At 46.7% G+C, this 72,089-nt stretch overlaps 1 protein-coding gene across 1 annotated transcript; it reads right to left on the reverse strand.

Annotated features, from left to right (window-relative positions):
- Positions 1–13,059: 13,059 nt before the first annotated feature.
- On the reverse strand, positions 13,060–18,935 carry LOC128821383 (uncharacterized). Its single transcript, XM_054002367.1, is given in 5 exon segments — positions 13,060–13,074; positions 15,991–16,285; positions 16,287–17,473; positions 18,561–18,629; positions 18,699–18,935. Coding segments are annotated over 5 exon segments (1,803 nt in total).
- Positions 18,936–72,089: the final 53,154 nt, after the last annotated feature.

Genomic DNA, 72,089 nt, shown 5'->3' on the forward strand with positions numbered 1-72,089 from the left:
GAAAATGGAGCACAATGGAACAAGGTATCCAATGCCTGAGGGAATTCGCTGTGCTGGAGATAATTTTCTCAGAAGACGAGAGATTTCCTAAGAGTCCAGATTGTGTCCAGTGCACATTGCAAATGTGGTTGAGATTTGCATGGGTTGGACCAGAGATGTACTCCCGTTACCTGGCAACACTGCAATGGAGGGAAGGCAAGGACAGAGCAGGCGTCTTGGTCAATAAACTAAGAATTTACGAGGACACTGTCACGGCCCCATTTCATACCCATGTCTCTTCCATGGAAACAAGGCTGGCTAAGCAAGTCCAGAGCTTGATTGAAGAGGGCCATCAGAAACTAAAAAAGGAACTTAAGGAAGAAGTCTACCACATCTCACCAGAACCAACAAGAGTCTCTGCCATTAGGAGCCGATGTCCCTCAGCCAAGGAGAGAGGATACACTCCACGAGGAAACCTCTGTTTTTTTCTTCAGGAGCATGGAGAAGACATGAGGAAGTGGGATGGAAAACCCACCTCCTCCTTAGCAGCCTGGGTACATGAACTGAAAAGAGGAACACCTAACACAAGAAGCTCCAGTCTCTCACATAGAGAATTCCAGACAATATAGGAATGATGATATGACTGATCCTCTTGAAGGAACCTCAGGAACCTATTTACAGGAAGAGAGCAACATGTGCCATGACCAGGAATAGAGGGGCCCTGGCTCTAGCCAGGTAGAGGACAGGGACAATCAGATCTATTGGACTGTGTGGATCCAATAGCCTGGCACATCTGACCCACAAAAATATATGGCTTTGGTTGACACCGGTGCCCAATGTACCCTGTGTCACGATCTGCTAGTACAAGCGGGAGTCGTGATGGTTCGTTTTACCGACCTCAAAGTGCAAAATACAACACAGAGGGGATTTTCAATATCAATCAAAACAAATGCACCTTTTATTGAGTGCCCACAGCAAATGCAATAGAAGGATTAGAAAGGAGATAAAGAATAGAGAGAGAGAAAAAGAGGAGGGGGGATAGCTACCAACGGAGAGATTAAATCCTCATGGTCCAGCCAATAGATCTGTCTTGACACGTCGGGAAGAATCTCAAAGTCTTTGGTTAACTAAGTCGGTTGAGAACAAGTACAGACAGTCCAGTTCGGAACAGGATAAACCAGTCCCAGCAGTGAGCAGGACCCATTGCTTTGGGACTGGTTACTATAGGAAACCAGTCTTGGTCCAGCGAACACATCTGCAGATAACACTTGGCAGACATCCTGCTTCAGTCAGGCCAGCGCCCCTGTGTTAGAATTTTAAGGGTCTCAGTCTCAGTCCTTGGCAGGGGGGGAGTTTCAATCCTTAATGGCGGTCGTGAGGCAGATAAGGGATCTTCCATGGGGGATCACCAAAGTTCTCTAAAGTGAGTGATATCTGGCCAAGAGGTGGGGAAATTCATGGGCTATTGTGATGAGCGGGAATCGTGAAGCAGGTGTAAGCATACAGAGCAAGCCGCTAATTGCCAGTCCCTGCTCGAAGCAGTGTACTGTGGCAGCACAACAAGCACACCTGCAAACAATGACTTGGCAAGCATCCACCTCAACCAGGCCAGAACTCCAGTCAGGGTCTTCAGGGTCTTAGTCTCTGTCCTTGCGATGATCCTGAGGCAGATGAGGGAAACTTCAGACCGTCTCTTACACCCTGATGCCATCAATGTACGTAGAAGTAGAATCCATTTCTATTTCTGGGGTAACAGGAGGATCCCAGCATCTGACTGTATTGGAGGCCGAAGTGAGTTTAACTGGGAATGGGTGGCAGAAACACCCCATCGTGACTGGCCCAGAGGCCCCATGCATCCTCGGCATAGACTATCTCAGAAATGGATATTTCAAAGACCCAAAAGGATATTGTTGGGCTTTCGGGACAGCTGCTGTAGAGACAGAAGACATCAGAAAACTGAATACCTTGCCTGGTCTCTCAGACGACCCCTCTGCTGTGGGACTGCTGAAAGTTGAAGAACAACATGTACCAATTGCCACAGCAACAGTACACCGTCGGCAATATCGCACCAACAGAGACTCTGTGATTCCCATCCATGAGATGATTCGTAAACTGGAGAGCCAAGGGGTGGTCAGCAAAGCTCGTTCACTTTTCAACAGCCCTATATGGCCAGTGCGTAAGTCCAGTGGAGAATGGAGACTGATGGTGGATTACCGTGGCCTGAATGAGGTCACACCACCACCAAGCGTTGCTGTGCTAGACATCTTGGGGCTTCAGTACGAGCTGGAGTCCAAGGCAGCAAAGTGGTACGTGACCATCAATATTGCCAACACCTTCTTCTCCATTCCTTTGGCAGCAGAATGCAGACCTCCGTTTGCCTTCACCTGGAGGGGAGTGCAGTACACCTGGAACCGGCTGCATGAGGGGTGTAAGCACAGTCCTACCATCTGCCATGGACTGATCCAGACCGCACTGGAAAAGGGCGAGGGTCCCGAACATCTACAGTATGTTGATGACATCATTGTACGGGGGAGCACAGCAGGGGAAGTCTTAAAAAAATGAGAGAAGATTATCCAGATTCTGCTGAAAGCTGGTTTTGCCATTAAGCAAAGTAAGGTTAAGGGACCAGCTCAAGAAATTTAGTTTCTAGGAGTCAAGTGGCAAGATGGACGTCGTCAGATCCCGACAGAGGTAATCAACAAGATCACCGCTATGTCTCCATCGACCAATAAGAAGGAAACAAAAGCTTTCCTAGGTGCCATAGGCCTTTGGAGAATGCACATTCCAGAGTACAGCCAGATTGTGAGCCCTCTCTACCTGGTCACCTGCAAGAAGAACGATTTCCACTGGGGCCCTGAACAGCAACAAGCTTTCACCCAGATCAAGCAGGAAATCGCTCATACGGAACCCCTTGGCCAACTTAGGACAGGACCAGAGGTGAAGAATGTGCTCTACTCGGCAGCTGGGAACCGTAGTCTGTCCTGGAGCCTTTGGCAGAAGGTGCCTGGGGAGACTCAGGGTCGACCACTGGGATTCTAGAGCCAGAGCTACAAAGGCTCTGAAGCAAACTACACTCCCACAGAGAAGGAAATCTTGGCCACCTATGAAGGAGTTCAAGCTGCCTCAGAAGTAATTGGCACCGAAACGCAGCTGCTTCTGGCACCCCGGCTACCAGTGCTGGGGTGGATGTTTAAAGGAAAGGTTCCTTCCACACATCACGCCACTGACACCACATGGAGCAAATGGATTGCCCTCATCACCGAGAGAGCCCGTACTGGAAATCCGAATCACCCTGGTGAAACAGAGTGGAAATTTAACAGGGTCGAAATCCATTTTGGATTTAGGTGAAATGTGCCGTTTTGAATTATTAAGTCTATAGCTTGCTTGCATAGATGAAATTGTTTAGTCTGCTAACTCTGCTGTGCTCAAGACTTCCTGTTCTTGCAGAAACCTGTGCTCACAAAACTGCCTCAAAGAAAAAGGAAGATAAGAGGGGCCCCTTGAACTTTGAAGCAAAGACGAGAGCCAAAGCTGAGGCTGCAAGAGATGGACAGGGTGACCAGAGAGTTCTCTGTAAAAGGACTGATAAGGACTAGTTGCAGGTTGTAACACGAAACCAGTAAAATGAATATGCATAAACCTATTGTGAAACTCTATGCATATGTACAAGTAAGGGAGATAAAAAAGGTTTGGGAATTCTCAGGGGTGCGCATGTCCTTTGTGGGGAACAATCCCCACATGCAGCCGGCGCTGTAATAAACATACCGGCTTTACAGCTTTTACAAGTTGTGGAGTTTCATTTTTTTTCTGCAAATCGTTTTGGTGAGCCAGCCAGGAGACTGTCTCTGTCCTCGCAGGGGAGAAAGGGGGGACGGACCTCCTAGGCGCACCCTGGGATTTTCCCTGCAGGAGCTCCGCTCTGTATTGGCTTGCCCTGTGTAGACAGACAACGACCTGCTGGTGTGCGGATAAATGGTATGTATGAATGGGCCCTGGGGGAGAGAGATAGGGCTGCTGATAAGGCACTCAGAGATGTCTGAGTGCACAGCCTTGTCCCTGTGCTTGCAGGCAGAGGTTCCCTGGTTGATAGCACGACTGGGGATGGGTTCATTGTTCGATAGAGTGACCACTAGCAACTCTGGGAGTGAGTCGAGTGAACCCGAAGTTTGTGTGCTTGTGGCATCCGGACACTGTGGTTAATGTTAATGTGTTTATAATTGTGTGAGTGTGTGATGTATGACAGAGAGTGAGCGAGCGAGTGCACCCACGATGTGGGGGGGGGGATTTCTACCCATGTCTGAAGCGGCTGGATGAGGCCCAGTGTACTGGCTGGGGCAGGCTGTGGGGGCAGGGAGCACACTGCGGAGAAGTGGAACAAGTGGAGAAATGTGGGTGAGGACATTTATTGTGTTTACAGGTGGTGATTTGTGTAGATTGTGCACATTTTAACTGTGGCTAGATGAACTCAGGGAGTTCCTCTGCCCCAGTGGTTTGGACTTGATCCCTGGGAGTTTGTGAATCCTGTGAATTACTGGATAGATAGAGGAGACGAACAAGTTCATTTAGGGGGGCTTTATCAGACTTCAGCTGGTAATAAAGTAAGTCTGGACTGGGAACAACACGCTGCAGAGGATTTAGAAATCCCTGAAGTGATAAACAGAATAGCCTGCCTCTGCGGGCAATTCCTGGGAGCCTTTGGTGCATCGAGAGGCTGGCATCCTGCGTGGGTACTATTGCAGTGCAGAGTTTTGGTGCTGGTGTTGCTGTTCTAGAGGGCGTCGGGGCATATGGCCCAAGTGTGAATTGAGGTTTCCTGATCAAGCAGATTCAGAACCTGAGATCTTAAAACTTGTGTGTGGAAGATCACATCTGATACCTGTCACCTGGGGGTGTGTGTGGGAGGAAAACTGGGAAACTACTGTGAGACTCTGTGAAGAGAGGTTTGAGTGGAAACGAGATAGGACAAGGAGCAGGAGGTAATGGGAACTAACCAGAGCAAAGAAGTTCCCCGGGCTAGCCCCTTGGGGTGTATCTTGGCCCACTGGAAGGAAGTCACCAGTAGAGGCGGCTTGGAAAATAAAAAATATTTAATTCAACATTGCACATGCTGGTGACCATTATACAGGTTAGAGGATGGAGTGAAGTGGCCACCTGCTGGAACTTTAGATTATAATACCTTATTGCAATTAATGCTGTTTTTAAGACGAGAAGGCAAATGGGATGAGGTCCCGTATGCTGATATGTTTTTTTGCCTTAAGAAATAACCCAGAATGGCAGAGGGACTGTGGGCTCAGAGCTCCCTCTGACCCACTGGTGATAGCTCTTGAAAAGGAAAACAAAGCAGATAGGGCAAATCAAACGTTGGTCAGCATGCAGTATAGGACAACGATGTATCTGTAAAAGAGCTGGAAAAACCAATGCCCAGAACGAAGATGAGGTGACCGACAAGTGGTTGCACACGTACAAAACAACTGAGGAGGACCGGGGGATTCCACCCCAGCGGATCCACTGGTTATAACAATGAGGCTGGGGGAAGAAGGGAAAAGGGTGGAATTTTTGGTTGATACAGGGGCCACGTATTCAGTTTTAAATAAAGCTTTAGTAGCTGTGGAGAACGATTATGTTGTAGTGCGGGGAGCAACTGGCCAGTCTGAAAAGGCATACTTTTGCAAACCTTTAAAGTATAAATTGGGGAAACAATGGGGTATTCACAAGTTTTTATATAGGCCCAATTCGCCAAAGGCACTTTTAGGGAAACACTTATTGGAGCAGTTACAAGCAACCATTACATTAAAAAATGGGGACGTTAATCTGGAGGTGAATGATCAGAAGTACATAAAGGTGTTAAGTTTAACATTAACAGCCATTGAAATTAAGGAGGAAATTAGTGAAGTGATATTAAGTCAAGTATTTCCTGAGGTATGGGCCTCTGATGTACCAGGGAGGGTGAAAAATGTCATCCCCCCCCCATAGTACTCAAGCTTAAGGAAGGGATACAACCAGTAGGAATTAAGCAGTACCCCCTGAAAAAAGAAGACAGGGAAGGAATCAGACCAATAATTGAAAATTTTCTGCAGTTAGGGTTATTGAAGGAATGCCAATGGGATTTCAATAGTCCCATTTTACCCATTTGGAAACCTGATGGGTCATATCAGATAGTACAGGATTTGAGGGCTGTCAATAAAATAACAGAAGATTTATATCCTGTGGTAGCAAATCCATACACTTTACTAACTTGTTTAACACCTGAGCTAACCTGGTTTACCATTTTAGATCTGAAAGATGCCTTCTTTTGCCTGCCTATCCACTAAGCCAGCCAGAAAATGTTTGCATTTGAATGGAAAAGCCCTAAAAGTGGGCGCAAAACCCAGCTCACATGGACCGTGTTGCCTCAGAGCTGTAGCAGCAGTCATGCTGAATATTCAAGAAGCACTTAAGTTTACCCTGGGACAGAAAATGACTGTACTAGTGTCCCACAGAGTGTCCGCAGTACTGGAAGTAAAGGGCGGCCACTGGCTTTCACCACAGAGGTTCCTGAAATACCAGGCCATCATGGTAGAACAAGACAGTGGTAACTAATACTGTCAACCCAGCTTCTTTTCTCAGTGGAAATCAAGGAGAAGCAGTACACTACGAATGCCTGGAGACTGTTGAAACTACTTACTCCAACCCCCCAGACTTAAAGGACATTCCTCTGGACGATGCAGAGACCTGGTTCACTGACAGGAGTAGCTACGTTGCCAGTGGAAAGCAACATGCTGGATATGCAGTCACTACCTGCAGAGAGACTCGAGGTATGTATTCAGAGTTGTGCACGCACATGGAGCCATCTGGAGTGAGAGGGGACTGCTGACCTCACAAGGAAAGAACATTAAACATGCGCAAGAGATAATCCGGCTGCTGGAAGCAGTTCAGCTGCCTGAAAAGGTAGCAATTATGCATATTAAGGCACACCAGAGAGTGAGCTCAAAATTGGAGGAAGGAAATGAGCTGGCAGATAGAGAGGCAAAGGAAGCAGCAAAAGGTGAGGTAATTATTGAAGGAGCTCTAATTCCAGATGGACAAATTTCCCTTGAAGGTAAGCCAGAATATAATAAGAAAGACAGAAAACTAATCAAAGATCAAAAAGGGACATACAACCAAGAGGGGTGGGCTACCATTGAAGGGAAGCTGGTAATCCCTTCCCATTTGTTGTGGTCACTAGTAAGGGAGGAGTACCAGAAAACCCACTGGGGAATAGATGCCCTGAACACCTATTTGATTGAAATAATCGTTGCCAGGAATTTATATGCCACTATTACTCAAGTGCCTCCAGACTAACCCCAAGAATATCCCCAGACCAAAACTTGGTCAGACTGGGAGGGGCCATTGACCTGGACAGCAGTGGCAAATTGACTTTTCAGAACTCCCAAGGAAAGGGGGGTATCACTATTTATTAATATTGACAGATACATTTTCAGGGTGGCCAGAAGCATTCCCCACCAGAACTGTCAAGGCTCGAGAGGTGACCAGGGTATTATTGCAAGAAAAAATACCACATTTCAGTGTTCCAGCGACAATATCCTCAGATAGAGGATCACATTTCATTTCCAGAATAGTGCAACAGATTAGTAGCCACCTGGGCATAGATTGGGAACTTCATACTCCATACCACCCTCAATCGAGTGGCCAGGTGGAGAAAATGAATCATTTGATTAAGCAGCAAATTGTGAGACAGGGGCAGAAAGTTAATCTACTGGGGCCCCAAGCTCTTCCACTGGCACTGTTGCGAATTCTAACTAAACCTAGAGCCAAAGGTAACATTAGCCACCTATATGGTGACTTTAAGTAAACAGCTCAGAGAAATTGAAAAACATGTGGCTGGAACTCAGAGAAGGGAGCTAGATGAACCAGTACATAACATACAGCCTGGGGATTATGTATATGTTAAGTCTCTTACAGAAAATACTTTGGAACCACGGGGAGAAGGACCATTCCAGGTGCTTCTTACCACCTTCACCACGATCAAGGTCAAGGGGCAGAATGCCTGGATCTACCACTCTTGAGTGAAGAAGGCCCTACAAGCCTTTGGAAAGTGACACCAGGAGACAATGAACTGTGACTAAAACTTACTCGGGCAAAATGAGTATATTGCGTCCGGGGGTAGTTTGTAATTTCATTTACAGAATTGTTTTGTGTATAATTTTAATTGGAGTCTTGGAATCAGAGAGTACCTCTATCCAAAACGATGCTGAATGGCCTTGGTCCCAGGCTTTTAATCAGTATACTGGATCCATGGGAGAACCTTCTGAGATAAAAGATTTAAACCTATTCACTGTAGTAATCCATGGGAATAATGTGTATGAGGAACAGGAGTGGCAGGAATGGGAACTGTGGACACTTCAAGGGATCAGAGGAGAAGAAATCAGGGTAGGATGCTGGGTGGTCAATGGGACCACTCATGAGAGACCAAATCAAATTAGTGTTTCAGCCTCTCCTGTGTACAAGCACCAGGAGGTTTGTGATAGCCCAAGTAAATCAGACTGATGGTGTAATTTCACATTAATACAGCCTGTAGAAGTGACTTGTCTTTGGGCTCATGATGCTAGCGGGCTCTCATTTAAATTTAAAATAGATGCTATACCTTTTACAACGGCAAGACCTCATAGAACTCACGCCAGTACTCAAGCAGTTCAGACCCAAACCAAACTTGAACCTAAAGTATATGAAATAGGCCCATACATAGTAAGGAATATGGGTCAACAACAACTGTTGTTCAGTCCAGAGTGGTCTCTCAAATGTGTTGAATTGTTAATGCAAATTAACATCTCAGAAATCCAACCAGCCTGCTCCTCTTTCCTAAGGACATCCTTTGAGGGCTGGACAACGTGGTTACAAAGGCAAGTACACCTCAGGAACAGAATAAGAAGGGATCTAACTGGGATATTAGGGACAGGATTGGGAGTATTAAATGTAATTGATTCAGAAATACTGATTAACAAGCTGGCCACTGCAGCAGGTGGTCTAGCAAAATTAAAACAGCCCCTACAGTCATCTCTACTGGCATTAGGAACTAGCCAGTGGCAGACTTCAAAAGTACTGCCAAAGTGGGAGAAGGCCGGGGACCAAGACCACAAGTTAATAATAGAAGCGCTTAGTACAGTTCAAGATAATGTGTCTTTAGCTTTCAGTTGTATACAAGCACAGTTATGGATGCAGGCAACAGCAGCTTTGATCATATGGGAAGGGGCTGAAGGTGATTTTCCACCTGAAATTCAAAAGATTGTCTGGGATAATGTGATTGATTTTCAAAGAAAGTTTCAATCCTGGTGGATTATGGTAAATTTTACCTATGATCCTGCTTCTAATGTGGCCACTGCCTTTGTGCTTGCTATACATAATGCCACTGTTTACTGTTGCCACTGCCACTGTTGTTGTGGGTTGACAAGGAAGTGACTTTTCTCGGGAAGTTATAGCCAAACCAATCAGTGGTCAGATTTGAATATTGACATCTGGTGTAACCACTGGAGATATGGATACACCACTGAGAACACAGGGGGTTAAAAGCAGAGAACTCCCAGAGGAACTCTCTCTTTTGTTCTGGTCAGTGAAGAGTTCAGACCTCCCCTGCCCAGCCACAGGCTGGGTGGGGGAAGGGAAGCCATGCGGCCTAGGCTGAGGTAGGCCAGGAGCCCTGGACAGAGAAGGGGGGTAAAGGGAATGGAACCGGGCTGGCCCCTGCAGGACGGAGGGGTGGAGAAACACTGAGATGTCTTTTTTCCCCCCATCCAGAGGGGGAGAGAGAGAGAGACAGCCTGTGCCACCTTGAAATTTGATATCATGTGCCAGCAGTATGCCGGCAGAGGAGAAAGAGAAGGCGGGGGGCAAGGTGCCCAGCCGTGGGAGTCCTGGGCAGCCTGCTGTGAGATTTCAGCCATCCTGGAGGCAGCAGAGCCTGAGACTTTAACCCCTTTCTTGGACAAAGAAAACTTTGCAAAGCATTAATCCTCCTTGATTTGAAAGAGAAGAGAGACTTGAGCCAAGAGAGTAACAGGAGTGAGAGTGACCTGCTTCAGTGATGTCATGTGCAGGAGTGACATGAACAGAGAAAGATGAGGAGGGTGTGGTGGTGCCCTCTGTCTTCAGGGAAGAAGAAGATCTCTGTTCTCAAGACCCTCGGCCCCAGGGGAGGAGAAAATGGGGGGGACTGTTGTCCAAAAATGAGAAATTGTTGGTTTTTGGTGCTTGGCAAAGCATCCTTAAAAGGAACCCTATAAGCAGTTTTGGTCCATGCACTGTGGTGAGAGCACTGTACATGGAAGGAGGATGTCACGACGGCAGATTTTCTCCAGGCGGTGCCATGTGTGACATGGAAACATAAGAGGTTTCAACTGTGTTTCCTGTGGAAGACTACAGTACAAGAGAGACTCCTCTCTGACCTGATGGACTGAGAATTGATTGTCTGTGAGGTGGTAACTCGATCGAGAGTCCAAGGTTTTGTCTCACTGTGCTTTGGTGGAAATTGGGTAGGAGGAGGAAAAATGTTTTGGAAGGTTTTCATTATGTTTCCTGTGTCTTCCTTTTATTATAGTGTATGTTAATAAAGTTTTTTTTTTTCTTTATTTCTAAGTTTGAGCTTGCTCTGCTCTGTTTCTGGTCACATCTCACAGTAGCCATTTGAGAAAAATATATTTTCATGGGTGCACTGGCACTGTGCCAGTGCCAACCCATGACATTTATCTACCCCATCATTGCACTAGGATTAAATAATGAAAAAATGGTGCTCTACTCCTCAGAACATAGGGTGTGGGCATGAAAGGTGAATGAAAAGTGGCAAACAGTAAACTTAGAATCTTGTGCTACTAGGGAACAACTAGGATTCATTTGTGAAAGCAATACTATTAATTCTCAAGATGTGTGTCTTGACACTGAACAAAGGATTTGCCACTTTGAGATTCATCCAGTCACTAATCAGAAAACTGTGCTTGTATGTACCTGGTAAAGGTTGTGTATGCTTGAGAACTGCTTGTGCTATTGTAAAAATCGATAACAACAATGTTATTTTGCCTAGTAGAAATCATTCTACTTTTTGTGTTTGGAATTTTATTAAGATTATTGGGTGTGATTTTTTGTGTTTGGCACCAGTGATATATCACCAGCTGATCAAAACCAATTACACAATGTATCACAGGCTATCACCTACTCCTATTGGAATGGACCTCACATTGGTAAAACAATTAAACACCAAGATGTATTAGAGATCTTGAAGAAAATCCAAAAAAGCGGAGAGAAAACCCTAATTACTACCCATCATGATACAAAAGAAATAACCAGAATTCTGCAAAGAATAAAACAGAATGCAGATCATCACTGGTGGGATGTAATCTTTGGATGGTCACCAACTGCAAATGGGATCTTTAATACAATGTGTCACCCCATTGTAGTTTTATTGATATTAGTTGGAGTAAGTTTAGGGTTATCTTTTATATTGCTAATTTGGAATTAGAGAATACTACAGCGAGTGGCTGTGTTAACCTCCTTATCAAATGTACATGGTAAAGCATTAAGGGACATCTATAATTGTAGAGATTTGCATTAAGTAAAATAATTTACTTACTTTTTTGGAAAGGGGGGAATGAAACAGAGTGGAAATTTAACAGGGTCGAAATCCGTTTTGGATTTAGGTGAAATGTGCCGTTTTGAATTATTAAGTCTATAGCTTGCTTGCATAGATGAAATTGTTTAGTCTGCTAACTCTGCTGTGCTCAAGACTTCCTGTTCTTGCAGAAACCTGTGCTCACAAAACTGCCTCAAAGAAAAAGGAAGATAAGAGGGGCCCCTTGAACTTTGAAGCAAAGACGAGAGCCAAAGCTGAGGCTGCAAGAGATGGACAGGGTGACCAGAGAGTTCTCTGTAAAAGGACTGATAAGGACTAGTTGCAGGTTGTAACACGAAACCAGTAAAATGAATATGCATAAACCTATTGTGAAACTCTATGCATATGTACAAGTAAGGGAGATAAAAAAGGTTTGGGAATTCTCAGGGGTGCGCATGTCCTTTGTGGGGAACAATCCCCACATGCAGCCGGCGTTGTAATAAACATACCGGCTTTTACAACTTTTACAAGTTTGTTTTCCTTCTGCAAATCACTGGGATTCTGGAAATTATAACAAACTGACCTGAAGGGGAGACTTTGGATTATCTTCTGAAGAAGAAGAGGAAGAAGTGGCACGTGCCGAGAAAGCCCCACCATATAATGAGCTACCAGAGATTGAAAGACTATATGCCCTCTTCACTGATGGTTCCTGGCAAATTGTAGGCGCTAACCAGAAATGGAAAGCTGCAGTATGGAGCCCCACATGATGAGTTGCACAAGCTACTGAGGGACAAGGTGGATCGAGTCAGATTGCAGAGCTTAAAGCTGTCCAGCTGGCTTTGGATATTGCTGAACAAGAGAAGTGGCCGAGGCTCTATCTCTACACCGACTCATGGATGATAGCTAATGCTCTGTGGGGATGGCTGGATCACTGGAAAAAGGCCAACTGGCAGTGCAGATGGAAACCCATCTGGGCTGCCAAGATTTAGCAGGACATTGCCACCCGAGTAGAGAGGCTGACCGTGAAGATTGGACACGTGGATGCACACGTACCCAAGAGTCAGGCTAATGAAGATCATCACAACAACGAGCAGGTGGATTGAGCTGCCAAGGTGGAAGTATCACAGGTGGATCTAGGCTGGCAGCACAAGGGAGAATCATTCCTAGCTCGTTGGGCCCATGATGCCTCTGGTCATCAGGGGAGAGATGCAACATACCGATGGGCCCGTGACCGAGGGGTGGACCTTACTATGGACAACATCTCACAGGTCATCCACAACTGCGAGACCTGTGCTGCAATCAAGCAGGCCAAGCAGGTGAAGCCTCTGTGGTACAGTGTGTGATGGTTGAAGTACAGGTATGGGTAACGCTGGCAAACTGACTACATCACGCTTCCCCAAACCCACCAAGGCAAGCGCTACATGCTGACCATGGTGGAAGCAACCACAGGATGGCTGGAAACCTACCCTGTGCCTCATGCTACTGCCCGGAACACCATCTTGGGCCTAGAAAAGCAAGTCCTGTGGAGACATAGCACCCCTGAGAGAATTGAGTCGGACAACGGAACCCGTTTCAAGAATGGCCTTATAAACACCTGGGCCAGAGAACATGATATTGAATGGATACATCATATCTCCTATCATGCACCAGCTGCCGGGAAAGTTGAACAATGTAACGGACTGATTAAGACTACCCTGAAGGCACTTGGCGGGGGAACCTTCAGAAATTGGGAATTGAACTTAGCAAAAGCCACCTGGATGGTCAACAGCCGAGGGTCCATCAATCGAGTTGGTCCTGCCCAGTCTGAACCCCTGCACACATTGGATGGAGACAAACTTCCTGTGATACACATGAAAGGTATTTTAGGAAAGACTGTTTGGATTAATCCCACCACAGGCAGGGACAAACCCATCCGTGGGATTGTTTTTGCTCAAGGACCTGGTTACACTTGGTGGGTAATGCAGAAGGACAGGGAAACCCATTGTGTACCACAAGGAGACTTAATTTTAAGTGAGAACTGTGTGTAGTTTCATTCCGTATTTTTTATATATATATATATATATCTATCTGTAAGAGAGTATTGGTTTGGGTATGATGTAGATGGTAATAGAATAAGGGGTGGATTATGTCCTAGGTTACAATATACAGATGTATTCTATCCCCATCTTCAAGAGCTGCTGAAACCAGGAGGGGCGTTGTTTTTTCCTTATCTCCTGTTAATGGACCCAGCAATGCCTTGCAGCATGACTCAGAGATAGCTCCCTCTGGGAGCCATTTCTGTTTAATGGGCAATCAAGGATCCACTGCACGACTCATAGAATGATATCAGCCCACTGTGAGATGCTCCACCTGGGGGGAGGAGCTAAGCATCCCCACCTGGATATAATCTGGAGTTTGGGACAGAACAAGCAGCCCTTACCCACTGGTTTCCAGAGGATAAGAGCTACCAGATCTTTTCTACGGGATCGCGACTTCAACAAGACCATTTTCATCTGGACTGCTACCACCACCCTAACCAGCAGGGTGTTAGGTTGTATTCTGACTCTGTCAGTGGTTCTTCTTTTGTATTATTTCATGTATTTTGTTTGGGGTTTTTTTCCCTTTTCTTAATAAATTGTATTTCTGACTTGGAGTCTCTCACTGGTTTTGCTTTCAAACCAGAACAGATGCCAAAGTAAGGATTCTTGCCTCTATCATTACATTGAAAAAGTCTAATTTTATTATTATACTCACAATTTCCTTTTTTTGTTTTTCCCTGGGTCCAGTACAGGGTTGGTTCCTCTGGAATCCACAATATAGAAGTTCCATTACTAACCTTACATCTTTTACAGGGAGTATTTCCTACTTCATGAAGAAACCTTTTTCCAGTGTGCCAGAGACATTCTTCCCCTATCACAATTGCACTTAAAATCCACCCTTCTGGTCAGTTTTCTCCACTTGTACTTGTTTGGCTCCACTTAAGGTGCTCAACTGGGCCTAACTGCTGCCTTTCCAGGGCCATTCTTCTGACATCAAAGCCCCTCCACAGACCCAACTATTGGTTATGTTAAGTTCACTAATCACAGAATCACAAGGTTGGAAGAGACCTTCAAGATCATCGAGTCCAACCTGTTCCCTGACACCTCAGCTAAACCATGGCACCCAGTGCCATATCCAGTCTTTTTTTAAACGCATCCAGGGATGGTGTCTCCACCACCTCCCTGGGCAGACCATTCCAGTACTTTATCACCCTTTGTGTGAAAAACTTCTTCCTAATATCTAACCTATATTTTCCTTGATGCAGCTTGAGAATATGACCTCTGGTTCTGTCAGTTGCTGCCTGGAGGAAGAGACCAAACCCCACCTGACTACAACCACCCTTCAGGATGTTGTAGAGAGTGATAAGGTAGTCTCCGAGTCTCCTTTCCTCCAGGCTAAACAACCTCAGCTCCCTCAGTTGTTCCTCATAGAGTTTGTGTTCCAAGCCCCTCACCAACCTTGTTGCCCTCCTCTGTATGGATATTCTCACTTCAGTCAGAGAAAAAGAGAGGTTTCTAACCAGGCTGGGCCTGGGAGAGAGTTGGAAAGGAATGTAAATAATTCTTTATCTCCCTTGTTCTTCACATTGTTTATAGATATGTTCTGCCACCGTGCATCATTCAGAGCGCACCAATGGTGTAAGATGTTTTTACTTTAAGACCAATGAAATTGGCCTGCACAATTGTTGGGGAAGATGAAATAGCAAGGCCCTATAAATATGATGGCCTGGCAAAAGAATCAGAGAATACAGATATCGAGATGAAAACAAGGTTTGAAATACCAAACCTTCATTACTGAGCATCCCGAAAACAATAATACAGCCAAGCTGAAAGCAATCCCCCCTTTCTGATAGATCCTAAGGTCAAATGGAATGTCCTGTCTCACCCCCCAATGTATGGTTCATCCCATACCTGTAACCCTCCCCTGAAGTATCAGATGTCTGTAACCCCATTGGCCCAAGTCCTGTCCCAGCCCACCTTGAAGCCCCCTGATAAGGTGTGGCCGAGGGACCGGACGCTCTCTCTTGGACCTTCCTGCTGGGACACCCACCTGGCACTCTCTCTCTCTCTCTCTCCCCCCCGCTCTCCCCGGGCCTGCCACGAGTTGCGGCTAGCAACTCTAAGCAGGGCCCTTCATCCTTTACAATAAACCATATGCTCTAAAGACCGGGCCTCAGAGATCCTTCGCCACCACCCATCCAAACCGTCCTGGAGTCCAGCAGTCCCCGCACACAATGTTCTCTATAAATAGAGCGGTGTATTTGAAATAAATCAGTTTTCTTCTCGCCTTCTGAACTGGAGTTCTTTCATTCCTGTCCTGCCTCAACAGCGACACCTCTGGACACGCTCAAGCATCTCAACGTTCTTCCTAAACTGAGGGGCCCAGAACTGGACACAGTATTCAAGGTGCGGCCTCACCAGTGCCGAGTACAGGGGGAGAATGACCTCGCTGCTCCTGCTGGCCACACTATTCCTGATACACGCCAGGATGCCGTTGGCCTTCTTGGCCACCAGGGCACACTGCTGGCTCATGTTCAGCCAGCTGTTAAACTGTACTCCCAGGTCCCTTTCTGCCTGGGCACTGTCCAACCACACCATGCCCAGCCTATAACGTTGCAGGGGATTATTGTGGCCAAAATACAGGACTCGGCACTTGGACTTATTAAACTTCATCTTGTTAGACTCTGCCCATCGATCCAACCATTCCAGGTCTCTGCAGAGCCATCCTACCTTCCAACAGATCGACACACGCTCCCAACTTAGTGTTGTCTGCAAATTTATTAATGAAAGACTCAATACCCTCATCCATGTCATCAATAAAAATATTGAACAGAACTGGCCCCAGCACAGACCCCTGAGGGACACCACTGGTGACTGGCCGCCAGCTGGATGCAGCACCATTCACCACCACTCTCTGGGCCCGGCCATCCAGCCAGTTCCTAATCCAGCAAAGAGTGCTCCTGTCCAAGCCATGGGCTGCCATCTTTTCCTGCAGTATCCTGTGTGAGACAGTGTCAAAGGCCTTGCTGAAGTCCAAGTAGACAACATCCACAGCCTTTCCTGCATCTACCAGGCGGGTAACCTGGTCATAAAAGGAGACCAGGTTGGTCAATCATGACCTACCTCTCCTAAACCCATGCTGACTAGGTCTGATACCCTGGCCATCCTGTAGATGCTGCATGATGTCACTCAGTGTAAATTGCTCCATTATCTTGCCAGGTACTGAAGTCAGGCTGACTGTTCTATGATTACTAGGATCCTCCTTCCAACCCTTTTTGTGAATGGGTGTCACATTGGCCAGCTTCCAGTCATCTGGAACCTCGCCAGTGAGCCAAGACTGCTGGTAAATTACGTAGAGTGGCTTCGCAAGCTCATCTGCCAGCTTTCTCATCACCCTGGGATGGATCCCATCTGGTTCCATAGATTTATGAATATCCAAGCATCTCAGCAGTTCTCTGACTGCCTCCTCATGGATAATGGGGGGACCATTCTGTTCCCTGGCACCATCAACCAACCCAGGAGGACAGTTGTCCTGGGGACAATCCATCTTCCCACTAAAGACTGAGACAAAGAAGGCGTTAAGCACTTCTGCCTTCTCCTCATCTGCAGTTACTAAGCTCCTTCCCTCATCCACTAAAGAGCAAATGTTTGTCTTACCATTCCTTTTACCATTAATATATTTGTAAAAGCATTTTTTCTTATCCTTTACAGAAGTCGCCATTTTGAGTTCAAACTGAGCTTTGGCCTCCCTAATTTTTTCCCTACATGCTGTAGCAGCCCCCTTAAATATTTCCTGACAGGCCTGACCCTCTTTCCAAAGATGATACATCCTCCTTTTATTTTTAAGTTCCTTCAAAACCTCCTTGCCCATCCAAGCTGGGCGTTTACCTTGTCGACTCATCTTTTGGCACACAGGGACATACAGCGGTGCGGCACTTTTCCCGCCCCGATCGGCTCCCGAGAACGCGGCTTGGCACCTCGGCTTCTCGTCAGGGTCCATGCCACCGCTACTTCCGGGCGCTTCTGCGGCTGCGCCCCGGGGTGGGCTGGCCGCGCTTTGTCGTCGGCACGAGGGAAGGAAACAAAGAGGCAGGGAATTGTCCAAACTTCTCCGTGTGACGGCTGGACGCTTTATTGGTCGCAGGAGCTGCAATGGAGAAGCCGCGGCTGCTCCCAGCCTCGCTTGGACGAATCTGGCCCCGAGGCTGGGGTGCCATGGAGGGATATAGGGGTGGGACAGGGAAGGATGGGATCTCTTTGCCCAATGAACACAGACGCCATGGCGGTGACGTTGCCACAATGGCCAATGGGGACACAACGGGGGTGGACACGGGGGTTCAGGGCCAGTGGGACCTCGGGAATGAGGTGACGAGCACGGAACTGCTGGGGACTGGATGGGGGAGTGGTCACAGGAGTAGCAGGGGATAAAACCCAATGGCCAGCAGCCTGGGGCTAACTTCCGTGGAGGGCGGGGGGGGGAAACACAGGGGATACACAAGGATACATGGAACCGGTAAGCTAACAAAGACCAGAACCCCAAATCTGAACCCAAAACCCAGGATGCAACAGGGACAGTCTGTTCCTGTGCCCTGAAGATCTGTTTTGAAGCACACCCACCTTTCCTTAACTCCTTTGTTTTTAAGGGCAGCTTCTCAAGGAACACTCTGAATAAGTCTCCTAAGTAGGCCAAAGTCTGCCCTCTGGAAGTCCAATATAAGAGTCTTATTGGTGTTCCTCCTCATTTCACCAAATATCGAGAACTCTATAATTTCATGATCACTCTGCCCCAGGCAGCCTCCAACCACTACATCTCCCACCAGCCCATCTCTATGTGAAAACAGCAGGTCTAACATAGTTCCTCCCCTGGTGGGCTCACCCACCAGCTGCAACAAAAAGTTGTCCTCCATACACTCTAAAAAATTCCTGGGCTGCCTCTTTTCTGCTGTATTAAGTTCCCAGCAGATGTCTGGTAGGTTAAAGTCACCTACAAGATCAAGGGGTGATGATCCTGAAACAGTATCTAGCTGCTTGTAGAATAAGTTGTCCACCACTTCTTCCTGGTTGGGTGGACAATAACAGACTCCCAGTAGTATATCAGCCTTGTTGGCCTTCCCCTTAATTCTTACCCATAGGCATTCAACTCCATCTTCATAAGTTGCAGTACCTATGGCGTCAAAAGCCTCCTTAATATAAAGGGCCACTCCTCCACCTCTTCTCCCTTTCCTATCTCTTCTGAAGAGCTTGTAGCCATCTAGTGCAGTGCTCCAGCTATGTGAGTCATCCCACCATGTTTCTGTGATGTCAACTACATCATAGTTCTGCTGTTGCACCATGGCCTCCAGCTCTTCTTGTTTGTTACCCATGCTGTGTGCATTAGTATACATGCACCTCAACTGGGCCACTGATTTCTCTCCTAACTCAGGCTTACCACCTTTGGGCCTACTTCCAGACAGCCCAGATGCATCCCCTTCCCCCTTCAGACCTAGTTTAAAGCCCTCTCAACAAGGTTTGCCAGTTCATGAACTAAAAACCTTCTGCCCTTAACAGAGAGATGTATCCCATCTGGTTCCAGTAGTGCAGGTGCCGTAAAAGTTGCCCCATGATCAAAAAATCCGAAATTTTGCTGATGACACCAATCCTTGATCCACTTGTTAATGATGTGAGTTCTCCTATTTCTTTTATCATTTTTCTCTGCCACCAAAGGGACTGAGCAGAACACTACCTGTGCCCCTGTCCTATCGACCAATCGACCCAGTGCCCTAAAGTCCCTTTTAATCGCCTTGATACTCCTCTTTTCATTCTCATCACTGCCACCCTGGAGTATCAGCAGTGGGTAATAATCAGAGGGCTGAATCAGCCCAGGAAGTCTCTCAGTGATATTTCGTACCCGGGCCCCAGGGAGGCAGCAGACCTCTCTGTGGGATGGGTCCGGTTGACATATGGGGCCCTCTGTTCCCCTCAGAAGGGAATCACCCACTACAATTACCCTTCTTTTCTTCTTGATGTTAGAGGTGGTGATCTGTCTTACAGATGAGTCATAATTGGGAGACTCACTGAGCAGATCATTTTCTTCTACATCATCTGGCTGGCTCTCTAGATCCAGTGCTTCATACCTATTCTGAAGTGGCACTTGGCTAGGGGATGGGGGTCTGGAGGAATTTTTATTATCACCTCCCCGAGCAGGGACCCATTTCCATTCCCCTTCATCTACCAGGTACCCTTCTATTGCCTGGGAGTGAGAGGCATATGAGTCCTCTGGCTCTTGGTGGGCCTCCCTTAAAGATGTAGGGTCTGAACTCCACCAGTCTATTTGCCTTTCACTTTTCCTGATACTCCTTAATCTTTCAACTTCCTTCCTAAGCTCAGCTACCAGCGAAAGGAGGTCATTCACCTGTTCACACCGCAGGCAGGCCTTCTCCAAAACACCCCCTGAAACCATGGATAAGCTCAGACACTCCAGGCAGGAATGAGTCTGTACAGACACATCCTTTTTGGAGGGCTCCACTTGGTCACATACACTTGCACCAGCCACAGTTTTCAACGGTGTTAAAACCATTAGCAGAAAGCCCAAAATCAAGCACACCTTACTAGCAAGAAGACCTGCAAACCTGCCTGCTTGCCCTGCCTGCACAAACTGCCACGCAAACTGCAGTGACCACAACTCTGTTTGCCCGCTCCTGTTCGCCACGCTCTGGGTCACCGCGCTCCCCAGAGGGCTCTTATAATCAGTCACTCAGGAACAAGGGAAGATCCACCTCTCGTTCCTGAATGGCTCTTTATGCAAGCAACTCACCTTCTCAGCATTCTTATGAATAGTCACTCAGGAACAAATTCTTTCCCCCAATTCCACGAATTGATTTTTACCCATTCTTGAGATATCTATTTCTCTTTCTAATTGCTGTTCAAGTTTCGTATACCAATTGTCAAGTGAAATTGGTACAGGATTAGATTGTTGTGCTGGCTTAGCCTTTTTGTTTATCAATTGCTCTTTTGCCAAATCTGGTGCTTTATTCCCAATAGCATATGTGAAACAAATCCATCTCTCCCCTTTTGGGCACTGACTTCCCATCCTGTTACCACTTGTTCCTAAATTCTCCGCAATCCAGTACTTTTTCCCATTGTGCATGCACTTGCCTAATTTGGATGGGTTATAACAGTGACTGTTGACATGAGTGTGAGAAATAAAAAAGGAACCTAGGTGTCTTTCTATATACACCTTTTGGTAACACCTGTGGCATGGCTTTGTCGATATCCCAATAGGGAAAAGACAAAAAATGAGTGACAGAAAAAGGAATAACAGAGGTCCAGTATGGCTTATACTCCCATCTCCCATGACTATGGGGCTGCAACCCACAGCAGGTGTATATGATCTTCTTGGTGGCAAATGCAGAGGCCAATCCGGTCTTGCTCTCTATTCCCTTGTCATTTTCTCTTAGCTAATTTCCAAGCAAATAGTTTTTGACACTACTTAACTGTGGTTTCCCACCACTCCTCAGGTATCTCCCATTCAACAGGCACTAATAATTCCCATCCACAAAAAAAAAGTTATTATTTCAGTTGCTTTGAGTTCTACCTCGATAGAGGATAAATTTGGCACTCGATACTTCCTGCAATGAGGGCATCACAGAATCACAGAATCACAAGGTTGGAAGAGACCTTCAAGATCATCGAGTCCAACCCCTTCCCTAACACCTCAACTAAACCATGGCACTGAGTGCCATATCCAGTCTTTTTTTAAACACATCCAGGGATGGTGACTCCACCACCTCCCCGGGCAGACAATTCCAGAATTTTATGACTCTTTCCATGAAAAACGTTTTCCTAATATCTAACCTATATTTCCCTTGACGCAACTTGAGACTATGACCTCTGGTTCTGTCAGTTGCTGCCTGGAGAAAGAGACCAAACCCCACCTGACTACGACTACCCTTCAGGAAGTTGTAGAGAGTGATAAGGTCACCTCTGAGTGTCCTTTTCTCCAGGCTAAACAACCCCAACTCCCTCAGCCGTTCCTCATAGGGCTTGTGTTCCAAGCCCCTCACCAGCCTCATTGCCCTCCTCTGGACACGCTCAAGCATCTCAACGTCCTTCCTAAACTGAGAGGCTCAGAACTGGACACAGCACTCAAGGTGTGGCTCATCAGTACTAAGTACAGCAGGAGAATTGTGTGAACTACAATACCAATTTTTCCCACAATTTAAACACTTGCATTTAACCCAGCTAGAATGTCCAGTATTTGGATGAATCAAACAGGGTATAACGATATGGCACTGATGCAAGTTGTAACTCCTCCTCCTCTTTGTATAAGTCATAGGCTGAGGTCTGAATACAAGAGCTCGCTGTCCAAAACAGTCCTGATCCTCCTGTTTGAAGTGGAAGTATTCCTCCCCAAGGAGGGTATCGGAGGCGTCTCAGGACTTGTCCAGGTGGTACTTGAAACCACGGATATAAGCTTGGTCTTATTTCCCAATTAGGTGTGATTCTTGGTACATTTCATAGATAATTTTGGTCTTCCCAGTTCATTACCACCCAGTCCCGGTTTAAGAGTCAATTTGGTATCACCCAGTTTAGATGTGATCGTCCATTCCTTAGGTTCTTCCACAGGTTCTTTGATTCTGCTGGCGTGGATCCACCCTCGTTCCCTGGTCCGGATTGCAGCCTTGGTTGTCAGCAAGACCTGAAAAGGACCTTCCCATTCTGGAGTTAAAGATTGTTCTTTCCAGGTTTTTACTAGTACCCACTACCCTGGATGAATATTATGTATTTTAAAGTCTAAAGATGTGGTTTGAGGGATTATCTCTTTTAACCGCAAGTTTTAAAGAGTTTTTGCAATGGTTTTGACATATCCTTTAACACTCATTTCCCCTACTTCATAGGTAGCATTTTCATGTTGGGTGTTCAGAAAAGGTAACTCAAACATGATCTCATAGGGTGATACTCCCAGGTCCGACCTGGGTTGTGTTCAGATCCTCAGTAAGGCTAAAGGTAGGCATTGTACCCATGACATTCAGGTTTCAACTATTAATTTAGTCAAAGTTCTCTTTAAAGTCTGATTCATCCTCTCTACCCGGCCAGAACTCTGTGGATGCCTTGGGGTGTGTAGCTCCCATTTTATCCCCAAGGCTTGAATTATTTGTTGTAACATAACACTTTTGATGTAAAATGTGTTTCTCTGTCCAAGTCTATCCTATTAACCATTCCATATCTGGGAATAATTTGTTCCAAAAGGGTTTTACTTACCACGATGGCTGTGGCCTTGACAGTGGTAACTGCTTTCACCCAATGAGTTAGATGGTCTGTCATTACTAATAAATACTTCTATCTTTGTACTTGAGGAAGTTCAGTAAAATCTACTTGGATACTTTGATATGGTCAAAGAGCTATCTCACAACCTCTTAATGTTGTTTTTCTCATCACCTTTTTATTTATCCTTTGGCAAGGTATACATCTTTCAGTTACTTGCTTTGCTACTCCAAAAATCCCAAAACACACATAGTTCCTTAAAAAATTATCACACAAAGCCTGGGTACCTCAATGGGTTTTCTGATGCATGTGTTCTAATATTTTCCTAGTAAGTGGTTTATTAAGTAATTGTCTTCCATCAGGAAGTTTCCATTTCCCAGATTCATCTTGCTCTCCTCCTGTCTTGCTTAATTATTTTTCCTCAGCTTCACTAAACTTTGGAATTTCCAATTTTTCCTCATTTGGGGCTAAAATTAACATAACCCTTTCGGCCCCATTTTCTACTGCATCTTTAGCTTCTTTATCTGCCAAATTATTTCCTCTTATTTCTGGGGTCATCCCCTTTTGGTGTCTCTTAATATGTGCGACAGCTATCTCTTCAGGTAATTTTAATGCCTCTAAAACCTCTAAAATGAGTCCCTCATGTACTAATCCCTTTCGTCTTGAATTAAGTAATCCCCTTTCATCCCAAATTTTTCAAAAAGTATGTACTACTCCAAAGGCATACCTTGAATCAGTATATATAGTTCCTTTCTTGTGTGCTAAATATTCCAGTGCTCTTTTTAAAGCATATAATTCACAAGTTTGAGCTGACCAGTTTGAGGGTAATTTTCCTTTTTCAATAGGTTGCATGTTTTTCCCATCAACTACTGCATGCCCTGACATTCTTTTTCCTTGTAGGCATCTGGAGGAACCATCCACATATATTGTTTCCCCTTCTGAAAGGACTTGTTCTTCAAGATCTTCCCGAACTTTAGTTTGGTATTGTATAATTCCTAAATAATTATGTATTAGGTTACTTACTGGTTCTCCATATAAGAATTGAGCTGGATTGAAACTTCTGTTTACTTCTAGTATCAAGTCATCACTGTCTGTCAGGATTGCTTCATATTTTAACATTCTAGAGTCTGTCAACCATTTTTCAGCCTTCTGGTTTAACACATTTCAAACTGCATGAGGTGTACACACAATTATCTTACTTCCAAAACTAAGCTTACAACTTTCTTCTACCAGGATTGCAGTAGCTGCTATAGCTTGAATGCATACTGGCCAGCCATGGCTCACTGGGTCCAACATCTTTGATAAATAAGCTACTGGTCTCTTTACTCCTCCCCACTCCTGAACCAGAACTCCATGAGCTACCCCATTTTCCACATTTACATACAGATGAAAGGGTTTTTCTAATGGGGGTAAGCTTAAAGCTGGTACTGAGGCCAGTTTTAACTTCAACTCTTCTAATTTAACATCATCTTCCTTGGTCCACTTTATATCATCTCCCTCTGTCAATTTTCCATACAAAAATTTTACTGTCTGTGTGTATCCCTCAATCCATAATCTACAATATCCCAATAATCTGCGTAGTTTTCTGATTTCCCTCTTTGAAGAGGGAGGGAGGCAAGATAAAATTCCTGCAATTCTCTCAGGGTTGAGCTTCTGGCTACCCTTACTTAGTAAATGTCCAAGATATTTTACCTCTGGTTCTACAAATTGCAGTTTCCTTTTTGATACTCTTAATCCTTTTTCCCTGAGAAAATTCAAAAGTTTTATAGTAGCCTCTCTAACCTCAACTTCAGCTTCCCCAGATAATAAAAGATCATCCACATATTGGATAATTTGTATTCCAGGAGGGGTGGGGAAAGCTTGCAGTATTGTTCCTAAAGCTTGCCCAAATAAGTTTGGAGATTCAGTAAATGCCTGTGGTAATTTTGTCCATCTTAGTTGCTGCTTTCTCCCAGTTTTTGGATCCTCCCATTCAAAGGCGAAGATATTAAGGCTCTCCTCTGCTAGTGGACAAGTCCAAAAAGCATCTTTAAGATCCAGTACACTAAACCACTGATGCTGGGGTGGGACCTTACTTAGAAGAGTGTAGGGATTTGGTACCACTGGGTAGCAGGTCTGAGTCCTTTTGTTAACCTCACGTAAATCTTCTATCAATCTATAGTTCCCATCGGGCTTCTTTACTGGGAGAATAGGGGTATTATGAGGAGACATACAAGGTTCTAATGTCCCATGCTTTATTACTCCTTCTATTACTGGCTTCAAACCTTCCCATCCTTCTAAGGATATAGGATACTGATGTACACGTATGGGACAATCTTCTCTCTCAGTCGTGACCCTTATGAGGTCAATATCTAATTGTCCCCTATTTCCTTCCCCAGCCCAAACTTCTTTGTTATTTTTTTCCTCATCCTCTTGGCCAAATTTTGAAACTCTAGTTGTCATTTTCTCTTCTTCTGGTATAAGCCCTATTCCTAGTTTCACCTGTAAGTCTCTTCCTAATAAATTGCTACCTGCCCCAGGGACCAATAAGACATCCCCCATCCAGATTCTAGTTTCTCCCTCAATTACCACATCTTTAATGACAGGAAATGTGAAACTCTCTCCTTTTGCCCCTGTTAACTCGAGGCCTGTGTCTCTGTAAAGTCTTCATGACCCCAAGATTGTAAAAGTCCTTTTTCTCCCAGCCCGAGCCGCCAATGAAGAGGTCTGGAATGCATCCAATTGCTTTTTCAAGGTTGTTTATTTCTTCTTATCTACAAACATTCTTTCTCTGACCTGCCGAGATCCTCTCAGCAAGGCAGCCATGGCATTCTGCCCCGAGTCTTGGGCAGCTCCCACATTATATACTCAAAACTATGTGTACCATGTTTACAGTTCCCATACCAATACCTAAGATCTATGTTGGACAGTGTGTCTCTACCTCAAACCAATAGAAAAGTGTCACTATCACAGCAAGACATGGAGGACAAGAAGAACAAGAAGAAGGTCAGGACACGCCCAAATCCCTCCATCTTGTCCCCTGAACCCCTTATCTTAAAAACCCCAAAATTCTATTTTTCACCCTGTGTTAATTTCACTATCACACTACTCAAACCCTTGTGGCTTGTAATCCCTCATATAAAATTGACAGCTTTTTCTACAGGCTAAAATCAAAGCCACAGATGTTTTTGACTTCTTGCCAGGGTCTCGAGACAGCCAGGGCAGCCAGAGGGATGTCCTAGAGTCCAACATCTCCCCCTCCTCTTTGCACCAAAAACACCTCTTTGGCAGCCCTGTTCATGGCCCGCCACATGCATTGAAAAAGGCATGGCAAAATGAATAGAAGAATTACAAACCCTACTAAAATCAACCAAGACCCAGTAACTAAATTCTATAAAATCACAAATTCCCACATCCATGAAAAAACCCAAAGTCCACGATCTTCTGTGGGTGAAACACAAATTTTTGCCCAGTCTACATCTTCTGCGCATCTTCTTCTCCGCTTGTGGAGAGGTCAGCGTTTTCTTGCAGTTGATAAAATTCCACATTCTTCATTGAAATCCATCTAAACTCTGCACCTGTTAAAACACAAACAAACTCAACGTCTTCACAGGGACTGGAGGGTTCTCTCTCAATTCTGTTCTGTAAAATTGCATGGAGAAATGGAGATAACAACATCTTTGTTATAAACATAAGAAAACATCAAGAGCAAAACAATGCATGTAGTAAAGAAACTAACAGCAAATAAAAATCAATCAGACAATACACAATCAATATCACATATGAAATCACAGAATTATCAAACACTACAATATCACATTCTCATCCCAGAGTCTGCAATAGCTGATAAACCTTAGAACAACAGAGATTTGGAGAAAACATGTCTGGATTCATACTCTTCCAAACTCCCTTTAAACACAGGCTCAACTGTCATATATGGTCAAATTGCCAAGCCAAAAGGATTTGAATACTTTTTGATGCAGAAAACATCCGGGTCAATCACTCCATCCAAGTAGAGCTAAAGCTTGGCCAGAGCCCAAACTCTAATTGGAGGATATCACTTAACACATTTTAAAACTAAATTTTAGAAATAACAGCTATGAACAAGAAACCTTATGATTAAAAACTTATCAAACTATCAATTAAATTTTTCCAAAATTTCCCTCAAGATAGAGATTCTTCAAACACAGCAAACCTTTTCTTCAGAAATCTGAAAATAATCACAGTCAGAGTTTTGAACCAAAAGCTGGACAATGAAAGTGTGAAGGAAGTGCAGCTGCATAAAATATTGGAAAAAGAAAACATATGAGTAGTTAAAAAACCAAAAGCAGGATCCTGAAGAGACACTTGTCTTGCAGACAATCACACAAAGAGATAGTAAAACATATGAAAACTGGCTGTAAATACTACAACAATACCTTAATAATAATTTTTATCACAAAAATTAGAAAATTCACATTATATAATCAATTTATCAACAGGAAATGTTTGAAAGAGTTTAAGACAATCTTTTTAAAGCATTCATATAACATTAACAACAATCACTATTTATCTTAACATTAACAACAATCATTATTTATCTATATTACCTATAAAAACAATAATCACTATTTATCTTATTATCTATAAAAGCCAAAAATAACAAAGATTATAAACTCAGTACCAACAATCCTTAAAATTCTGAATCACTGTGGAATCATTTGATGACCCTGCAAATAGAATCTGACTGACATTTCCCAAATGCTCTGTTTTCAGAGACATTTTTTGGGAGTTAAATTATTACTAATACTTTTATCTTTACACTGTGGTTTCCATCCCTGGGAAGCATTTTTTGTGGAGCTATATTTTCTGTTGAGAGATTGGATAAAACGCTGTTGCCTGTTCTTGAAAGTTTTTCATCCTGTGCTTGAAGAAGTTTCCCAACCTGTTCTCCCTCAAACATCTGCTTGAATTGCTGCAATCTTTGTTGTAATGTTGCAATCCCGCCCCCAGGTGGCGCTGTTGCCCTCGGCGTTGTCGCTACCATGGAAACCAGGACTGGGTGGTGCCTTGCAGATCGTGTCTGCCCAGGCCATGCCCCACCTTTGCCTGCGTCACCATGGGGATGCGAGGAGAAACGCCCCCGCCGTGGCCACGCCCCGCCCGCCCCGGCTCCGGCGTGGCTGCGCCCTCGGGAACGCCCCTCTCTCTATCCCCCGGCGTTGTTGCCTGGCAACAAGGAGCCTTCTTCCTCCCAGCCGACACCTGCGCCGCCCCGACTTCGCCCCGGGCCCGCCCCGCCACGCCCCGCCCCGCCCCGATTCCTTCCTGAGGCTAGCCCCCCCCGGGCTCCGCGGCACTGCCTGCACTCCGCACAAGCGTCCCCCCCTCTGCCGGGGTCCCCGCAGTCGTCCTTGCTCCGGTTTCCGCGTTTCACGTCATCACTGCGTGCTCGCCGCATGCCGCCGCCGCTGCCGCCGCCAGTCCCGCGGAGCCCGGCCCCGCGCCCGCCGCCGCCGCCGCGGTCCGCCCGGGCGGCTGGCCGGCGCTCGCCGCCACGGCCCGCTCCGCCGCGCACGCCACGGTCCCCGTGCCCGCTGCGCGCGTTTCCGCTGCTGCCGCCCCCGCTACTGCCCCGGGCGGCTGGCCAGCATCCGCAGCGTGAGTATCCCCGCACGCCCCCGCGCTCGCCTTTTCCAGGCGCTGGTCCCGCGTGCGTTCCTGCCACGGTTCCACCGACGCCCACGGTCTCCCAGGTCGGCCTCGCACTGTCCCCGGGCTGCTGCTGCTCCCCTTTAATTGGTGTCAGGTCCTCCTCCCCCCCGATTTTTCAGGGGTTTCCCTCTCCTGCCGTTCGCAGGACGATGCCCCCCCGACCCCTGTGGTGGGAATATCTACCCCTCCTGCCTTTTCAGGAGTTTCCCCCGCCTGCCGTTCGCAGGGCGGTCCCTCCCCCACCCGTATTTTGAAGAGGGAATGGACAAAATATGAGTACAGTGGGGGGACAGCAAGCAAGGAATTTGTCTCTGCAATACCCTCCCTTTGACTGCTAGGAAACACTGTCCAAAGAGGCTCCTGTGGTACAAACAATAACTGGATGGGAAGAGGCACTCTTGACTTTAAACCTTAATGTCATAATAGGAAATAGCACCTGAGTACTGCAGTGGTGAAGCACCTTGCTTGCAAACTCACTAGAGGCAAGCGACTGCTGCCACGCTGCAGGGCTACCTGCAGCACAGAGGGAATCATGGCCAAGCCCTCTGTGCAGGCCTGGATAAACCACACAAGGAACCCACAACTTCCTCACAGCTCTCCAACTTACTCAAGAAATAAAACTACAGCAAGCAGAGATCTCCCCCCACTATTTTTTTTTTTTATGTGTGTGTCACACACCCACAGTAATGCTGAAAGTAACAAATTAACAGCTTATATTAGAAGATACTGAAACCTTTTCTTCGTCTAGCTTTGTAGGTTCTCTTTTATATATGTAGTCACCTCCAATTCTGGGAAAAAAATGAGCCTTATTTTTCAGAAGGGCTATGCATGCACAACTCTGTGATAAGTTAGAAAAGACTCTTTGTTCATCAAGACAGAAAGGAGAAGCCTTGTGTAGATAACAGAAAATCAAAGGAGAAGCCTTGTGTAGATAACAGAAAAACGCCAGACAGAAACTAACTAGTATGTTGATTACTTAAGCTGGTTGTGTAATTAGAACTTAGGTGCATATAACATATAACCTTATATGGAAAAGACCATTACAGGGCCGTGGACTTTCACCAAGGAAGAAGAGAGGAGCCTTCGTCAAACGACCACCAGAGAGTAGAAGATGACCCCCTAGCAACAGAGGGCGCAAGCACAGAGTACACCCAGAGATACTGCGGACACGGAAAAAAAGAGAGTATAAAAAGACTGTGGGAAGGGGGAAACGGGGTGAGCTGTTTGCGGAGCGGGGACTCCCCGGCTACACCCAGCGCTGTTTGCTTGCCATCGCTTGCTGTAATCAATAAATTTCTGATTGACTCTTGAAAGGCTGAACAAATTATTCGCCTCAATTTATAACAATCTGGTGCCGTGACTCGGATAAGGGCTATCCATTGGAAGCTCCTCACGGGGAGGTGCCCTCGCTGCTTTGGCAGCGAGCCCCGCTCAGGAGTCTCCCCTCTGGGACCCTTACTGACGAACCCAAATTCGGTGGCAAGCAAAGAATAGCCAGCAACGCCTTTAATCTTTGTGCACGAAGTCCCGGGCGAAGACACAGGACTGTGTAAGTACCTTTCAGTGGTCCTTCGGGGCTACTGAGGTTGCTCCGTTCGGAGGGAGCGGGGCCCGCTCGGTCGGGGTTGGGATCCCGGAGTGTAATGAGTGAGACGTCTCTGTGAGACGACGTGAGTGTGGACCTCATAGTAGTGCGTTTCCCACACCTGGCGACGGGCTGGGCCACGAATTGAGGGAAGCGTAGAGGTGTGTGTGTAAGAAGGCACTCTGGAAGATGGGACAGAGGAAAAGCAAGCCCTCTGGTCCCATGGGTAGGGGAAACCCTGTAAAGCTTCCCCAAATTCCTCCAGATAGTCCATAAGGACTAATGATTAAAAACTGGGATGCCTTCCCCTCCAGGAAAGGACAAGGTGAAAATGGTGCACTACTGCATAGAGGTTTGGGGAGGGAAACAAATAAGAGTGGACCATTTGTACTGGCCAGTGTTTGGCTCATTTGAGGAAGAGGATACAGACCTACCCGATTCCACCCCTCCACCCTACATACCTCCTCCCCCTCCACCCCTACCTCCACATTCACCACAACATCCCTCTGCCCCGGTACAAGACGACTCGGTACAAGATGAGTCGGAGGGGGATGAAGTGAGGATGAGGTGAGAATGTTGAGCTCCAGGGGAATAACCAGTGGGTAACTAGAAGCCAGACTAGGAAAAGGTGGGAGGACCTCCCCAGCTGATAGCGCGGCTCGGGGAGGGAGAAATCGCGATTTCAGTGTGTTGTGTGTTGTGTCCCGATTGCAGTGTGGTGTGCCCCAATTTCGGTGTGGTGTGTCTGTTACATCCGGACGTGCGTGCTTGTGTGTGTGTGTGTGTGTGAAGCGCGGTGCGGCGTTACTAAGATACAGAGACGCGGCGCGGCGGTGCTGAAGAGCGCATGCGCGGGACAGTTCAGCTACACTACCTGATGGAGCGGGTGGTGCGCATGCGTGGCACGGGCTGTCTCTGGCGAGCGTTGGGAGCGCGGCGCGGGGTTTAAGTCAGGGCTTGCAAAGGTGCTTTAGGCGCAGCCTAGCTGATAGCGCAGCGGGCGCGCGGGCACAAGCCGCGGTTTGAGGAGCTGTTTTGAACGCCGCTAGCTGATAGTGCAGCTAGTGGGAGCGTGGTACAAGCTAAGACTTACAAGCACCGCTTACAAGCATCGCTAGTTGGTAAAGAGCTTGCAAAAGTAGCCAGCGAGCCCGGCTGGGCTAAGAGTTAAGTGTTTGTTATACAATAGCACTGCCCTTTAGTGTTAAAAGCTGTCACTGGGAGATCCTTTGCATTACAGGGCGAATAAAGGGGGGATGAATGTGTGTGAATGAGAGGCGGGCTGGTTACCCCAGACCTGCTAAGCGAGAGCGGTAGTCTCCCATGCTGCATTTCCGTCCTTTTCGCGACAAAAGCGGCCAGTAAAGAGACGAAGCGAGTGATAAAAAGAGTGAGAGAACCGCCCCCCCCCGGGTCTGGGTCTCAGAAAAAGAGTGGGACCCCTTAGTGGGAGGTGGGGGGGAATAAAAGGTAATTAATTAGAAAAAATAATTAATTAAAAGGTAAAAAGAGGGTTTTCTTGGCATAATCTATTGGGGAAAATTAAAAGGTAAAATGTGTAGGAGGGGCCCCTAAAAATTCTGCTGGATTGAGGGATAAGAATGCCCAAAAACATCCAAGATTAAACCTGCTGGATTGAGGGATTAATATTCCAAGAGCATCCAGGGTTGATTCAAACCTGCTGGATTGAGGGATTAATGTTCCAAGAGCATCCAGGGTTGATTCAAACCTGCTGGATTGAGGGATTAATATTCCAAGAGCATCCAGGGTTGATTCAAACCTGCTGGATTGAGGGATTAACGTTCCAAGAGCATCCAGGGTTGATTCAAACCTGCTGGGTTGAGGGATTAACATTCCGAGAGCACTCAGAATTAAGTTTGCTGGGTTGAGATATTAATATTCAAGAGCACCCAGAATTGAATAAAAATTTTGCTGGTTTGAAGATAAATCTGAGAGGATCTGGAGTTAGGAACAACACAGCTAGATTGAGGGGTATCCAAGAACACTGAGACTGGCCAGGGAAACCTAAAAGTGTAATAAGTGTGTTGAAAAATAAAAGGTACCTTGTTGTTGTGATTGTTTTGTTGTGTGTGAGAGTAAGTGAAAAATAAAGTTAAGTGAATGTGGACGAATAAAAGTATATGTATGCATCCTGCCCTGTTAGGCAGCCTCACTGTACTCCCCTAGTGTGACCCACAGACGCAGGTTACGATCCAATAGACAAAAGGACTACAGCTGACCATTGGAGAGTAACAAGCCAACCCAGAAACCTGAAGGTCACCTTGAAGAAAAACTGACGGACTCAGTGTGGGTAATCCAGATAGACCAAGAAGGGGAACAGAAAAGATACACTTACCCCTTGGCTGATGATTATGGAGTAGTGTGTAAAGAAATACATTGTGATTGTTATCCTTTTGTGTGCTTTGTTTGTAAAACTTGCCAAGAACGGTGGTAGGTCCATTGCTACAAAGGAAAGCCACCTACTGGGATTTGCTCCAGCTGCTACAAGCTAGAGCGAGGATTAACAAGAATCATATTAGAGTTAGGGGAATTGGAGAATAAGTGGGTAAGGTTCAAATCGAAAGAGTGGTGGGAGGTTTACAGAAAAGGGGTTAACCCTGAGAATTTTTGTTTCCACCTGAATGAACCTGCCCCCTTTGTTGCCCATATTGTAAACCAGTGTTGTCGGAAAGAGCTGAAAGAAATCCCGTGTGACTCATCCCCGGTCAAGGATAAGAACTGGGAGCAGTATAAGGCTAGAAGGGGAAAAGGGAATGGATGCGCTGGAGAGTACCGCTGCTGCCGAGAAGATGGTAATCCCCGCGGCTCGAAGCACCCGAGTCGGCGGGCGAGGCAGAGGGGAAAGAACCAGGCTCTTCCCAATCCCAAGTGGAATAATGCAAAGATACTCCAAATATTACCGACTGGGTATTGATAATCTCCCCAAAGGTACTGACTCAAGCACCCCAGGTAGACAAAAAGGGCAACAAGCTAAAAGGGAAATGGTAGGAAATTATGAGTTAAGTACAAAACCAGGACTCCATCCTCCTTGGCAAATTATCGTTATTGTAACTCTGATTATGTTATTACCAGGAAGATATTCTCAATTTTCACATCAACCCTTTAAATAGATATTAACCCGAGTAGATAGGAAGGAAATTCAAACTCAGATAAGGTCCAGATCTCCTAGTTTTACATCGTCATTATGCACATTGGCCCCCATCGATGTGTCCAGCATCAAATCCAGGAAAGGGATATTGCAGTTACCCCAGGGAATACTTCTGTGGGTATTGGGGCTGTGAAACAAAAGCATCAGGTTGGTCAGTAGAAGGAGATCAATGGCTTACTGTTTCTTGGGTACCCCACGGCTGTAAAGCTCCGCAGAAGCACTGGTCGGGTGGCATAGTCAATCAGGGGAATTGTCAATTTGTGTATCTGAATGTAACTAAACCATCAGATCCAGGATGGACAGTAAGACGAACATGGGGTTTTCGGTACATAGAACCCAGTAAGAAGGAGCCTATCGCACCAGATACCCGGCCAGTAGGCCCTAACCCAGTAATAGCCAAAGATAGAGAACCAGGTTATGTTGAAATAATCAGTAATCAAAGTAACTCAGGAATAGAAAATCCAACTAGTGATAACCAGACAATAATACCCACTAGCGAGGATTCTCGATTTAACACCCTTTAGAAGCTAGTAGAGGGAGCGTACCTAACCCCCAGATTACAGAACATTGTTAGCTTTGTTTTGATGTTAAATCCCCATTTTATAACACTGTTAAAATAACTAAAAAAAGTTTGATGAACAAAATAAAGAAAAAGAAAAGGGGGGATTGTGATAAGTTAGAAAAGACTCTTTGTTCATCAAGACAGAAAGGAGAAGCCTTGTGTAGATAACAGAAAATCAAAGGAGAAGCCTTGTGTAAGATAACAGAGAACCAAAGGAGAAGCCTTGTGTAGATAACAGAAAACTGCCAGACAGAAACTAACTAGTATGTTGATTACTTAAGCTGGTTGTGTAATTAGAACTTAGGTGCGTATAACATATAACCTTATATGGAAAAGACCATTACAGGGCCGTGGACTTTCACCAAGGAAGAAGAGAGGAGCCTTCGTCAAACGACCACCAGAGAGTAGAAGACGACCCCCTAGCAATAGAGGGCACAAGCGCAGAGTACACCCAGAGATACTGCGGACACGGAAGAGAGTATAAAAAGACTGTGGGAAGGGGGAAACGGGGTGAGCCGTTTGCAGAGCGGGGACTCCCCGGCTACACCCAGCGCTGTTTGCTTGCCATCGCTTGCTGTAATCAATAAATTTCTGATTGACTCTTGAAAGGCTGAACAAATTATTCGCCTCTATTTATAACAACTCTAGCCGCTGTTCCAGGTGCACTGCAAGTAATCAGTACTTCTAGAAAAACTAACAAACAAACAAAACAAAAACTAAAAAAGCAAAAACACCTTTGGGTACCTGAAAAAGGATGGCTGGAAGGAAAAATGTTTCTCATTGACCTACTAATCAGCTGGTGTTACTTTTAGTTTAACTTTACACACTGAGAACCACTTGATTGAATAACCTGGCCTCGACTTAAAATAAATTAAGACTAGGTTTTGCTATGTCAGAGCTGTAAACTAGTTTTTCAGTCTTAGAGTACAGCAAGTTACGTATTTGAAGATGAAAAATCACAATGCAAATTGGAATAAATAGTTTAAACTACTTGTATACAGCAAAGGGAAAATAATTAGCTGAATCAACAGCTCCATGAAGACATCTGCTCCATATGAAGCATCCTCCCCTATTTCTTTCTCCAGCCCAAACTTCCTTGTTAATTTTTCTTTATCTTCTTGACTTAATTTTAAAACTCTGGCTGTCATCTTCCCATCTTTTGGGATAACCCCTATTCTTAATTTCACTTGTAAATCTCGTCCTAATAAGTTGCTACCCTCCCCTGGGACTAATAAGACATCCCTTAATTCTTAACAAAGCTTTTCTCACATCAGTTTCAGGATCTATTCTGGAATATTGTTTTATATTTCTCCTAAGTCTTTCTAACTATTCGGTTGGGGTCTCTTCTTTCCCCTGCTGTGCCTCAAAAGCCTTTTTCCTCGAGGTGTTGCCCCTTTGGGCCAGTCGGGCAGCCGCGAGCAGCGAGGCGAGGGCCGGCACCGAAGCGGCGGGCGGCGAAAGAGAGAGCGGGGGGGCTGCTGCGGGCAGCGGGGCGGGAACCTGCAGAGCCGCCGCCGCGGGCAGCGAACTCGCGCCTGGGACAGAAACTGGGGCATTTACACGGGGCAAGCCAGGACCCGGGGTAGGCGCTGGGACCGGGACAGGCACCGACACCGGGGCCGGCGGAACTGAAGGGAGCAGCTCGCTGGGACCTAAAACCGGCGCTGGGGCTGCAGGTGGTGCAGGCGCGAATGGGAAGGGCGGGGGTAGAACTTGTAAAGGATCCCATTCTTTTTCTTTTCCTCTTTTTTCCTCTTGCTCCCCTCCCTTCTCTTTCCCTTTTTTAATAAAGCTTAAAATAAACAATCTACATTACATATACTTTCATTCGTCCACATTTGCTCAACATTATTTTTTGCTTACTCTCATGCACAACAAAACAACCACAACAACAAGGTACCTTTTACTTTTCAACACACCTATTACACTTTTAGATGTCACTGGACAGTCCCGGTGTTCTTGAATACCCCTCAATCCAGCTGTGTTGTTCCCAACCCCAGATCCTCTCAGGCTTATACTCAATCTTGGGTGCTCTCGAATATTAATATCTCAACTCAGCAAACTTAATTCTGGGTGCTCTCGAATATTAATATCTCAACCCAGTAAGCTTAAGTCTGGGTGCTAACAAAACAACCACAACAACAAGGTACCTTTACACCTTTAGGTATCCCTGGCCAGTCCTGGTGTTCTTGGATACCCCTCAATCTAGCTGTGTTGTTCCCAACCCCAGATCCTCTCAGGCTTATCCTCAAAGTGGCAAAATTTTTGTTTACTCACCTTTATTTTCCACTCACTCTCGCACACACATTCACACCCTCAGACCTGTTCATTCACACTTCTACATTTCCCTTTATTTTATTGCACAGAGGAAGGAAACGTTAGCAAACCTCTTAGACTTACACAAAGGAATTTCTGTTACCAGAGAATCGCAGATCGTGTAAGCCCCACCCCGACCCCTTCCACCTCCCCGAGGTTTGGCTATCCCTCTTCCCTAGAGATAGCCTCAGAGTCAGGGGTTCAGACCTCTGCACCTTGCCCGATCTGGACTCCCCACCCCCCCTCCCCCGGGGGAATGGTTAAACGACTACTTTATGCAGCCGCGGTGCTAAAAGGTCCTACGATACTGAGCCATCCTTGCTTTGGGGGCAGCCTCTCTGGGCTTCAGTACCGCCATGTGATAAACTGTGGTAACTTATTTGTTCATCAAAAGAATTGGAATATTAAAGGAGGAAAAATAAAAATTAAAGTATAAGGGACTAGCCTTATACTAGCTCGTAGCAACTGCTACAAACCGCAAGGCTATAGGTATATTGCAAAACTGTAAGATTACAAGTATGATTAATCACCATATAGGGAGCTTTTTGTAGTTTTTTTCAGACACAGGCTAAGAATGTCGGGGGATGGCCGGAGCTGATTATGAAATCAGCGACCACCAGGCAACGGCTACCGGACTAGACAACGTAGGAGTGCTCCAGGTACGCCCATCACTGTCCGGAGCCGATTGTGAAATCAGCGATCACCTGCCTCGACACAACGCAGAAACGACGCAGAGAGATGCTCAAGCTACGCACACCGCTATCGCAAGAGACGCGAATGAAGAAACCTCCAAGAAACTATAAAAAGAAACTGAATAAGGGAGTGGGGTGTGGGGCACTGCAGTGTGGGACACTGCAGGAGGGGCGGTTTGGAGACCCCTACCCACCCAGCGCTGTTTTGCTTGCTACTGCTTGCTGTAATTAATAAAATTCTAATTGACCTTAAAAAGGCTGAATCAAATTATTCGCCTCAATTTATCACAATTTGGTGCCGTGACTCGGATAAAGGAAACCCGGGAGGGAGGCCCCACTAGGGTGAGGCGCCCCACCGCCTTTTTGCGGTGGACCTAAGGGGGGGCTTCCTCCTTGGGCCTTTACCGACGAACCTAAAACTCAGTAGCAAGCAAAGGTGCCCCCGTTAATCTTTGTGCACGAAGAACCGCGGAAGAGTGAACACGCAGGAAGCGTAAGTAGCCCCCGGTGGGCGGTGGGCCTCTTTTCCCGGTGGGTGGTGGGCCTCCTTTTTCCAGGGTTGATTAAAACCTGCTGGATTGAGGGATTAATATTCCAAGAGCATCCAGGGTTGATTCAAACCTGCTGGATTGAGGGACTAATGTTCCAAGAGCATCCAGGGTTGGGGGACGTAGGAGGAGGGGAGCTGCACCCCCCTCGGCGTCAAGTTACCCTTGGTGGGGAGGCTCCTGGGTTAGGAGGAGAGCAAGCGGGCCTAACCCAGACGCGGAGGTGGACTGCCTCAAAGTTCCTGGGGCGGGGGATCCCCGGAGAAACTTCCCCAAGTTTCGGCTTACTAATTTAGTATAAGTGTATGTGCTCGGTGGGCCCTGTACAAGCGGGCTCCGGAATGCGTGTGAAAGGGACAAAGCCTCGACCCCGGAAACGGGGTCTTTAAGAGTCGTTTAGGGGTGTGTAGTCCCGGGGTGATTGAGGTGAATAAGAAGACACACAGGGCGAAGCCCCGGTTGAGAAACGGAGGCGCCTGAAAGACGTGAGTAGCCCGGTCGCTCAGTCAGGGGTGGGAGTCCTGGAGTGCAGCGAATGCGAACGTGTGTGTGAGAGGGGAACTGGCAGCTCAGATTCCCCAAGTGAGTGTGGACCCCATAGTAGTGCGTTTCCCATATCCGGCGACGGAGTGGGCCACGAATTGGGGGAAGCGACTGTCGTATTGTTTGTGTTGAGTGTGAGAAGGCACTCTAGAAGATGGGTCAGAGAAAAAGTAAATCTGCTGAACCCATGGGTGGGAGAATTTCGGTAAAACTTCCACTAGGCTTAATGGTAAAGTATTGGGATGCCTTTCCTTCTAGAAAAGGAAAAGATAGGGTTAAAATGATCCATTATTGTATGAAAATTTGGGGGGAGTAAACGGATAGGGGGAGACCAGCTGTATTGGCCCGTGTTTGGGTCGTTTGAGGATTGGATCTGTCAAGCTCTAATATAGATATATTAACTCCAAAGAGCCCTTTAACCAAGAGGAGAGCGAATATGCAGCTCTTTGGATAGTGGGAGAGATTGAAGAAAGCTTTCCAGTTGTATTCAGGGGTGGACCCCAATACCCCAGAGGGTGAGACACTTTTGAAGGTGCATTTTGTGGTCGATTCTTGGGTGGACATTCGGAAGAAGTTGGAGAGGTTGGAGGGATGGCAGGCGAGAGGATTGGATGAGTTGTTGTGAGAGGCTCAAAAGGTGTGTGTTGGGAGAGAGGATGAGAGTTTTAAAAAGCAGTCTGGAATCGTGTTAGCAGCAGTGGGTGGGGACAGCGGAGTCCCCGGTGGGGGGAACTGGAGGTCAGTCCAGAGGTCGGACTGACGTCCAGCGAAGTTGGTTTGAAGGGAAGTCGAGAGTTGGTTTGAAGGGAAGTCGAGAGGTGGAGAGAGCATTGTCTGTTTCTATTGTGGGAAGAAGGGACACATGAGGAGAGAGTGTCGGCAGAGGATTGCTGATGAGGAACAGTTCAAAGAAGATTAGGGGGGTCGGGGGCTCTATCTGCTGGGGACAAGAGAAAGAACAGAGCCCCTGGTAAAATTAAAAATAGGTCCCCAGCAACAAGAATATGAGTTCCTTGTGGACTCAGGGGCGGAGAGATCAACCGTCCAGACCCTTCCCCAAGGGTGTAAGGTTTCACCTGAAATAATACAGGTGATTGGGGCCAAAGGGGAACCCTTTGGAGTACCTGTAATTAAGGATGTACTCTTAGAAAGTGATTCTAAATTAGGAATTGGGTCATTTTTACTAGTTCCAGAAGCAGATTATAATCTATTAGGGAGAGATTTGATGGTCGAGTTGGGGATAGGGATAGAGGCAAAAAAAAAAAAAAAAAAAAAAAAAAAAAAAAAAAAAAAAAAGGGAGAACTAACAGTAAAACTATATATCCTCTCCGGGCTGAAGACGAAAAAAAAAATATTAACCCAGAAGTTTGGTATACCCCCGACAGTGTGGGGAAATTAAATATTGAACCCTTTGAGGTAACTATCAGGAACCCAGAAATCCCTGTCAGGATTCGGCAATATCCCATACCCAAAGAGGGGAGGGAAGGACTAAAAACAGAAATAAAGAGACTTTTGGAAAAGGGACTTTTAGAACCCTGCATGTCCCCTTTCAATACCCCCATCCTGCCGGTAAAGAAACCGAATGGCAGTTACAGATTGGTGCATGACTTGCGGGAAATCAATAGAAGAACAGTTGAAAGATTCCCGGTCGTAGCCAATCCACATACTATTTTAAGCCAACTTGGCCCAGAAAACCAGTGGTATAATGTAATAGATCTTAAAGGTGCTTTTTGGGCCTGTCCCCTTAAGGAAACTTCTAGAGATTATTTTGCTTTTGAATGGGAAGACCCGGATACACATAGAAAACAACAATAGAGGTGGACAGTCCTTCCCCAGGGGTTTACTGAATCCCCAAATTTGTTTGGGCAAGCTCTGGAACAAATATTGGCAGAATATTCACAGGGGGAGGGGATTGTGCTTCTACAATATGTAGATGATTTATTAATTGCCGGGAAAGAAGAAGAAAATGTAAGGGAAGAAACTATAAAACTCCTAAATTATTTAAGCCTTAAGGGACTCAAAGTTTCAAAGTCGAAATTACAATTCGTGGAAGAGGAAGTTAAGTACCTCGGACACTGGCTGACTCAGGGGACTAAGAAATTGGATACTGATAGAGTCCAGGGAATACTTTCCCTGGAAGCTCCAAAAACTAAAAGGCAGGTTCGGCAGTTACTGGGACTTTTTGGGTATTGCAGACAATGGATTGAAAATTTTAGTGGGAAAGTTAAATTTCTGTATGAAAAATTAACAACAGACGGGCTATTAAAATGGAGCTCCGAGGATGAGACCCGGTTAAAATCATTAAAAACTGAACTGGTCAATGCCCCGGTTCTCAGCCTCCCGGATCTAAAAAGACCATTCTTTTTATTCATTAATGTCAAGGAAGGGGTGGCATACAGGGTGTTAGCCCAGGAATGGGCTGGAGGAAAGAAACCAGAGGCATATCTTTCAAAGCTTCTCGACCCTGTTAGTCGAGGGTGGCCTGCCTGTCTGCAATCGATAGTGGCTGCTACCCTTTTAGTAGAAGAAGCAAGAAAGATAACTTTTGGGAGTGAACTGAAGGTTTTATCTCCTCATAACATCCGTGGAGTACTACAACAAAAGGCGGATAAATAGATAACAGATGCCAGGCTCCTAAAGTATGAAGGCATCCTAATTTCTTCTCCTAGGTTAAGTATTGAAACCACAAGCTTACAAAATCCAGCCCAGTTTCTATACGGGGAACCAGTTGTGGGACTAACTCATGATTGTCTTTTGCAAATAGAGGAACAAACAAAAATAAGACCAGATCTCGAAGAGGAGGAATTAGAGGAAGGATATCGATATTATGTAGATGGATCCTCTCGGGTCCTTGAAGGGAAAAGGAAATCTGGGTATGCTATTGTGGATGGGAAAATTTTTAAGAAAATAGAATCTGGTCCTCTTAACCCCAGCTGGTCAGCACAAGCATGTGAATTGTATGCAGTGCTCAGAGCTTTAGAACTGCTAAGAGGAAATGTTGGGACCATTTATACTGATTCAAAATATGCTTATGGGGTGGTTCATACATTTGGTAAAATCTGGGAAGAAAGGGGACTTATCAATTAACAGGGAAAGGGGTTGATACATGGGGAATTAATTCGGAAAGTGCTCCAGGCCTTGAGAGGTCCGGAAAGAATAGCTATTGTTCATGTAAAAGGACATCAAGTGGGGATGGGAAACTCAGTACGGGGAAATAACTTAGCCGACCAGGAGGCGAGAAAGGCAGCTCTAATGAGTTTAAAACCATATAAAGGGGGGGGGGGGGGTCACACAAAGGGAAGATTGCTCCACTTGTGGAGCTGACTTAGAGGAAGAACCATGTTGGGCTTGTTGGGATGCATACGGGATTGATTCGATACAGTGTGCCTGTGATAACCCCCAAAAGGAACATTGATGGTGCCACGGACTCATTAATCATGAGTGTGCCTGTGATAACCCCCAAGACAAACATTGCCGGTTCCATGGACCCATTAACCATGTGTTAGCCTTCATGGTACAGGAAAAACAAAAATTAAACGAAATGGGGGTGAAGGAAAAAGAGGGAGGCAAGTGGATACTACCGGACGGGCGGGAGGTACTCCCAAAAGGAATAGCAATGAGGGTCCTGCAAGCAATCCATAGGAAAACCCACTGGGGAATTCAAGCCCTGGTTGACCAATTTGCAATTAAATATATGTGTATAGGGGTCTATAATCTTGCAAAACAGGTAACCCAACAATGTTTAACCTGTCAAAGAATAAATAAACAACAATTAAGAGAAAGACCAATGGGCGGAAGGGAACTGGCACAACGACCCTTTTCACATATACAAATAGATTTTACAGAATTACCAAAAGTGGGGAGGTATAAATATCTATTGGTACTGGTAGACCACTTAACCCATTACGTGGAAGCTTATCCTATGGCCCGAGCTACTTCGAACACTGTGGTAAAAGTATTATTAGAGCAAATTATCCCCCGGTATGGATTAATTGAGTGTTTAGACTCGGACCGGGGACCCCATTTCACCTCTAAAATTGCAAAAGATGTCCTGACAGCTTTGGGGACTCAATGGAAATATCACACCCCATGGCATCCACAGAGCTCGGGGAGGGTGGAAAGAATGAATGGAGAAATAAAAAAACAACTCACAAAGTTAATGCTGGAAACAAAAATGTCATGGGTTAAGTGCCTACCTCTTGCCTTATTGAACATTCGAACTCAACCCCGAACTGATGTGGGAATCTCCCCATTTGAAATGCTATTTGGAATGCCTTATGATATGGAAGCCCCCACAGATCACCCCTGCCTAAAAGATTCTCATATTAAATTCTACATTACCCAAATTATGAGCAGAAGGCAGGAATTGAGGAAGAAAGGAGTGTTGGCACAGAGACCACCTCTGGATATCACAATCCATAAGATAAAACCAGGGGATCAAGTACTTATTAAGTCTTGGAAGGAAGATTCCTTAACTCCATGTGGGGAAGGTCCTTTTTTTGTTTTGCTTACCACAGAAACGGCAGTCAGGACGGCCGAAAAGGGGTGGACTCACGCCAGCCGAGTGAAAGGCCCGGTTGCCACAAATAACCAGTGGAGAGTGACTAGCCAGCCTGGGAACTTGAAAGTGACTCTTAAGAAAAACTAATGAACTCTGTGGACATTATCCAAATCAACCATAAGGGGAAGCAAAGGGATACAATTACAAACTAGCTAAAGACTATAGTGATTTGTAACAAGGAAGGTTGTGGAGATCGTTATCCTTTTGTAAAATTTGCCAAGAACGGTGGTGGGTCCATTGCCAGAGGGGAAGACCACCAATTGGGGTTTGTACTGAGTGCTAAAAACTCAGCAAAAACTAATTGGAACTGTACTAAGGATAGGAGAATTGGAAAATCGGTGGGTCAGTTTTGGATCTGAGTGGTGGAAAATATTTACCAAGGGAATATACCCTGAGTATTTTTGTTTACTAACAAGCCCACTCCATTTGCTGCTCAGATAATAAAAGGGTGTTGTCAAAAGGAACTGAAGGGGATTCCTTGCAACCCACTTCTGGTCAAAGATAAGAACTGGGAACAGTACAAGGCTAGGCAGGAGCAGAAAAGGGGACGCTCAGGCGAGTCCTGCTGCTGCCGAGAAGATGGTTTACCTCGCGGCTCGAAGCACCCGAGTCGGCGAGCGAGGCAGAGAGGAAAAGGCCAAGCCCCCTCTAAGTGGAACAATGCTGAAATGCTCCAACCACTGCCAGCCGAGTACTAGGCTCCCTCAAAGGACCAGTCTAAGTGCCTCCGAAACACCAAGGGAGCAGCAAGCCCAAAAGGGGAAAGCAGGATGTTACAAAACAAAAACAAGGCTAGGACTCCACCCTTATTGGCAAATTATTAGCTTTCTATTGCTTTGTCCTAATGGTGTTTCTGGTCAAGACAATGCTGAATGGCTGTGGTCCCAAGCCTTTACCCAATACACTGGATCTATGGGAAGCCAGCCTGATTTAGAAGGTTTAAATTTAACAACTCTAGTCATGCACGATAACCAGATATATACTAAGCAGGAGTGGAAAAGACAACAGGAGTGGTCACTTCAAGGAACCATAGGAGAGGAAATTAAGATAGGGTGTCGAATGATTAACGGGACTACCTACAATAAAGTTATCCAAATCAGTGTAGATAATCACAAGCATACGAAGCAGCAAAATGATTTGATGAACAAAATGGTAAAGGAGAAAATGGGGGATTGTGATAAACTGTGGTAACTTATTTGTTCATCAAAAGAATTGGAATATTAAAGGAGGAAAAATAAAAATTAAAGTATAAGGGACTAGCCTTATACTAGCTCGTAGCAACTGCTACAAACCGCAAGGCTATAGATATATTGCAAAACCGTAAGATTACAAATATGATTAATCACCATATAGGGAGCTTTTTGTAGCTTTTTTGCAGACACAGGCTAAGAATGTCGGGGGATGGCCGGAGCTGATTATGAAATCAGCGACCACCAGGCAACGGCTACCGGACTAGACAACGTAGGAGTGCTCCAGGTACGCCCATCACTGTCCGGAGCCGATTGTGAAATCAGCGATCACCTGCCTCGACACAACGCAGAAACGACGCAGAGAGATGCTCAAGCTACGCACACCGCTATCGCAAGAGACGCGAATGAAGAAACCTCCAAGAAACTATAAAAAGAAACTGAATAAGGGAGTGGGGTGTGGGGCACTGCAGTGTGGGACACTGCAGGAGGGGCGGTTTGGAGACCCCTACCCACCCAGCGCTGTTTTGCTTGCTGTAATTAATAAAATTCTAATTGACCTTAAAAAGGCTGAATCAAATTATTCGCCTCAATTTATCACAGCCAGGCCTCTGGGAAGTGCCCTGAATTTAGTTGCCTCTGGTGCCAATTCACCTTTGAGGCTGGCTGCATGTGACTCACACCTGGTGCGAGTCACAGCTTCCCCCTCACGCCCGGGGGAACAAGGCTAGGTTTGCGGTGTTTTGCCTAAGCTCCCACCCGCGGGGACTTGTTGGTGCGGGACCCACCTTCGCATACACAACAAGACAGCAAGGTACGTTTCTCTGGCCAATCCCAGAGCTCTTGGATTTCCCTCAATCCAGCTGCGTTTTCCAACCCCAGATTCTCTTGGGCTTATCCTTAAACCGGCAAAATTTTTATTCCATCCTGACTACTCTCGAATTTTCCCCAATACCTTTTATTTTTCCCCAATAGATTATGCCAAGAAAACCCTATTTTAACCTTTTATTAATTTAATTTTTTTCCAATTAATTACCTTTTTATTTTCCTCCCCCACCAAGGGGTCCCACTCATTCTCTGAGACCCAGTCCTAATTTCCCGTGGGGGTTTCTCTCACTCTTTACCACTCGCTTCGTCTCTTTACTGGCCGCTTTTCTCGCGAAAAAGACAGAAACGCAGCATGGGAGACTACCGCTCTCGCTTAGCAGGTCTGGGGTAACCAGCCCGCCTCTCATTCACACACAGTCATCCCCCCTTTATCCACCCCGTCCCAACAAATACTTACCTATCCTTTGTCCTTGGTCTTTGTTCTTCGTGTACACTTTAGTCTTAGGGGCTAATTACAGCGGTTTTTAGGGAATCTCTTCCCTTTTCTTTGTTTTATTGTCTCCTTTTGTCCATCGGATCAGAACCTGTGTCTGTCGGTCACACCAGGGGAGCACAGTGAGGCTGCCTAACAGGGCAGGATGCGTCTCCCTCACTCTGACTCTCCTAAGGCACTGGCAGAGAGGTGTTAAGAACCATCCTCTGCTACCATAATTGTGAAAAACGCCAATCACTTGGTTTTTAAAATTTTTAAAGTTTAATAATAACAATAATAAAATGGTTATAAAAATAGTAATACAATTAGACTAATAAAAATTTAGAGTTAGGACAATTACAAGACAATAAAAAGCAAAGAATTACGGACGTCCAGATGCTCTCGGGCACTTAAGCCACGACAAGCATGCCTTGTGAACAAAGGAATAACCTTAAAAGCAATAGCCTGTTGCATATACAAAACACTTCATGATTATGCATATATTTTATTTAAAACAAGAACTTTGTCTGGTACTTGTCAAAAAGTTTCTGTTAATTCCCAGGCACCTTTGAGTCTAAGTCAGGCTTGAAGAAGTTCGTTTCTGTTGATAAGGAAAGCCATAAATTCCTCTCCTCTGGAAAATTTAGGGGTTTCTGTAATTGTTATCCTTGTGCGAAGAATTCCTTGATTATCTCATCTCTTTCTTGAGATAGTTAAAAAGTATCTTACATAGTATAGTTTCTATTTTAACATTGTGTTATAACCTAAAAATACATTCAACACACTACTTGAGAGAATTAATACAGCATAACTTTCCAACATTACACATATAATATTCATTGTAACTATTGCGTAAAGCCGATCATAAAATATGCATTTTTCACACTATTCCTCCTCTGGGCTCATCTCTTGGAAGATTTCAGATCTTTTATCCAATCTGGGCAATTTCTTCTATAATGTCCTTCCACCCCACAGTAAAAACAGGTATTTCTAGAATGCACCTGAGGATTGGTTTGTACTGGGGCTCTGTTCTTTTCCTTTCTCTTGTCTTTACGACTTTCATGTCTAGGAGTGGTGCCTGGGGGTTTTAGACTCTTTTGGAGTTCGAGTGTAAGGCTCGGCAGGACGTTCGACCTTACCTCGGCAGGGAGACCAAGCTTCCCAAGCCTAGTAGGAGAGTCAGGCAAGGGGGCTTGGCCGGAGTTCGAGTGTAAGGCTCGGCAGGACGTTCGACCTTACCTCGGCAGGGAGACCAAGCTTCCCAAGCCTAGTAGAGTCAGGCAAGGGGGCTTGGCCGGAGTTCGAGTGTAAGGCTCGGCAGGACGTTCAACCTTACCTCGGCAGGGAGACCAAGCTTCCCAAGCCTAGTAGGAGAGTCAGGCAAGGGGGCTTGGCCGGAGTTCGAGTGTAAGGCTCGGCAGGACGTTCGACCTTACCTCGGCAGGGAGACCAAGCTTCCCAAGCCTAGTAGGAGAGTCAGGCAAGGGGGCTTGGCCGGAGTTCGAGTGTAAGGCTCGGCAGGACATTCGACCTTACCTCGGCAGGGAGACCAAGCTTCCCAAGCCTAGTAGGGTCAGGCAAGGGGGCTTGGCCGGAGTTCGAGTGTAAGGCTCGGCAGGACGTTCGACCTTATCTCGGCAGGGAGACCAAGCTTTCCAACACTAGTAGGAGAGTCAGGCAAGGGGGCTTGGCTGGAGTTCGAGTGTAAGGCTCGGCAGGACGTTCGACCTTACCTCGGCAGGGAGACCAAGCTTCCCAAGCCTAGTAAGAAGGTTAGGCAAAAGGCCAAGTAAGAGTTTGGGCAGGACTTAGCAGGGGTACAAGGCTAGAAAGTCCATCAAGGAGTTCAAAACTTAGGCCAAAGAGAAAAAGAACAGAAGATAATAGATGCGAGTATGACTAGTGATTGTCCTGGCCAAGAGACAATGTAAAGTGCCAAGAGGGGAATTTAGTTAAAAGAGATTAAGTTTAGTCAAGTGATTCAAAATACGAAGTTGGGAGGGGTCAGATGCGCTTTAGCTGCCTGTCAGTATATTCCATTTTAGATAGAAGCACCATTTAAGGTATATATTTTTTTTGGTTTTGAGGCCTGAAAATGGGAAGAGGTTATAGTAAAAGAGCAAATCCTTCCAAAGCAAAGAGAATTCCCCCTAACAGCCCCTTGGGGCAACTGTTAGACTAATGGGATTCTCGGGAGATCATGAAGGATCTAGACAAGAGTAAGATGATACATTACAGTATAGGAAGTATGGCCGAAGTTAGAATTACGGGGAGAGTAGCCGTGGTATGGAACCCAAGATCAGTGGATGTGTAATCAGAAGAGAGGGCCTTGATATAGAACAACTATCTCATGCAGCTTGCTGGCTGGAGAATTCGATAAATAATGAGACTGTGAGAATATGCAAGTTACAAAGAAATAGAGAAGAAGACAAAGGGAATAGAGAGGGGGAGACTAGAAAAATAAAGGAATGGGACCCCCTCGATTGCCTGTCCCCTTCTGCTCCTGTTACTTCCGCAACAGTTTCCACAGTTGGTCCTTCAGCCCCTCCTATTAAGTCCCTGATTCCTTTCCCCCGTTTTCCCACCTCTGTTTCATCGTCCCTTCCCTTAGTTTCCTCAACCATCTCCCCAACTCCCTCTTCCCCTTCTCCAGCTGGAGTTTCCTTGCCTCCTCCCACTTAGGAGCTGAGGCCACCTTTGCCCAGGGTTGGTTCATCACCTGGCATGCCCCCTGGCCTCCAGTGTCTCTCTCCACTACTATTTCCCTGCTTGGTGCCTTAGAAAAAGGGCCGTATTGTAGCACCCGATCCAAAGCACCAAGGGTGGAGGGGCTCTTTCCCCTTAGAGGGGTTCCTATGGGTAGAGCAGCTGGGGGAGTTAGGTTTGTGGATGCACCTTTGGCAGATTCTGAAGTCTGGGGATTTGGGAAAGAGCTAAGAAATTTAGTGGAAGACCCCGTTGGAATATCTAGCCAGTTGGACCAGTTTCTAGGGCTGAGTATTTGTACCTGGGGAGACCTGAGCTATTCTAAGCATTCTGTTCTTTCTGAGAAAGGTCCAGATGATCTGAGCAGCAGGGGTGAAGATATGGGAAAGAGAGGGTGGATTGGGGCCCCCAGGGAACCAGGGGATGCCCTTGGTGGACCCCAACTGGAGTCCCAGCTAACAAGAAGGTAGGCAAAACATGAGAGACTATAGGTCCCTCATGATAAGAGGGATCAAAGAGTATCCCTAGGGGAAGCAACACGAAATTGGCCTTTGATGGTACTCGGAGAAGGATGAGACCCCGGCAATTTGGCTTAACCAACTAAAACGAAATTTCCAGTTATATTCAAATATAGACCCAGATAGCCCAGAGGGTCAAGTCCTCTTAAAGGTCTAGTTTGCCACCAAATCCTGACCCGATATTAGACAAAAACCAGAAAAGATAGAGGACTGGCAAGCAAAGAACATCAATGAGTTGCTCAAAGAAGCCCTAAGAATGTATTTAAGTGGGAAAGTAATCACAGCAGCAGCAGCTATCCTGATAAAAGAAGCCCAAAAATTGATCCTGCAAGGGAAAAGTAAAGTACAAACATATACTAGTGATCGTAGATCACCTCACTCACTGGGTGGAGGCTTTCCCAACCAAAAAGGAAACTGCAGGAAGTTGCAAGAATAATCTTAGAAAACATCATACCACGATATGGGCTAGTCAATAACATTGACTTGGACCAAGGTCCACATTTTGTTGCTCAAACTTTACATCAAGTAACAAAAGCCCTGGGGATAAGGTGGAGGTTGCACACCCCATGGCATCCTCAAAGCTCTAGAAGGGTGGAAAGGATGAATAGAACTCTTAAAAATGTGTTAACTAAATTAATTGAAGAAACAAAGATGAATTGGCTCAGGTGTTTACCTCTCGCTCTCTTGCGCATCAGAACCAGACCTTGGTCTGACACAGGGGTCTCTCCCTATGAAATAATGTTTAGACTCCCTTTTTTTTTTTAAATCACCCCTTTCAGTACAGCAGATTATCTGGAAGGGGAGGCAGCAACTCAGAAATATTTAGAGGTCATAGGAAAATCCCTAGAAGGCCTCCGAAAGAAGGGGTATCTCTCCCAAACTTCCCCTCTGGACGCCAGTGCCCACATCAGTCCTGGGAATTGGGTGTTGATGAAGTCCTGGTACACTACCACTCCATTAACCCCCAAATTCGAAGGACCTTTCCAGGTACTACTCACCACACACACTGCGGTACGGACCCAAGAAAAAGGCTGGACCCACGTCACCAGAGTTAAAGGACCAGTGCCACCCCCAGACGCCAGACCAGACCCAACAGTGTCACCCGCCTCCTCTTGTGCATGGACAGTAATTAAGAAACCAGAGGACTTAAAATTAACTTTAAAGAAGACTTGCTAGAGGCTGATATACAGTAAGGTGTTAATAACTGTTTCTGTGTTAAAGTACCATAGAAAAGGTTTAAGTACTTGGTAATTGTTTAATAAGACTAAGTGTCCTTTAGCCAAAGGAGTTACCTAAAAAAAAAAACTTGGTTTCTAAAGAACACTAGAATTACCCTCAGGCCTGAGTAAAAGCATACAAATGCCAAAAGAAGTTAGCCCTCAAAAGCCAAAGACTGTAAGTTGATGCGGGCTTAAGCCCGATCAAAGAAGTAGAGGAGGGATTTGTTATGAACAGTTTCCAGGTGTTCCCCAGAGACGCGGGCAGGGCTTTCCTAGTTCCCATGGCAACACTAAAAGAAAACTACTAACTCTAGCTAAGTACCGATATTGAAATGCTAATTAGCTAATTGCTCTGTTTGTTTTCTCTAAACTACCTGGCCTCCCACCCCTCCACGCTGCCATTCTGGGACTAACATGCAAATAAAAACCCCTTAGGATCATGGGAGTATTTTTAGGAGATAAAAATGAATATAAATCAAAAACTGAACACAATAGAGGAGTCTAGACAAATGCCCTAGCTGAGGAAGAGGGAAACACATCCCCTGACTGGCTTTTAACCGTCGCCATCACCTAAGAAAGAACAGACTGTATTAGGCTCTGAGAAGCAGGGAGATAGAGACAGAGAGCCCTGGTGCTGCCACCAAGGAAAGAGTGGGGACAGCTGTTGTTCTGGACTTCAGCAACAGACTCTGCACACCACGCCTCCTCATCCTCGGGCCACCGGTGTGCCACAAGGAAAGGAGAAAGGACAGCTGCTGCTCGGGACTCCAGTGACCGACTCTGCATGCCGCCTTCCTTTCGGCTGCATGGGAAAGCTACAACCGCGGGGGCGAGCTCTGCGTCGAGCCCCCTGCCCAGCTGATCTTTTTAATAAAGAGCTGAACATTAATAAAGGCATTAGCCCTGTTCATTTCATAAGAGGTTTGCTAAGGTTTCCTTCCTCTGTCCAATAAAATAAAGGGAAATTTACAGAGTGCTGAACCTAGGTCAGTGGGGAAATTTAGGGGTATCAGAGTACTTAAGATTCTGGGGTGTCAAAAAAAGGTACTATTCATAGTCTGGGTGAGCAAGGCACCAAAACCAAAAAAACTCTTCTAAGCAGAAGTCGAGAAGTAAAAATGAACAGGCCTGAGAGTGTGAATGAATGTGTGTGAGTCACAAAGAGTAAGTGCTCCTTAGATAAGAACGCCAGATAAGTGTGCCCAGGGGCACCAAAGCTGATTGCTGCAAGGAGACCTTTCTGCATAAACAGAAAGAGATTAGAAGATCTTCTCTCTCTTAAGTTAAAAAAAAAAAAAAAAACCAAAAAAAAAGGAGACAAATAGAACTTTTAAAAGGGTCGGTAACAGTAAGCAGTTTTATTTACCAGCCCGACAACTTATACTAACTAAAAGTCACTATGGGTCAGACCCACAGTAGACGAGGAGGGCGACCAAGGAAAAAGAATAAGAATATTCCTCCTGGAAGTCCCCTTGGTGATATACTGGATGACTGGAATAAGTGGGAAACAACAAAAAATTAGATCAAGTGAGGATGGTTTTTTTATTGTGTGGAACATTGGCCAAAGAGGAAATTACAACAAAAGTCCTTAAAGTGGCCCTGGTATGGAAGTAGAGATAAGTGGTTATGTTATTTATTATATCAGCAAGTGTGTAACCAAGAGAACCCTAATTCAGAAGAAGTAGAGTATGTTACTTGCTGGGTCAAATTCTTAGAAGGAGATTCTAAGGTATACAAACTAAAAAAGGATAAAGAGCAGAAGGATAAAGAAAACAAGGATGTTATTCAAAAGAGGTGGGATCCCCTGGAGTATGTCACCCCATCAACTCTTCCTCCAAACTATCAAGCCAGCCCTCCACTTAACACCCAGCCTCCTGCTTCGCAAAACTTATCTTTATCCCCTCCAATTGTGATAAACTGTGGTAACTTGTTTGTTCATCAAAAGAATTGGAATATTAAAGGAGGAAAAATAAAAATTAAAGTATAAGGGACTAGCCTTATACTAGCTTGTAGCAACTGCTACAAACCGCAAGGCTATAGATATATTGCAAAACTGCAAGATTACAAGTATGATTAATCACCATATAGGGAGCTTTTTGTAGCTTTTTTGCAGACACAGGCTAAGAATGTCGGGGGATGGCCGGAGCTGATTATGAAATCAGCGACCACCAGGCAACGGCTACCGGACTAGACAACGTAGGAGTGCTCCAGGTACGCCCATCACTGTCCGGAGCCGATTGTGAAATCAGCGATCACCTGCCTCGACACAACGCAGAAACGACGCATAGAGATGATCAAACTACGCACACCGCTATCGCGAAAGACACGAATGAAGAAACCTCCAAGAAACTATAAAAAGAAACTGAATAAGGGAGTGGGGTGTGGGGCACTGCAGTGTGGGACACTGCAGGAGGGGCGGTTTGGAGACCCCTACCCACCCAGCGCTGTTTTGCTTGCTACTGCTTGCTGTAATTAATAAAATGCTAATTGACCTTAAAAAGGCTGAATCAAATTATTCGCCTCAATTTATCACACAGTGATTCCACGCCTCTCCTCTATCTCCTCAGGGAATCTCCATGTCATTTTCCCCCGCTCCAACTACCCCACTCCCTCGTATATATCCACCCCTTGATGCTTTTCCCCCTGCCGTCTCTTACGTCCACTAACCTGCAGCTGGCTCCACCTGTAAGTCAGGATACAACACCTTGCCCTGAGAAAAAAACCTCTGGATATATCCTCCAACCTAACAACTGAACCCTCCCAAAATGATAACAAAGACTTAGTGAGCCAGTCAAATGACCCTTCAGATGCTGGCTCTTACTGTAATACCAGATAAAAAAGTGGTGTAAAGCCAGAAGTAAATCCGGACAGGCTGTTTCCCCTGAGGGAAGTTCCACTAGGTGGGGGGGTAGGAGGATTAACTCCAGCCCAAGGATATAAACACCTATTGGTCATAGTTGACCATCTAACCCACTGGGGTGAAACGTTCCCCAAGAGAAGAGAGACAGCCCAAACTGTGACAAAAGTTCTCTCGGAAGAAATTATTTTGAGATACAGGCTAGTAAATATTATTCATTTGGACCGTGGCCCCCACTTTACATCCAGTGTTCTGCAACAAGTCATCAGGGCCCTGGGAATAAAGTGGGAGTTACACACCCCTTGTCACCCTCAGAGTTCTGGGAGGGTCGAGAGTGTGAATCAAACCTTAAAGAATATTTTAACAAAATTGGTCTTAGAAACCCAATGGAATTGAGTCAAATGTTTACCACTAGCCCTATTACGAATAAGAATGAGACCCAGAACAGATCTAGGGGTCTCTCCTTATGAAATGTTGTTTGGGCTGCCTTTCTTGCTTACCCTGTTCAGTATTTGAGAACATCAAGAAGGGGGGATGACAATGCAAAAATATATAAAAACAGTAACAACAACCCTAGAAGAACTAAGGAAAAAGGGCTACATTCCCCAAACTTCCCCACTGAACTATAAAACACATGGTATTAACCCGGGAGACAGGGTATTGATTAAATCATGGAAAAACCCTCCACTAACTGCTTGCTTTGAAGGCCCCTTCCAGGCGCTGCTTACAACAAACATCCTCCCCCCCGCCCCCCCCCCCCACCTTGGGGCAGAAGCAGACAGAAAAACTGAATCTGGGTTACAAGCACCACATTACAACTATGTGACTGAAGAACTGTGCAGGCTCATAAAATTGATAAGACAGTTTAATGCATATGCAACAGGTTAGGGGATAAAATAGACTTGGGAATTTTTGGGGGTGCACATGTCCTTTGGGGGTGCTATCCCACATACCGGCTTTACAACTTTTACAAGTTGTGGAGTTTTTTTTTTCTGCAAATCAGTGACATTCGTACTGTGAAAAATGCCATTCACTTGCGTTAAAATTTTAGAAGTTTAATAGTAATGAAAATAGTAATGAAAATTAGAATAATAAGAGACAATAAAAAGCAAAGAGTTACCGACATCTGGGTGCCTTGCACTCTGCCACAAAGCATACCTTGCTAACAAAGGATTACCCCTTATATCTTATCCATTCCTTGAGCTAGCTACAAAAAGTATCTTACATCACATGGTTTCTATTTTAAAATTATGCTATAGGCTAAAAACTATATTTACCACATTACTTAAAAGAGATTAATACAGCATAACTTTCCAACATAACACATAGAGTATTCATTTTAACATTTGCAAAGAGCCAATCATATAATATGCATTTTTCACAATCCCCCTTCTTATTCTTTATAAATCATTTGGCTTGACCAATATTTCTTGTCCACTTGCATTCTTTAGACTATGCTGGTAATCAAATAAAATGGGATTAAACAAGGAAGAAATATTAAAACAGTTGTAACACACAAAAGGAAGAATCCTAATTTCTTCCACCATCCTATCCCAAATACATTACCCCACCCACTAATTTTTAACATTGTTTTCCAATTTTGGACCAGTACTGGGGGGTATTTTTCTGATATCTTTTGCTTTTTCCAGGATGACATCCCCGTTGTCATCTATTTTCAACAATCTGATATATTACACTTTCCACAAACACCCCCTTCTTTAGCCAATAAATAGTCTAAAGCCAAACTATTCTGATACACTACAGTTTTTGTTTGGCTTTGCTGACTTGATATTAATTCCAGTGCCTGAGCAGCTTTGTTTGTTATCATCTCTATAACTGCTTGGAGTCTTATAATACAATTCAGCATATAATGTGGGGCCAATACAGAGTTAGATTGCTGGGCTGGTTTCACCTTTTGTTTACTAATTGTTCTTTTACCAAATCTTGGACTGTATCCCTAAGATCAAATGTAAAACAAATCTATCTCTCTCCTTTTGGACATTCAATTCCCTGTCTATTACCACTTTTTCCTAAGTTTCTTGTAATCCAATATTTTTCCCCATTTTGCCTGCAGGTACTTAATTTGGATGGGTTATAACAGTGACTGTTGACATGGGTGTGTGTAATAAAAGAGGAACTTTGGTTTCTTTCCATGTAATGCTTTCGGTAGCATTTGTGACATGATCTTGCCGGTATCCTGAAAGGGAAAAGACAACAAATGAGTGACAGAAACAGGAATGACAGAGGTCTGGTATGGCTTATACCCCCACCTTCCCTGCCTATGGGGTTGCTTCCCATAGCAGGTATATATGATCTTCTCAGTGGCGAGTACAGTGGACAACCCATGATTGCCCTCTTTTTCCCTTGTTACTTCCTTTTTACTAATTTCTAGGCAAATTGTTTTTGACACTCCTTAACTGTGGTTTCCCACCGTTTCTCAGGGATCTCTCATTCAACAGGCACTAATAATTTCCATCCACTAAAAAAAAGTTATTATTTCAGTTGTTTTTAGTTCTATCTGGATAGGGGATAGATTTAGTACTCCACACTTCCTGCAATGAGAGCATAGATTTTGTGAACTACAATACCAATTATTCCCACAAATTAAACATTTACTTATTGTGGGATGTGCCCATGGGGAGGACAGTGTGGGAATGCCATGGGAAACTACAGTCATTTAACATAAGGCATTTCCCCAGAGTCCTCTGCCCCCCAATGCAAATGAGCACATGGCCATCACCTGTCAGTTTATGGTTATCATCTCCCCAAGTTCTGGAAAGTTCCTCGTTCTCGTTGTTTCTAATGGTTCCCTCTGTAAACCACTCCTTCCCTTTTCCCTCATTGGCCCAATTTGTGTTACCCCATCCCTTACACCCTCTTCCCATTGGATCGTTTGTACCCTAGTTACTCCTTCCCTCCCCAGTTATATACTCTGGCCCCTCCTTCCCCAGGCTCTTGGAGTCTGCTTCCCCTGAGTGTGGTTGTCCCCCTGTTCCTATTTCTGCCTCCCTACTCCTTTGATCAATGCTGAATAAACCCACTCAGATTCCAGCAGCTCAAGAGTCCTTCCATCTTCCTGGTGGAGATTTTAATTACGTTCTCCAGGCACCCGTTGACCAGCTAACTGAGGGTTACCCTGCGGGACTCAGTCCGGGGTAGCCTATATCTGGCGTCCGAACAGACTGGACACCTGTCTGTCCAGCCCAGAACGTCTCCTTCGGATTTTGGATCTGTGACCCGGACTCCTAAGGATTTCAAGCGTTGTTCAGAGCCAGCCCCAGGAGCAGCTGCGCTTTCGTCAAGGAAGACCCCTTCTCCTGGACCTGCTCACATCCTCCAAACGTCCATCACTGCAGCTTTGGGGGAAGCTTTTGGACTTTGCAGGACCGGCAGGACCCCACCACCCCCGTAAGGCTCTTTTCTTTTTGCCTGTGTCCCTTCTGGATGAGTCTCTGCAGCGTCGGCTGCCAGGTGCTTTGCGCCTCATACAGGCTCTTTTGTTTCTGTTTCTCCTTTGCTTTGTGGGGGGAGTTTTCGGCTGTTGAGCAAAATGGGCAATCGCCTTTCTCCAGCCTGACGGGAGTTTTGCATCCAAATTAAGGTAACCCTTGTTTTGGGGAATGTTTCATTTAAGAACAGGGAATTGAAAGCTTTTGTTAATTTTATTTCTGAGCATTTTCCCAATGCGTCCAGGGAAGATGTCTCTCCTGTTTTATTTCGGGGGAAAGTTGGGAAATGTATATATGATATTCAGGTTGCAGGGAGTGTTAAAGTGGGGCACTTTTATCCTGTGTTTGATTCTATTTTTAAGTTAATTAAACAACAGGGGGAGAGTTCGGTCCCCGGTTCTCCTACCCCTCATTCCTCCCTCCCCAATCCTTATCCCACTTCCCCTAAGGGTGGGTCAAGAGCCAGACCCTGCCAAAAGGCACAGAGCTGCTGCCGACTCTCTGCTGTCTCCCACCCCACTCTGTCCCTTCCTCGTGATGGGACTGGCCACCCCAGCCCGAGCCTCACCCGTTCCCTCGTTCCTAAGTCCCCAGACCCCGGTTTAATTCCCGGTTGTAATGATAGTTCTGTTAAACAAAATGGCGCCGGCTACATGGCTGAGCACCACCATTCTAGAAAAACCCTACATGGTGCTGCTTCTCCTCCTTCTTCACTCTCTCAGGTTCCCGCCATTCCTTTGCCACCCCCTCTTTCGTCGGGTGCCGCCCCTGCGTCGGGTCCCTCCCACTCCACCACGTCGATTGTTACGTCGTCGGGACTCGCCCCGCCTGTCCCCCTGACCACACCGCTGGGTATGCCCCCTGTGGGTGCGACCGTCCCACAGGAAGGCCATGCTTCGGTGGGTGGGTCAGGCTGTGCCCCCCCCTCCTGCAGCTTTCAGTTCCCATGACAACAGAACTGGAAGTGGGCGTGGCCAGAAGGAGGCCATCTTGGCCTGACGGGTCTCACAACACCGAGACCCACCGGTCAGATAGAGGCTCCGTGCCCTAGCCCATCCTGCCTCATCCTCTGATGAGGATGAGGACAGTGACAGCCCCCGCTTTACCATCAAGCTGGGGGGAGGCTGGGCCCGGATCTGGGAGGAGGCGATCAAGGACGGGGACCTTGATCTTGCACGGGACTTGGGATCCTTTGCAGAACCAGTCATCCACAAGAGGGGAAGGGAACCCAGGTGGCAGCAGCTACCTTACGTAGAAGTCAAAGAGTTAAGAAAAGCAGCCAAACATTACGGCAGAAATTCACCATTCTTTAAGAATGTTTTGGACTTGACTTTCTTTGGGCACACACTAGTCCCACACGATTTGAGGTACATAGCCAAAGCATTGTTTACACAAACTGAATTACTGCTATGGGAAATTCATTTGAAAAAAATGTTAAAACCACTCTTAAAAAAGTATGACCTCAATGAAGTGTTGGGGGAGGGCAGTGAAGGCCTTGAGGCCCTCACTGGAGAGGGGGAATTTAGCTGGCCAGAAGATCAAATTCTACTGCCAAATAACCTATTAGATGAAATCAGAGATGCTGGCAAGGCCACGCTTTAAAAAATTCCAGATGGAACAACCCCCCTCCAAAACTTCTCCTCCGTTTTACAAGGCCCAGAAGAGACTTTTATTAAATTTGTGGATCGTTTACGAGAGGCCATTGAAAGACAGGTAGACCATGTAGAAGCCTGAGAGGAGCTTCTCAGAAAGATGGCCATGACCAACGGAAATTCAAAGACCAAGAAAGTCCTGAGAGCACTGCCTCAAGATCCAGAACCTAACATCTCACCGATGGTCGAGGCGTGCTCAAAGGCTTCATCCATAGAACATACCATGGCTTTAGCTGTGAGCAAAGGGGTGGGGGAGGCCATGGTCAATTTAAGTAATGTTTGGTGTTTTGGATGTGGCCAACTAGGACATATACAAGCTAACTGCCCCCACTGGCCACCTGAACCTCTTTATCAACCACATTTACAATCTCTGAGGCCTCTATTCAGGGACTTTCAACAGCACCAGCAATACCATCCAGGAAATGGGCGGCGGAGCGCGATGCGGGGCCGCGCGATGACACCAAATGGCCAACTGCAGCACTCCGGCCTGCCCACCAGCCTGCCTACCATCCAGGAAAGCCACTGCCCGGACGGTACATTTCTGCGAACCGCAGCCATGAGGACAGGCTCCGGTTCTTCCACAGAACCAGCCAATTAAATCAGGATAACCGTCGGGTCCTCTGCAGCGCTGTCCATCTTTTGCTGCCAGACGAGGACCTTGTGAGAGTCCCTGTGGGATATCTACACTCACCCTATCATGACAGGCCCACAACCGTCCTGCTCCTCGGGGACAGCCACAACACACCAGAAGAACTTACCATCATCCCCGAGGTGGTTTGTGTGGATCCTGGCAATGAAATCACGGTATCAGTAGTTTGCACCAACCCCCCATTTACTCTTTGTAAATGGGTAAATGGGCCCCATTTGCTTTACTATACATCCTGGAGGGGCAGGACTTTGATAATGAGAACAAGGACAAGCATGTTTTCTTTACTCAAAACGTCTGCAAGGAAAGACCATTAATAACATCTACCATTTCTTTTCAGGGGAAGTCAGTGACTTTGGACTTAATGGCGGACACTGGAGCTGATGTCACCATCCTCCCTCGAGCAAAGTGGCCGCACGACTGGGAGTTGGTGCCCCCTTGCGGCACAATCTCCAGCGTGGGGGGAGCTGTCAACTCCCTCAGAAGCAAATATCTGGTAAACGTGGAGGGACTGGAGGGGCAAATTGCAACAATCAGGCCTTTCGTGGTTTCCTCAAATATCATGCTACTTGGAAGGGACATTTTGTCCCAATGGGGAGCCCGACTTGACATCCCTGACCCTAGGTGGGATTTTTAGTATGGGCCACTGCAGAGCGCACCACTCCACCTCTCAATTGGAAAACCGACACACCAGTATGGGTGGACCTGTGGCCCCTTCCAGTGGAGAAATTAGAGGCGCTCCATGAATTAGTAGAGGAGCTGGTGCGCCTGGAGCATTTAACACCTTCCACTAGCCCTTGGAACACACCTGTCTTTGTCATCAAAAAACCTGGCAGGGACAGGTGGCACCTGGTCCAAGACCTACGTAGGGTCAATTATGCCATTGACGACATAGGCCCCATTCAGCCAGGCCTCCCCTCTCCCTCCATGCTTCCCCAGGTTTGGCAGCTTGCAGTGTTAGACATCAAAGACTGCTTTTTTAACATCCCATTGTACGCTGGAGATGCTCCCAGGTTCACTTTCTCGGTACCATCAATCAACAGGGGCGAACCTTACAAAAGGTACCAGTGGACCACTTTGCCCCAGGGAATGAAGTGCTATCCAGTGCTCTGTCAAACTTTTGTTGCACAAGTCCTTTCTCTTGTTAGAAGAATCTTCCCTGAGGCAATAATACTTCATTACATGGATGATGTTTTAGTGTGTGCTGCCACAAAAACTTATCTAGTGACACTGTTGAGCAGGACGGGAACAGAGAACTCCAGATCAGAAGGCTAAGAAAATGAACTCTCCTTTATTTCAAATGTACCACTCTATATATAGAGAACATTGAGAAGACTAATTTCATTGGTCTTAGAGTAAAAACATGTCACACCATTGGTGTGTAGTGAATGACGCACAGTAGCAGACCATATCTATAAACAATGTGAATAACAAGATAGATTAGAGAATTATTTACATTCTTTCCCAACTGTTTCCCAGGCTCTTGCCTGGTTAGAAAACCTTTCTCTTTCTCTCTGACTGAGCTGAGAATATCCACATTTCCTCCATTTTTTTTACAAAAAGAAAAAAGAAAAATAAAAGGGCGGTGTTTGTGCCCTCCTGCAGGGCCCTTGCAGGAAAGAGAACAAACACAGCTCAAGAGCCTTATCAACTCCAATCAATCAAAACCTCAATTTGGATATTGACTCAGAACAGTCGAAGAGATTCCAAACTCTTAGTATAAATTTCAAGAAATCAGTTACCAACTCTAGGATAGTAACAACTCATTGTTAGTCTGCCAAAGGACTGGCAGCCCAACTTGTCAAAACCCATTTCCCAGTGTGAGTAGATGCCCACATGACAGAAAATAAGGTATTAACAAACATGTGCACATACCCAAATCAGCCAAATTTGGCATCTGGCAAGATGAGTAACATCTGTTTGCCACAGCTGCAAAGCCCTTAGGCCTCTGGGATTTATCCCAGCTAGTAAGGTGCAGCAGGTCAAGCCTTGGTTGGCATTCACCAAATTGCTTTTGCAAGGTGTGTGCACTTGATAGAAGAATCATGCAAGGCTTTTGGCCCATGCAGTCATGTCCTCAATGAACCACTTGAGTGACATATGAAATGCCATGAAATTTCTGAAATGCCATGGCCACAGCCCTTAATTCAATCACTTGGGCCAAGGCTGTTGTGGCTTTCCAGTACTTTGAGCTGTCAGTAAAACACAGCTCTTTCCCCCCTTTTTTTTTTTTTTTTTTTTTTTGAAAAACCAGCAGCACCTGCGGGCTCTAGGACCCTGCGGTGCTCGGCGAGGCGGAGGACCCGGTCCAGGGGGCCGGGCCAAGCGTCCCAAACCTGGCCGGCGGGGCGGAGAGCCCAGGCTCTCCAAGATCCACGCGGCTCGGCCCATCCCCCCCGCTTCTCATAGGTATCACTTGGGGCCCCTGCATCTGGGGTCCCTGGGACACTCCATGGCCACCCACAGATGGGCGACCTATTCTAACTTCATATTTCAGTGCACGCCTCCACCAGGCTGTAAGAATCCCGGCAATTCCTCTGGCTTTTCGCCCTCCCCCCACCCCACCTGGCCATGGATCAAGCCACAGCTTCTCGGGACCCCGCTTCTCCCGCTCTGCGAACAGGAGCAGGACGCGCGGGGCGCGGGCAGGGGAGGTTTTCCCGGGAATATAAAATTCCACCCTGGTTTTGGGGATCTTGGCACCACTCATGCCTGCCCAGTACAAGGGGCTGCTCTTTGCTCCCAGTGTGATTGTCCTGCCGCGGGATACAATGAACTGAATCGCGGCCCCACCCCCATCCCCAGCCACGGTATCAGCAGCAGTGGCGCTGCTGCGGACCAAGATGGAGTTCCCTCCCTCTGCCTCTGCCTCAGTGGGACAGAGCTCGGGGCAGTCTGGGGGAAGTGGAGGGAGTGGTGGGCTGGATGCAGGCTCTGAAACAAACAGGCTGGATGTGTTGTCCAGCACAGGGCTGCCTGCTTCTGCCGGCGGCGGTGGATCACAGAGCGAAGTCGCTGCTGAGTCGGCTTCAGGCAGCGCGGCGATGAGAGCCGCTGTGCCCTGCGGGCGCTCCCCGCCCGCAGCGAGCGGCGCGGGGGGTGCAGTTTCCCCCGCGGCGTGGCACGCCGGCAGCCCAAGCGGAGCAGGCGGCGCGGCTTCGGCAGCGTCTTTCGGCGCTGGCAGTCCCGGGGTCGGCGACGATGTCGGTCCCGGGGTGGGGGGCTGCGGCGGTGGCGGCGGCAGCTCCGCCGGTCCCGGGGTGGGGGGCCGCAGCGGCGGCGGCAGCGGCGGGCTCACTCCGGGCAGAGCAGTGGGTGGAGCGGCAGGCGGGGCGGCGAACCCCGCTGCCGGCAGGTGTGGCGCCATGGCCGGCGCTGGTATCTCAAAGGATATCAAATCCGTCGGTCCGCTCGGTGCGCAGGGAGGAGGACCGGGAGGCAATTGCTCCTGTCCCGTTGGCAAAGCCGAGGCCCCCGCGTGCGGCGGGGGACGTGCCAGGGGATGGATCAGAGGCTCCATTGCCGTTCCCGGCAGTACCAGAGGGTGGGACCGGTACATCTGCGCAGGCTCCATCAGCGAAGGAGTCGGGGGGGCTCCAGCCCCCACTGCGCCGTGGACTGCGGGCGGCGCCGGCCCCCCGCGAATGCGGTCTGGAAAGGGGGGGCTGCGGAGCCGCGGGCTGTGGCAGCACGGCGTGCTGCGCAATCAGTGGCCAATCTGTCGGCAAAGAATATCTTGGCTGAACGTAGTCACAGGGATGGGAATACTTGGGCTTAACATGAGTTCCCGGCGACATGTAAAGTCCGCGGGGCATCCCAGCGTCTCTCGCAGACCCACTCTGCGCCGTAGCGAGCCTGGGCACCGCCCCGCCCGCCTGTCGCCCACTGATTCCCGAGACACCGCTGCATACCGAAGCGGCATCCTCATTTCCCGACAGCTCCCACTCGGAATCACTGCTCCTCGGGGGTCTTATAAGGCAACTTCGTATAGATGCATCCCCAGACCGCAAAAAGGGCAGACGCTGTAGCGTCCCCCTTCCTCTCTTTCTTCAGGAGGGACGGGCCCAAATCGTTCCAGACTTTACGATCAAAGGCGAGACTGAGATCTGCAGGAAATCCATGGTCCCGAGCCCAACCCAGGAGCTTGACGAAGTCATCATCCGAGACCTGGATACCCAATTGTGGGGCCCAGCCTTGCCAAGCGGTCAAGACCACCCGTTCAGCCGTAGATGGCTGGTTCCCCATTGTTAGGAAACCGTCCCTTAGCAGACGTCCACTTCAAGAGACAGACAGTCCACTACTTCAGGGAAAACCGTCCCACTCAGTTCTCGGCTTCTAAGAGCCGACCGGCGGTTCAGACAGGACCAAGCCTTCTCCGGAAGGCACACGGTTTCAGTGTTACCTCTCTCAGGAGGCCAAAGGTGTCCGGCCAGAGCCTCCAGGCTACTGGCGTGGAGCTGTGCTGCAAAGCCCCCCGGCAAGATGCTGTGGTTCGGGGCTTCAGCCAACGCTGCAATTCCACGAGGGGTCACCAGATGATGCCGTTGAGCAGGACAGGAACAGAGAACTCCAGATCAGAAGGCTAAGAAAATGAAGTCTCCTTTATTTCAAATGTACCGCTCTATATATAGAGAACATTGAGAAGATTAATTTCATTGGTCTTAGAGTAAAAACATGTCACACCATTGGTGTGCAGTGAATGACGCACAGTAGCAGACCATATCTATAAACAATGAGAATAACAAGATAGATTAGAGAATTATTTACATTCTTTCCCAACTGTTTCCCAGGCTCTTGCCTGGTTAGGAAACCTTTCTCTTTCTCTCTGACTGAGCTGAGAATATCCACAGTCTAGATGCAGTACTTTCGAAAACTGTGCAGGCCATCAAGGCGGCTGGACTTCAGATTGCACAGGAAAAGATTCAGTTATCAGCACCATGGAAGTATTTGGGCTTCATCATCACCAGGAGGACCATCGCAACTCAGACATTAACCACCAAGGAAGACCCATGGACGCTGCGGGATGTTCAGCAAATTTGTGGCACCATCACCTGTGTAGCAGTCAGAGGCCCTGCAAGGCCTCCATGGCGGTCATTAGCCTAAGATAAGAAATGCAGAGTCATGATGAGTGGACCAGAGCTGCCCGTCTTCCGCACTCAGACCCCTGTTATCTCTCTGTAAGGCTATAGGTAGTATTCTCCTCGACCCCAGCCACTGGACAATTCCTGATCCCCCAACAGTCTACTTAAACACATACCTTTGCCCTGTTCAGCAGAAGAGCTGTCACTGGAACCCTTTGCAGAAGCTGCCAATAAAGACATCTCCGCAGAACTCCACACAGCCTTCACCTCTCTCCATCCCTGCATCTGCCGAGGCACTTTGCGAGCACAGAGCTGAAATCACTAAGAGCTGAAATCGCTAGAGCTGAAATCACTCCACAAGTGCTCGCTAAAGTAGCCAGCGGCTCAGAGCTAGCCAGGGGGCCCAGACAGGCTGCGCCTCATCAGCACAGCGCTATCCGGGACACCTACAACGGCTGCTGGCCCGGGGGCCAGACGGACCCCCGGGACTCCAAGCCGCGATATGTGGCAGCCCGAACGGGAGAACAGACATCCTGGTACTCCTGAGAGCAGCATTCTGATACGGATTGTTACTGCCTCGGCCCGCCACGACCCTCTGAGGGTAACTTCTTCATTATAGAAGAAGCTATCTGGAAGAGGCGTCCAATGAACCTGAATATCACCATCTGGGACGAAAGTCCTCAGGAGTTAGACAAAGCAGACCACCACCCAACAATCTCTGACCCAATTTCGGCTGAGAAAAGTGTAAGTTTAAAACAGACTTTCTGCGTGCTTTTAATCTTGGGTCCCCTTTTTGGTTTTTCCTTTTTTTTCTCTTTTTCACTGCTGGGGGGGGGCAAGGGAACTTACAGTAATGGGATCAAACTCTAGTAAATTAAAACTATCCCAGAATGAGATATATACATATTTACAAATCCTAGAAATCCTAAATGCTAACAACCTTTCCTTCTCTAAAGGCAATCTTTCAAAAACAAACTTGAAAAATTTTATAACATGGATCCTTTCTCAGTTTCCAGACGCTAACACGAAAATGATTATTTGAGACTCCTTTTGGGACTTAGTAGGGACAAGAATATATGTTTTCCAAACCAAAGAAGACTTTTCTGTTACTAAATTCCTGCATCTCTTTCACTATATCGCAAAAGCGGTGGAAAAAGCTAACACCAGCAGCTTAACAGCAGCTGAGGAAATTCCAAATTCATCTTCTATACCAGATCCTCCAAATGCTAATCTCTCAGGTAACAGTCCTCTCTCTGTCAGCTCACTCCTTCGTGGGATGGGGAACAGGGGAACCGCGCCACCCACCCTTCCTGCACCCGCGGGATCCGCGGAGCCCGCCCGTCCCTCCACCTCCCCCCATCCCTCCGCCCCCACCCCGGACGCGGCAAGCCAGAACTCAGCTCCCTCGCTTATGCAAAGCATGACACGGTGCTGGCACTGCCCCCCCGCCTCATGCTCGGGCAAAATTGCGTCGATGTCGATCGGGCCCGCCGCGCTCTGCCCCAACACCACCCTGCAGCCTACCGCGCAACCCGACGTGCCCCCTCCTCTCCCCCCTGCCGCCGCAACTCTCCCCGCCGCTGCAGCTCTTCCCACCCCCATTACCATCCCTACCTACCTGCCTGCCGCAGATCCAGCGAATATCTCTGCAACCCCCGTGGTGCCAGCGGCAGCAGCACCCCCCAACCCCACCGCCTCCTGTCCCTACCATCTCCCCTGCCTGCATTCCACAGCGATGCATCCACCCACCCCCAATGCCCACCTAACGGCAACCCCCCACACTCTGTCCAGTCTCCCACACCCCTGCAAAAGGTCGCTCCAACACGCCCAAAAAAGCATAGAGCACCTCCTGACCACACCTCATCAGAGGACAGTGAGTCTGAATCTGACACAGACGAAATTGATCCATGGGCTTTAATTAAAATGGAAGCAACTCGGGCAGGGGATTGGGAACTAGCTCAGAGAATTACTGCCTTCCCAGTAAATTATATAAAGGGGAAAAGGGGGGGGGCACTATTAGAACAACGTGGGAACCTAACACAAATAAAGAATTGATACAACTTCGAAACATAGCCAAAGAACATGGTAGAAGTTCACATATTTTCAGAAACTTCCTCGAAGCACTTTTTTCGGTGCATATTCTGGTCCCTCATGACCTTAAAAACATTGCCAACTGCCTTCTTTCCCCAGCAGAATATATGCTATGGGAAAGACAGTGGAAAAGGCAATTACAAACATTATTAGACACCTATGCTCAAGATGCAAATAAGCCAGATTTTACAGTCCAACAGCTGGCTGGAGAAGGGGATTTACAGAAACCCTCTGACCGAGCTAACACCTTACCTAAGGCAGCACTACAAGACTTGGCTATTGCAGCAAAAACCTCATTGCTTCTTACCCCAGATGACTCTATCCCTACGCAACACTTCTCTGGTATTAAACAAGGAATAGATGAAAGCTTTATCAAGTCTGTAGACAGAATTAAAGATGCTCTGGAAAAACAGATAGAGAGCACAGAAGCAAGAAAAGAACCGTTGTGCAAGCTTGCTTTGTCAAATGCAAACGAACAATGTAAAAGAATTCCGAGGGCCTTACCCTTGGATACAGAACCCACCATAGAGCAAATGGTGGAAAGCTGCGTACATCATCTGTCCACTGAAAACACAGTGGCCCAAGCAGTCTCTAAGGGTATTGCAGAAGGAGTTTCTGGTGTGTATGCAGTAGTAACTTCCAAAGACCAGGACCGCTGCTATCACTGTGGGGAATTTGGACATTTCATGAAGGACTGTCCAGACAGGTCACCTACCTGAAACCCTCGTAACACCTACCAAAGATCCCAGAACCAGCAGCGATACCAGCAGCGTTCGGGAAACTTCCAGCGGAGGGCGGCCAGGCCCTGCGCAAAGACAACAAATCAAAAGCCACCCAGATCCAGTCACGCGTCATCCCAGCAGATTCCAGGCCACGTGGAGAGGATCCAACCCACAGAGAGATACAGATGGGAACACGGCGCCAGTTGGTAACTGCTTTATCCATTTACTTTAATAATAAGGAGGTTTATCGTGTTCCCACAGGCAAGCATGGGCCAAAAGGTGGTCCTTTTAACATCTTAATTATAGGGGACACTCTCCATGGCCCAGAGGAAATCTTTGTCATTCCAGAGGTACAAACAGTGCACCCGGGACAAGAAATCTCTGTGCAGCTGTGTTTCACGGACTTACCATTTTTTCTTTCAAAGGGAACTCCTATTGCACAAGCCTTTCTACTCCCAAAGAATCACAGGGAACAGCTTCCTCTCAATCCGACAGTAATGTGGGCACAAGTTGTGGGACCAAGTAAGCCTACCATCGAGTGCGGTCTATCCTGCAGAGGAGAAAAATTCCACCTACCAGGGATGCTGGACACCAGTGTGGACATGATCATCATTGCTCACTCAGAATGGCCAGCACACTGGGGACTACAACCGGTAGCAGGAATGATTTCAGGGATTGGTGGAGCCACAGTGTCCATGCGAAGCAAGCACAACATCCTCGTCGAAGGGCCGGAAGGCAAGCTGGCAACCATCCGCTCATTCGCGGTAAGAGCCCCCATCACCCTTTGGGGAAGGGATGTTCTATCCCAATGGGGGGCCTCCCTACGTATTCCCAGTCAGGATTTCTGACTGGGGCCACTGAGGAGCGCGCACTACCAGATACTCCTCGGCTCACCTGGAAATGCCAAGACCCAATCTGGACTGACCAGTGGCCCCTCTCTAAAGTAAAACCGCGCACTTCAAGCCCTTGTGGAAGAACAGCTCGCTAAAGGTCACATCGTCAAGACCACCAGCCCTTGGAATTCTCCAGTCTTCGTACTGCAAAAACCTGGGACGGACAGGTGGAGGCTCCTTCATGACCTTCGCAAAATCAATGCGGTCATCGAGGACATGGGTGCCCTCCAGCCTGGCCTGCCTTCACCATCGATGCTGCCCCGAGACTGGACACTTGCCATCATAGACATTAAGGACTGCTTCTTCAGCATTCCACTGCACCCCCAGGAAGCTCCACGGTTCGCTTTCTCCATTCCCTCTCTTAACAGAGAGGCTCCACTCAAAAGATACCATTGGTTGTATCTCCCCCAAGGACTAAAAGTCTCACCCACCATATGCCAGTGGTACGTCACTCACATCCTGTCTCCTGTTCGGAACCTATTTCCAGATGCAATCATCTACCACTATATGGATGATATCCTGGTCTGTGCATCAGAAAAAACTTACTTAGGAAAAGCAGTTAAAGGGACAATCGAAACCATAGAAAAAGCAGGGTTCGAGATCCGCGAGGCCAAAATACAGTACACCAACCCATGGACTTATCTTGGATTCCTGATCCGAGAAAGGACAATTGTTCCCCAGCAGCTTGTTATCTGAGACAACCCAAAAACCTTGAGAGACTTACACAGTCTATGCGGATCCATCAACTGGGTACGCCCCTTGCTGGGAATTACAACAGAGGACCTCGCTCCCCTGTTCAACCTTTGTGGCAATGAGGGCCTAGACTCTCCACGCACGCTCACAACAGAAGCCCGAGACACCATCGCCAAGGTCCAAGAAGCCCTGTCTTCATGCCAAGCCCATCGCTTCGAGCCCAAGCTGCCTTTCCAGTTCATCATCCTCGGAAAAGCACCTCGGTTCTATGGACTGATCTTCCAATGGGATCTTCAACTCTGAGACGCTTTATTGATACTGGAATGGATCTTTACAAACAACCAACCTTCAAAGACCATTACAACCTTCCAGGAAATAATGGGACAGTTAATAAAAAAGGCCAGAACTCGCTTCTGCTCCCTTGCTGGGTGTGAGTTCACATGCATATATTTGCCACTAACCACTGGGGATCTGGAACATTTGCTCCAGACCAATGAAAACCTCCAATTTGCCCTAGACAGTTATACAGGCCAAATTTCCATTCATATCCCAAAAGGCAAACTTTTTAATGCAGTCTTTAATCTGACCCCAAAATTAGTCCAAAGTAAAACACCTCTCAAAGCTCCAGCAATTTTTACAGATGGCTCAGGGTCATCCCACAAATCTGTAATGACTTGGAAGGACCCTAAGACTCAAAATTGGGAGTCTGATATCCAAATAGTGGAGGGATCTCCACAGATTGCAGAACTAGCAGCTGTTGTCAGAGCCTTTGAGAAATTCAAAAATGAACCCTTTAATCTGGTCACAGATTCTGCATATGTTGCCAGTATAGCTATGAGAGCAGAACATGCTCTTCTCAAAGAAGATTCCAATCCAATGTTACATCAATTGATTTCGGCATTAACACGCTTAATCTCTCACAGAAAGAAACCTTACCATATAATGCATGTGAGGTTGCACACTGATCTCCCAGGTTTCATCACAGAAGGGAATAGGAAAATGGACGCATTGGCCATGGCAATAGAAACTGCTAACGTTCCTGACATCTTTGCCCAGGCAAAGTTGTCACATGCATTCTACCATCAAAATGTACCTGCCCTTATTAGAATGTTCAAGCTTTCAAAAGATCAAGCAAAAGCTATTGTCGCCACATGCCCAAACTGTCAGAATTACCAGATACCATCGATGGGGACAGGAGTCAATCCCCGAGGACTGAACAGCTGCCAGCTGTGGCAGACAGATGTAACTCACTTCACACCTTTTGGGAGGTCAAAATACGTGCATGTATCAGTCAACACGTTTTCGGGAGCAATGTTTGCATCAGCTCATCCAGGAGAAACTACACAACACACCATAAAGCACTTCCTCCTCGCATTCGTCACCCTGGGAGTACCAAAACAAATCAAAACGGACAATGGACCTGCCTATGCCTCTCGAAAAATAAGAGAGTTCTTCAGTGAATGGGGAATAGAACACAAGAGAGGTATACCAGCAAATCCCACAGGACAATCAGTCTTGGAAAGGACACATCGAACCCTCAAAAGAGTCCTCAATCAGCAGCGAAGAGAGACAAAAATCATATCTCCAGTTGAGAGACTTTGCAAGGCTCTCTACGTCATCAATTTCCTAAATGGTACAACATCAGAGCCTGAGCCGCCAATACTTCGCCACTTTGCAAATACTACCCAAGCAAAGCTCACTGAGAAACCACCAGTGCTAGTGAAGGACCCGGAAGTGCATCAAATTTCTGTGCCTTTCCAGTTGATTACTTGGGGTAGAGGGTATGCATGTGTTCTACTACCATCTGGTCCAAGATGGTACCCAGGAAAAAACATAAAACCATACCTAGGCACTGCAAACACTACTCCCACAAGCAGTGACAAGAATCCCCCGGAGTCAAATACAAGACCTCCTCAAAATCAGACAAGTTCTGCCTGGAGACAGAGACGTCACCGAATGTCCACATACAGAAAAAAAGACCGTCCCATCACGCGACAGCAGACAGAACAGAAAGTGGAACAGCATTCTACTGTAGCAGTTAAGCCATAAGCTAGAGAAACAACCTGAACACAAATTGTTCTCTGGATGATATATTATTACCCTTTGTTTACCCTAAAAAACCCTATTGCTTTCCCTTCCTAACTACTTAACTCTTTCAAAAAACCTCTAACCTTACACCCACTCCCCCATCCTTAGCTTATAGAAGAAAAAAAAAAAAAAAAAGAAAGGGGGAGGGAAGGAAAGGATGAAAGGAACAAGGGAGAAAACCCTCTCCTACCGCCATAAAGATAACAAATGTTGCTTATATTCCCTATTAGAAGCCCCATCGTTATCCAAAGATGAAAATTATCTCCATCGGTGCTGTCCTCACTGCTGCCTGGATGTTCTTCACCGTACCGTATGCCTACGGCTGGATTAGCCCACAGCCTAGCCACAATGTTTGGGTAACCTTAGCGAAAACATTAAAACAGGATAACATGTGCTTATCCATGGGAAGCATTGATAACCCACTTTCCACATGTTTAGTAGTGATTCCATTCGTAGCAGACGATTGGCCCGTCTACAATTCAGAGCTTCTCCGCACCACAGGTAAGAGACCCAACATGGTAGATATTTGGGATGAGTGGACAAAAATGTTGCCCAATGCTCAAGAGGAACCCCAAGAATTGGACCTGTTGGGGTCCTCCAAGGCAACATACTGCGTCAAATTTTACTATAGACGTCCAAAGAGCAATTGGCCAGAAATTGACCAGACAAAAAACACATACAGAAAGGACGTATCACCCATTAATAAAGCCTATGACTATCCGGATTGGTGCAGTTACACCGCTCGGGTGATCTCTGTAGCCTCTCTCCACCCCAAAGTACTACCCAAGGGAATGTTTCTCATCTGTGGTGACAGAGTGTGGGCTGGGATTCCCTCCTGCCTTCAGGGAGGTCCCTGCAGCCTTGGAAAACTTTCCACCCTCACTCCAAATATTACCTTCTTACATAATTGGAAAAAAGAAAGTGAATTAAAATGCCACAAAAGATCCTACACAGAATTTGATTAAAATTGTGATCCAAAATTATACGATTGGAACAAAACAAAAAAGATTGCAGTCTCCCTATTCCTACCCTGGGTAGCTGCAGCTAAAGCTCTTGGGGAAATAAATCACTTAGGGTGTTGGCTCAGCAAGCAAGCCAATGCTACCTCTGCCGCCCTAAGCAATCTTTTAAAGGAAGAAGAAACCACGAGACATGCATCACTTCAAAATCGAGCAGCAATTGACTTCCTACTGCTAGCCCACGGACATGGCTGCGAAGACTTCGAAGGGATGTGTTGTTTCAACCTCTCTTCACGCTCGGAATCCATCCATGCAAACATCCAGAAACTGAAGGAACTTGTGAAGGACTTAAAAGTGGAAAGAAACCCAGACTGGGTCAATGACCTTTTCAGTCAATGGGGATTAACGGGATGGGTTGCATCTTTGGTTTAAGGGAATTTTGTGGATTTTCGTTGTAATTGTCATTGTGTTAACTATGTTCTCATGCCTTGTCCACTGTTTCAAAAGAACTATAGGACATGCATTTTTACTAAATACAGAAAGTGGAGTTGTAGCAGTCAGAGGCCCTGCAAGGCCTCCATGGCGGTCACTAGCCTAAGATAAGAAATGCAGAGTCATGATGAGTGGACCAGAGCCGCCCCTCTTCCGCACTCAGACCCTTGTTATCTCTCTGTAAGGCTATAGGTCGTAGTCTCCTCGACCCCAGCCACTGGACAATTCCTGATCCCCCAACAGTCTACTTAAACCCATACCTTTTCCCTGTTCAGCAGAAGAGCTGTCACTGGAACCCTTTGCAGAAGCTGCCAATAAAGACATCTCCGCAGAACTCCACACAGCCTTCACCTCTCTCCATCCCTGCGTCTGCCGAGGCATTTTGTGAGCACTGAGCTGAAATCACTAAGAGCTGAAATCACTAGAGCTGAAATCACTCCACAAGTGCTCGCTAAAGTAGCCAGCGGCTCGGAGCTAGCCAGGGGGCCCAGACAGGCTGCGCCTCATCAGCACAGCGCTATCCGGGACACCTACGACGGCTGCTGCCCCGGGGGCCAGACGGACCCCCGGGACTCCAAGCCGTGATACACCTGGATCCATCCTCTCCTGGGGCTCGCCACGGAAGAGCTAGAGCCCCTCTTCAACCTCCTGCAACGAAGTGAAGACTTAGCTTCCCCGCGTCAACCAAAAGCAGATGCCCGTGGAGTCCTGCCGAGAGTCGCACAGGCCCTGAAGTCCCGACAGGCTCACCGTGTGGTCCTGTCCCTCCCACTGAACCTCTGCGTCCTGGGTAAGTGGTAAGTGCCCAAACTTTAATGGACTTTTATTTCAATGGGATAGTACACTCAAAGACCCACTCCTCATCATTGAGTGGCTTTTCCTACCTCACCAGCCACACAAAACCATGACAACACCAGCAGAATTAATAGCCAAACTTGTTATAAAAGCCTGCCACTGCCTCCGGACCCTCACAGGGTGTGATCCGACGTGCATTTATTTACCTTTAAATTTGGAACAATTGGACTCAGTACTACAAACTTATGAAAATTTACAAATTGCATTAGACTGCTA

Source organism: Vidua macroura, chromosome W (assembly GCF_024509145.1).
Source record: "Vidua macroura isolate BioBank_ID:100142 chromosome W, ASM2450914v1, whole genome shotgun sequence".
NCBI lineage: Eukaryota > Metazoa > Chordata > Aves > Passeriformes > Viduidae > Vidua > Vidua macroura.